We start from the raw sequence: 72,089 nt of genomic DNA on the forward strand, positions 1-72,089 counted from the left end.
TAGCGTGCCAAGTGCGTTTCCCTTGCTTTTGCAGAGCAAAAGAAAGTGTTATGCGAGTAAAAGCCTCTAGATTGAGAAAAGAAATACCGTGTTTAGAGGAAAAAAAAACCTCTTAGTAGATGTGAAAATTTTGAGTTTTAAAGCAGGCAAGCTATGAAAGCTGTATATCCTTTCTGAACAGAGAGTTGGAGACATAAAGGGTGCGTTTCATAGCCAAGAGGTCTTGAGGGCAGGAGCTAAGCAGGGTGGTCACAGGAGCTACCTCAGAGAGCAAGAGAAGCAATGTGACACAAGCAATGATACCCCAAGGAAAATGAACAGCAGTCCCTGCTAAACAATCAATTTATTAATAAAATTTGCCATAAAAGATCTAATTATGTTGAAATTAATCTACTCCATCCCTTTTTAGACAAAATTAGGAATGTGCAAATCATCTATAATATAATAACCTTGTATATGCTTTCCAGGGCCAATGATATTTAAACTTTATTAGCTGAAATGTAATGGTGATTTTTTTTTTTTACTTTCCCTTATACCTTTCTCAAATTGAACTCCAATTTGAAATCTTTTTTCAGAGCAGATATGCCTACCTTTCTTTTTGTAGTAAACAAAATTGTAAATATTTTCCATATACAGAGTAAATTTTAGGTAGTTATTTTATTTGTAAACAATTTTTTTCTCATTATGGAACAATGTAACATTTATCTGTGCAACCCACTTAATTTGGGTTTCTTGACTGCAAACTGTACAAAGTCTTGTCATATGTGAGCCATGCACATAGTGAGAGTAATTTACATCAGTCTTTCTTTTTATTAAATGATCTATTTTTCTCTAAGACTGGACTTTTAAATGATACTTGTTATTCTTATAGCTTGTTCTATCTTTGTTTTGATTCACATAATGTCCAGAAGATATACACCTTTTCTGAAAATAGATTTAGAGGAAGCAGTCTTCTAATACCTGCTGTTAAAAGATTTAAATCATAAGTCTCATAATAATCAGACTCCCCAGAGGATGCTGGGAAGTTTAAAGCATCTTCTAGAAAAGTGTTGCACTTTTTGCATTTTTCAACTTCTTTTTTTTTTTTTTTTTTTTAGCTTTTGAAATAGATTTTATGAGAAATTGTTCAGTGGATGGGCATGTACATAGTCATTTGTGTAAATTCAGGATATCAACATAGACTACACTGTCCAAAGCATGCACTCAAGTACAGCAGTACTTCCAAGTATTGTTTCCTCAGGTTTTAAGCAAGAACAACATGATAGTCTATTGAAGATTTCTTTCTAAAAGCAGTAAATTCTTGAGATAGCATCATATAAACATTCCTGGGAATTAAGTTTTCTCTTTTAATAAAGATTTCTTTCAATACACAATGACCATATAACTAGTCAAAGCCAAAATTAATATATAAAATGGAGCGTTTTTACTTTTTTTAGAAACAAAAATATTTTCATCTTTTGCACTTTCCTTGCATCAGTCACTGATTGTTTCAACTTCTAGAAGCCTAATACTGCCAAGTAGACACAAAGCTGAATACAAAGATAAATATAGTCATCAGCCTATTGTAGCTAAGTACGTTTGCATTCTGTGTCATCCATTTTTTATAAACTGTATCCATACACCCCCCTCTGCAGCATTAGTCCCATCTCTGAATGTGTTTCCCTGTTTGTGTATACAAACATAGTGTGTTTGACATATTCAGGGCATGCTGAAGCTATTCAACTTACACAGACTGTTGTCATCAGCAGCAGAGCTGATTTACACCCAATATATTATATATTTCATTTATATTGTGCTAGCGATATGTGTACTACAAGCTTGACGGCTCTGGTTGTCCTGTGGCCTTGTCCAAACTGCAAATTCTAAATGTGTCACAAGTCCTCAAGCTCCACTGGGACAAAATTTATGTGTAGAAAAATGAAGAAATATCTCAGCAACCATGAACATATGGTAGACTCAGTCTTATTTCCTGAGATACTTTCTCATTGAAAATGATGAAGCTGCAGGACACTGAGTGTGTATTAGCTTCAGAAGTGTTACCTAGGAAACTCTTCAAGTCAGAAATCACAATTGTTCCATTCTTCTGCTTTCAATTTCAACAGAATCATAGAATTTTAAGGCTGAAAAAGATGTCCAATATCATCAAGCCCAATCTTTAACCAAACGCCACAATCATTGTCAACTAAATCACAGACTATCATGTCTTTTCTTTAACACTTGTATAGATGGTGGCTCCACCACTTACCTGAAAAGCCCATTCCAATGCTTAATCATTCTTTCAATGACAAAATTTCTTCTTGAGGTCCAACCTGAGCCTTCCTTGGCCCAGCCTGAGAACTTTTTATCTTACTCTATTGCTAGCTGACTGGATTAGTTCTACTTCACCCTTTCTCCCCACATCACAAACCCAAGATAATAGCAAGGCCTAATCTGGGGCAGCATACATTAAGGAAAGTTCTGAAGCTCAAAAAACTTTTATTGCAAAAAAAACTTAAAAAAAAATAATTCTTAAGGCATTAGTCTAATGTTATTTTTCAGTCTTATTATTCTAAAATAGCCTTACTAACCTCTTATTTTTTTTACTCCGGTAGGAGACAATACTAAATTGCACAGCTGTGTGGAATTGATGGGCTTTTGAAAACCTGGAGGCAAACCAGGAACTTGCAATGGATGAGAATGAGAACCTGGCAGTTCTGCATCTGGAGTGGGTTAGTGGGACAGTGTCCACTGATATTCAAGGGAAGGGGAGCAGAGGGGAACAGAGATGAGGATAGACATATGAAAGGGTTTTGGTAGTATGTAAACCACAACTTGTCAGTGTGCTTCTCTGGCTGCACTCTGTGGTTGATCACCGCAGTCTGTCCTGTCTTCCTATATCTTCCTGTTAAATCTTTTCTTAATTTTATCTAATCGTAATCTCACTCTGTATTCTCTGTATGTGTGTGTGTGTGTGTGTGTGTGTCTGTATGTGCTGCAAGGGCACAGGAGAGATCTGAGTGTGTGTGAGTGAAATTTAGAAGCAGCTACTGGAGTCAGACCAAGTGGCAGGCACCCTGGCCATTGTATCAGCTACAGAAAAGCAGCAGCTGCATCTGTAGCTCACACCTGAGTTTCAGAACATGGGTCTGACCTCCAGCTGCTAGGTCAGGACAGGTTCTGGACTGGACCAACTGAAGAAGTGACAACTAATACAAACCTAATACAAACCAATCTCATCTTCACTGGCTTCTGGATGGTTAACTGTGGCGGTATTTATAGAAAAAGAGCAATTGCTATAGTGAAATACAATCTTTCACTAGTGCCCTAGTCTTCTATTCCCAAAATGTTGATGCCATTGGATTTGTTTGTTATGCTGAAGATCTTGTCAAAGGAAGAGAATGAAACATACCTATACAGGTGAAGCTGTCAGTCTGCAACTTTCACTCCAATCTGTGCTCTAACTAGTATACTAGTTCAGTTATACTAATTTAACTAGTATAATTACTCCATTTACAAAAATTTCTGGCTTTGAGCACTGCAGTAAACTGCAGTAACACAATTCATCCTACCTGGAGAGAGGTGAAGTTTGTGAGGGATTTCTTGTCTTTTCTCTTGGAGGAGCATGATTCTGATGCTGGCATTGTGCCTTACTTTCTCATTATGCTGAGAGTCACACTTGGAGATCCCAGTGTGCATTCTCTTCCTCCATTGCCTGCCTTTAGGAAGTCCCTGTGTGGGAAGGGAGCAGGAGGGAAGAACCAGATCCAATCAGCCAAGGCTGCTCTGGCCCTCTCGGAGATGCTTGCCCTGTCCCTGCTGTGCCTGTTCTGTTTTTCATAGCTACAGACACAGAAAAGGAAAACTGTTTCTATGGGAATTGATGAAAATTTGCTAAGAGAAATTGAGTTGTGTATTTTTAGCATTATACCAGTAATATACTGATTGTCTAGTACTGAAAAATATTCATATAGATAATAAAACATTATTGTTTTTGCAAAATTATGCATCATCTCTTTTGGGTGGGTGGAGGTGATTTTAAGTAGACAGGTCCTTTGACAGCAGAGGCTGCACATAGCTCTCATAACACCTATTCTGAAAACTGATTATTTCTGGTAAAAAAAAAAAATTCTTTGAAACCCCTAAAGCTGGAATAATTTGAGAATTATGACTGTATTTTTCCTGCCTATGGGTGCAAATTCCTTATTGTATGAAGCCAGGCAAGGAGAGTTGGACCACAGCATTCTGACAAAGACAAAAATTCTATTAATTTCCTAAAGAATAATATTACATGGATCAATTCCTCATTCCCTGTCTTATTTTCCCCATAGACTAAACATTTAACAAAAATTTATTTCCATTGTCTCAAGAAGTAATAATTCTTCATAGACATTGCTGCTTGCTTTTAAGGTTTGAAAACTGGATATGCAAATAGGTTCTGTCAAGTGCTAGTGGCAATGTACTATATATGTACTCCGAATTTGTAATTATTATTTGCCAGCTTTTATTGTCGTAGCAACCAATTCACTTCAATTGGAGATTTGTACTACTTCTAGCAGCGCAACTTCCTGGAGTCTGAATATTTGACCTTTTACCATTACTAATTTCATGCATCTTCCTAAATACAACACATAACAACAAAGGATTCTTTGTAGAATGAAATGTTCTGAAAATACTCTCATCTATTCAAAAGGATTTTTTGCTGTCTTAGGCACTGCAATACTTCCACAGCTTATTTATTTAGGCATTCATTTTTCAGACTGACTGGGGGAAAAAAGAAAAAAAAAAGAAAAAAAAGATGGAAAAACACAGTTATGTGGTAAAATATCTATTTACACTCAGTGGAATTGCTTTGGTCTACCTTTGCAATTGTTTTCATCTGAGTACAAAGAAGAGTGGGAAGCTTCAGGGAGATAGGAATTTATGATCTTTAAACTCAAAAAGCTTATATTTCAAAAGTAGCATCCTTCATTCAAAGGTACTGCTTTTTTAAAGTGCTTGAATAACATGAAAATTTTTAAGAATTTCACAATATGGGACATTTTTATGCCTAAAATAATTACTTTTTTTCTGGGTTTAATAAAATTCAGATAAAATAGTATGCATTTTTGTTGTTGACATTTTTATTGTCTTTTTATTTCAGAGACTTTTATAAAAACAAGGACTAAATTATATGCTTTCAATATAAAACATTCTAGAGACAGTAAGTGTCTGGGATTCTAATTATCATTGTAGGAAGAATGTTCATAAGCAACATATATTGACATTCCTTAGAAAATCATGGATCTTCCATTTGTATTGTATCTTGAGAGAAATTAAATCTAAGTTGTTTGAAATCAAGTCAGCTTAATTAGTAGTTGGATCATGTCATAGATATCTGTGACAAATTCTCTGTTGCCTTTAAGATTTGATAATATTTCTGATTTGCAGCGAATTAAAAGGAGGTGATGTTACTCAGAACTCAAAAGCTAGCTACCAGATTGCCTTTGTCATTAGTTCCCCTTGGTTTTGAAATTAATCTGAATTTGTTTTAATTATCAGGTAGGCAAAGGTAAAGAAACAATTAATTTACATGCTTAACACAAACCTCAGACACATCTACAACATAGTCATCTTCCACTGCTAAATTTATGCTAAAAGTTACATGGTTTTGACTTTTTAGAAACCCAGAATGTATGCATGCTGAAACATACAAAATTGTATCAACATTGAACATCATAGTTTACCTTCAAATATACTTGCCTTCAAAGACCTAATTCAAAGGTTAATAGTGTTGTTGCCTAACCAGGAATACAGACATCTAATTATTAAAAAAAATATTTATCTATTATTATTAAAAAACTTCACAGCATTTCCCACATGAGGCAGTTTCAGATAAACATCCTCCATTAAGTTCTAGTTGTTCAAGCATTGCTATCCCCAGGAAAAGTAACTTGCCTTCCTTAATAATAAATCCATTATAATTTAGCTAGGAGATAGTAGTTCAGCAGCTGTAAAGAAAGCAAGGACCATAAATTTTGTGTATACATCTAATGCATCTGAAGAAATTGATTAGATCAGATTTATGTGTTGGCACTGTCACGCCCCACTGCTGGTGAAGTGGAATTTAGCTTGAGTTCATTACCTGAGACTGAGCAAATCACCTAAACCTGAATTAAAACTGGAAAATTACAGTTTCTAGGCAATTCTTTTCTCTGTGACTCTTCTATTTTCTTTAGAAGGTTTTAGGTATTCCTTCTTCTCAGTCTTGATACAACTTAATCAATATCATTCTCAATAGGTAAATGATATGAAAAAAAAAATCTTCAGGTTTTTTTAACTGCATGAGAGAGAATTATTTTGCAGTCACCCATTGTCAGTAATTTCAGAATCTACTAGGATTTCAACAAATACATTTCCTGCATGGCATTCTCTTGTATTCTGATCTAGATGGGTTTACAATAAATATGTAATTACATCTGTAGGATGAGAAGACTAGATAAAGGGAATATATTGGACTGACTTCCCTGACCTGGGAACTTTCAGAGATGGCTCTTTGAATTTATCTTAGCACTCTACTGTATTGACTTATATATGCAGGACATGAATAGAGATGGACAAGCAAAATTCCCTATCAAGGTCTAAAAATTCTGATAGACTCTAAGGAGTATCATTTACAGGAACTTTGGAATTTAGGTGTCTAAATTCTACTGTTCTTAATTTGTCATTGGGACATTTAGATGACAAAACAGATTTAATTCCTATTCACTTCTTTAGTTTGGGTAATTTTTTGTTGAGTTTTTCTTCAGTCCAAAAAATGTAAAACACAAACTGGAAAAAATTGACACCCCAGGTCTAACTATTCTTAGTTGAACTCATTGGAAAACTCACATTTCTCTCAGTAGTGTCTTCTGAACTCAGATGTGTTCTTTACTTCACAGTGACCCAGTTTCAAAAAAATACTGCCTGGTCTGTCTGCTGGTAGATGGAATTTTGAGAATATATATTTTTTTTCATTTTCCCTAGAGAGAGCCTAGTGTCCTAACTTTTGCTGAGCTACAGTTCTACAGAGATATGTTTTTTATCTCTGTTGTTGAGTCTCTTTTCATCAAGAGGCAGTTTGCTGTTTTCAACTCCAGGTAGAAACCAAAAATACAAAACTGCATATGAAGAGCCTGTTTTAAACATCCTGCTGATTTCTTATTTTTCTAATAGTGGTTTACTATCCATTAAATCATACAGAAACATTTAACATTTCACTTATTTCAAGGAACACAAAAGATTATCTTTAACACCTGATGGGGCATTCAAAAGTTTTCAGTTTTCTTCACTGACAATACTGATTCACTAATACCTAAATTAGGAATACAAAGAACTAGTAACCAGTGAGAAAGTAATTTTTGGTGATACAAAGCCAAAATTAGGAATTTAATGTAGAAAGTTAAAAATACTTTACTGGTTTGTTTTACCTTCAGCTAGGTCCACGCTTTCCAGGCTGAGGACCTCAAAATGAATCTCTAAGTTTAATCACGGAGTCTTTTGATGGGAAATTTAGGCAAAACCCCCACTACAATTCTATTATTCTTTTCAACAGGAAACAAAAAATACAAGTTTAGTCCATCAGAATGGTTTTTTTCAAGCACAGATAAAGTTTAAAACAAGCCACATCTGAAATAAAAAAAAAAAAAAAAAAAGTAATTTAGGGATTTAGGGTTTTTTCCCACTCTTCTGGAATATTTTCTGGCTATAAGCCATAGTGTGGGTGGATAATGTGGCCATAACAGAAACTAATTTAGCAATGTGAAACACTCTAAGAATATGTGTACTTTCCCTTTCCACCTATACTCTTTCAGGATAGGCAATGAGGACACATTGTCCCATATTCAAAGTCAGAAAAAAACTCATCTTAAGGAACTTATGAAATACTTTTTCTTCTTTAGTAGTGCTGATACTCACAGGAAGAGATGAACTACCAAAAATAATTATAATAAGGCTTCAGAAATCTTATGATATTATTAAAAAATCAACAACAACAACAACAACAACAACAACAAACCAAATAAAACAACAAAAATATTCCCCATGACTTAAAAAAAACCCCATTTATTTCCCTATGATGCAAGGTAGACACACTGAAATAAATTATAAAATGTTCAATAAAGAGTTTAGATTAGCTATAAATAGCTTGTGATGAATTACACTGTTAACTGGTAGCAAATCTGAGAAATAAAAAAATCCAGAAGAGTGAGAGTATCCTGTCTTTTACATTTTCCTGTGGAGAAATGCAAAAAGTAATGACCTTTTGTTTTTAAAATGAAAGAAGTTAGATGACAAAGTTTTGCAACTATAATAAAATATGAAGAGTTCAAGGACCTCTTTTGAGGAAAATCGAAAAACCAATTCCGATAATTAGACACTGCTTGTACAGTAATTAGCAAAACATAATACTTAAATGCATGTGTGCCTTCTGATAGCTCTAATATTTTTTATAGTGGACTTTTCAGTGGTCTTACAGCCATACTCACGAGTGGCTGGGCTGTGTAAATAAAACCACAGTTTATAAGCTACTGAAGAAATATGGGATCATAACAGGGACTCCTGAAACAGCAAGCAGAAGCTGACAGAAATAGCCTTGAAAGTGCAATCGTGGGACAACAGACAAGGTCCAAGACTATAATCACAAATCACTGATGATTAATTACTGATTACTTCAGGAACACAACCTTGGCAGGCGGACGGAACCTATTTCAGGGTTAAAAAGAAAACAGAAATGAAATCCCAAGCATCCCTAATAAAACACACCATATTGAGTAAAACTTGGATTCAATATTATGTTTATGGATGAGAGAGCAAAGAGGAAGTAAGTAAATTGCATTAGGAAATATTTTTAGAAATTGAATAAACAAATCCAAGAGTCAGGAAGAAGATTAATTAATGTCCTTTTCCTTTAGGAAAATTTTCCTAAGGGATAAAATCTTATTTTCCTTTAGGAAAATATCTGAAATAAATGGGTTACTGAAAATATAGACTGAAATAAGTTCTGAAATTAATTAATCCATATAGTAAGGACCTACCCTTACACAATGCCTAAAAAATATGCATTTATGGTTTGACTGTGATTGCTGATACACACGTAGAGTGTCAATTTTCCTCCTCCCCACAAACCTTTGTGCATTGTGACATTGTCATTATATTTGAACCATATTTCATAAGTTTTCTTATGTGATAATGTGTGACAGTGACAACTACTGAAAATAAAAAGCTATATTAGCTTTTTACATATATTTTACATAGCTATATTACATATATTTTTCCTCCTATGGGTTAGAGTAGTTAGGCTACTCTAGATAAGGAATGAAGATGGGCTTTTTTCGCATTTTTGACAAAGCTATCCTTTTTTCCTAGGCCTCTTACTTTAAAGCTGACTTTTAAATTATATTGATAAGCCATTTTCCATTTAAAAATTAGGCTGACAGATATATAATTCCTCTAGACTTTATTATCTTTAGTTCTTAGGGCATGCATATTCTTTTTCTATAAATTCTATAAAGTAACAAGCATTACTTGGAATATTCTTTTGACTAGCTCTGTAGCTTTAGGGTCATTTCCTTATGCTTTGTTGTACTTGAGATAACGTAAAACTTTTGTTGCTTATTTTTTCTTCCTTCAAGCCCATATTTTTATCGCCCTGTCAAAATTATTTGTATGCTGTGCAGTATGTGATTAAAATTAGTCTTTTTTTCAGTGATGGCTGAAACAAAAATGTGTAACAAGCTATTGAAAATATTTCCATATCTATTACATTTTTCTGTTCCTCTTCTCCATTGAATCTGCACACTTGCCTGTTTACCTGTATGCCAAAGGTTTCTTTGTTAACACTTTTTTTAGCTAATATACATGAATGACCCTTTCTAGCTTTCTAGATATAGAATCACTTATTTGATGTATTTCTTCTTACTGATCCTTTACAATATGCCTGTCTTTTGATTTATGCAATCTCTCTTTGGTTTCCCAGTCACTGACTAGCCCTTGGTGCATTCATTTCAATACTACACTATTTTTATTTTGTAATGACAGTTTGTCTTTATGTAATGATAGCTTGTAATTTCAAGTTAATATACCTCATTAAATAAATTCCAGTTCCTTTACATTGTTTCAGCCCACAGATTATTTTTCTAGTGATTCTATAAAATACAGGTTTTCAAGTATTACCTAAAATTTGGTGATTAATCTACTGAACATGTGTGTTTTAAAAAATAACTTTATTTATTCAACATGACTTTAAAGCAAACACTTAATTTATAATATTCTTATAAGTATTTTAAAGGGATTTCTTTGCATTTAATTATACTTTAAACTACAGAGGCGGTTGCTACTGAAATGGTGGTTAGGCATTGGAATATGTTTCCCAGGGAAGCTGTGGAGTCTCAGACTCTGGAAGTATTACAGAGATGGGTTAGGAGTGATTATGATGGTAGTGGGTTGACAGTTTGCACAAGATGATCTTGAAGATCTCTTTCAGCCTTGATGGTTCTGTGATTTTGTGAAATCTGTAGTTTCAAAAAGATTGTTAGTTTTGCTCATGTACTCTGCCACTTCTAAAATTTTAAAAGCCTCATTGTTTTACAGTTTCTATTGTTATTTTCAGAGGACATCCTTGAGAGAACAAGGACTTAACATTTCCAATATTATATTAATAAAGAACTATTCTGATATTTTTTCTAATCAAAGTGTCTGTAAAAAAAAATATCCAAAACAAAACCTGATTCTTTTACCTTGTTTTAAACTACATTTCCAAACAGATGATTCCAAAACATTATTTTCTATTAAATTACTGCTATGATCATCATGTTCTTTTCTCTAAATGTTTCTGTAACCTTACCTGTGATTTTCCAAACCCAGCAGTGGCTGCTCGTTTCAGCAGCCTTTTTGCATTAATTTCACTCTACTGTAGAAGAGACACACATTGCTTTTCAATTAGCAATAAGGATAATCCCTAATCTCTTCAGTTACAGTGGTGGGGTGCAGACTGGAATTATGTGTCAAAGAATGAAGAATGTGAAGAATGTGAAGAAAGAATTCAGAAGAATATGTAAAAATCATTTTAGTGCAATTTAGATGCTTAATATTAATCACAAGAATAAAACTTCAGTCCATTAAGATTATTAATAAAAAAATCATTTGCCACAATCATCCCAGGAAAACTGAATACATCACAGAGCAACAGTTGGTGTGTGAGAAAACAGTAATTCCTGCAAGAGTTCCAGTTCAAATATATTGATTGAATTGGTGTTAAGCACACTAAATAATGGTGTCTGTGGAGCTATCATCAGCAACACAGAGCAACATCAATAGGTATACAAATTTATTTTTTTAAACAGAAGAAAATGTAAAACATAAAATTATTGGACTCACTTTTTTTTCAGTGAAAGTTTGTTTCTCCTCTCATTTTGCTTCTCACAGCTGCTTCTCAGTATGAGAAAAAAGACTCTTTGAAATGATAGCAGCACATCTTGTATCTGCCTGACAAAACCCAGAAGCAATCAGACTGACATGGCCACTTGGCTCTTGTTTATTATTAAAGTATCTTTTTAGCCTTTCTCATATCCCTACTTCTAGTCATTTTTTCCCTGGAATTTTTAAAAAAATATTCGCTTTAAAAATATATAAGATTTTTCATCTTGCCCTGCTCTCCCTCCTTTTTTTGTTATTTTACTTTTGTTCTCTCCTCGAGTGCTTTATGTCTCTGTGTGGCTATACATACAGAACTTACACATAAAAGCTTATAAGTACAGACTGTGTTACTTGATTATTTGATACACAGGAGCTGCTTTAGGGTAACATGTTCTGTAGGTATTTTGTTATTAATGACTTTTAAAGCATGCACACTAAACTGTGGAACATTATGTCTGGTTTATGCAATGCCCATTAGTTACATGAAAACAAGAAGTATTTTGATGTATGTATATCATTATCTCTTTGAAACAATTATTTAACTAATATGATAAGTAGGCATATTTATCATATGAAAAAAATAATATTAAAACCTTTTGTTTTACTCATTGACAGAACTATGACAAACTATAACAATAATTTGGGCCTTATTAATTTTGATATTTTTCCTTTTGCCATGACAGGCCCTAGCCACTGGGGTAAAAAACAATTCTGACATTGAATTAATTTAATAGGCCAAACAGAAAAACTGCTTAATTTACTATGTTTCCAGTTTACTCAAATAATACCTACATGTATATTTGTTCTTAGTGAAGTTGAAAAATTATATTTTGTTACATATAAACCTAAATAAGGTTATATATAAACATAAATGCACCGATAATTTTTGATGAGACCCAGAGCTTCCATAATGCTTTTAGATACTAAGATAATTACCATCCCAGGTAATTTTGTAGAGATAATTTTGTAGAATCTTTCTTCATTTTTTTTCTCCCTAAAATTTTTGGGACCATTTTCATTACTTATCGCTATAATACCCTACTGTGCAATCATGACAAAAAGTGTATGTACAACACAAGAGTTTCATTGAAGCCATCACAATGTTTAGGGATAATAGTTCAAATAAAAGGGCGTCAGATCCTCCCTGTGAATGAAACTCCCTGAAACCCAAAAGAGGTAGTTCCCTCCCTTTAAGAGACTACCATAGGAGATTGACTCTTCAAGGAACAGGGTCCAAACCTGAATTTTTTGACATTTCAGGTATATGAGTAGGTTTCAAGAAGAATTTCTTCACATAAAGGCTTGTCAAAAATTGAAATGGGCTGCCCAGGGAGGTAGTCAGTTTCTTGTTCCCGGAAGTGCTCGATAAATGACTGGACTTAGCACTTAGGGCTGTGCTCTAATTGACAAGGCAGTGATCAGTCAAAGGTTGGACTCAATGACCTTAACAATTCTATGATTCTAGGTTGCCTAGTACTGTGTCCAGTCCAGTCTTGAAAACCTCTATGAAAGAAAATCCTCAGCCTCAAGGTATGACAGCTTGTTTCAGTGTCCTCCTGATGGAAAAGTCATTCTTATATCATATTTGAAACCTTGAAGTCACAATTTATTAGACATTAGATCATTCAAGCTCTTGCAATCATGGAATCACAATACTTGAGGTTGGGAGGCACCTCAGGAGATCATCTAGTCCAACATCCCTGGTAAAGCAGTCACGTAGCACAAGATGCTGAGCATTGTGCCCAGACAGCTTTTGAGTGTCTCCAACGAGGAAAACTACACAGCCTCTCTGTACAACCTATGCCAAAGGCCAGTCACTACCAGTAAAACAAGTGCTTCCTGATGTTCAGAGAGAATCTCTTGAGTTCCAGCTCTTGCCTATTGTCCCTGGTCCTGTCACTGGACATCACCAAAAAAACCCCTGGCTGCATCTTCTTGCAGTCTCCCTTCAGGTGTTACAGATATTGATGAGATTCCTCCTGGGTTCATTTGGGCATAATTCATATCAACGGAAGTGGTCCTTTTGGTGCTCAGTGTTCTCTTCTGCAGCTGTAAGAATAAACTGCCCCTCCTCTGAGCAGATCTAAACCATATTCCAGGGTAACACTCTCAGCTCTTTCAATCTTTTCTTATATGAGAGTGCTTTACTCCCTTAATGTAGTTTGGGGCCCATTGCTGGACTCAGTCTAGTAGTTTCATGTCTCTTGTACTGAGTAGCAAAACCTGGAAATAGGACTCTAGGTGTGGCCTCACCAGTGCTCAAGAGATGTGAAGGATCACATCCTTCTCCTCTGCTTTGGTAAGACCCCACCTGGAGCACTGCATCCATCTCAATGGCTCCCAGCACGAGACATCAACCTGTTAGTGCAGGTCCAGAGAAGGGCCATGAAAATGATCAGAGGGCTGGAATACCTCTCCTATGAAGACAAGCTGAGCGATTTGGGGTTGTTCAGCCTGGAAAAGCAATCCCATTTCACCTCCTTATGACAGGGAGTTCACAGAGTTTCCAGGTTAAGGACTCTATCAACCATAATGACCAATCTTAGTGCTCTTCTAATGGCACCACCTGTAGTTACTCCTGACAGTACGAAATGATGCGTGAAATGCAAGAACATGCAGACAAATGTCAAGGCTTTGAAAGAATAATTTAAATTTGCATTTCTCATCTTCACCAGAAGTATATATTTCAACATCTTGTATGATTGTATGAAAAGTATTCCTTTTCCTGTATGTCCTGAACCTTCTGCATTGAAATGCCAGAACTATTATCATAATTCCAAAAATAATTAACTTAAAATAGGACAATTTTTATTCCAACATATTGAACTGTTGCATAAAATAATGGTTTGAAACTTTTTTATTAAATATGTGCACAACAAAAGAACACAAAAAAGCTATATCTGCCCTTATTTTTATTAATGTAAATTACCATGCAACTTGTGAAAAACAAAAATATATTATACATTATTAAAATAAAAATTATAGCTCTATATTTTACAGAATAATATAAAGTGTTATGCATTCCATGATATAGTAATGCTCTAATATTTTCATAGCTTTGAAAAGAGAAAATATCTTCACAAAAAAAAAAAATTAGTGCCACAATTGGTACTCATTTGCATCATTATTTTTTATATTTAGCTGTTGAAAATCGCTTGACAGGTGTGATTTTCAGATTCAGTGTTTCATTCCCTCAAAGTGTATTATTAATTGTACTTGCATAATGATGTTGCAAAATAGATAGTAACTTCTGAAAACAATAATATTATCTTTCTTCTCTGAAACATTTTGATGTAATTTTCCATTAAACACTGATATTTTACCATAGTATTTCCTTATCAGGTTCTCTTCCTGAAGCCATGTGAAGCAGAACATTTGAGAGTTGAAGGTTTGAAATAATCAGTCCAGGACCTATCTTACAGATTCCAAAAGTAAATAATAAAGGATCACCATAAACATTTTCATAAAACAATTTTAAGGAAAAAAACCACCAGACATACTTGGCAATTTTGCTATTTGTCTGCTTTAATTTCAACCTCTTGCTCAATGCTATGGGAAACAGAAAACCATACCTAAATCTCAAATAGTTGAATAATCCAATTTTTTAGATTAGCTTTATTTATATCTAGTTCTCTATCATTGTATTGAATTAAAAGAGAAAAACAGAAATGCAGACTAAAATTACAAAACTTCCCTTAAAGAGAATAATTGGATTTAAAACTCCTCTCAGTTAAAAGCATATTGAGAGTCCTATGTACTAGGAAAGAAGTGAATTTCTAATAAAAACAACACTATTTTCACTGCTCTAGTAGTTTTAGCAATTGTTTTTTGTTCTTAGCTAATCTAAGCAAACCCTTCCCAGAAAGACACAGTATATTCCTGAAAAGCCAGATTGCTCCTGCGTACCCCAGAGCTACATAACCCTTATATTGTCTGTTAACACCCCCATCTCCTCTTTTGTCTGTCACAGCCAACGCAAAACAAAATCAGGCATATAATATACATTTTGTTAAAGGATGCAGTCTTATTCTACTGGATAGAACTCTGATCACAATAAATAAAATAAGTTTCTGAATCTTGAACTCTTTACATATTTCAACATGGGATCTGAGAGTGGATATTAAAAAAACCCCAAAACAAGTTTCACATTGATGTACTTGCTTAGGACTTGCCTTTTCAGATTCTAAAATTCTGTATTTTTTACTTATTGGTATTTTTGTTTCAGCAAGGCACATGAAGCCTGCCTCCTTTTAATACATTTTTTCAATATGGATGAGGACCACCTCCTGAAATATAAAATTCATGGGCCCTTCAGTCTGGGTCTGAGAATCTCCAGACATCCGACCCCATATTTCTGAAAAATTAGTCTGTATTCAAAGTTAAATACTTAAATATCTAAGGCTACAACAAGAATTTGAACAACTAAATCTGCTAGGTAACTTTAAATGCATGTAGAACCTCAAATGTATCAATCCATGGTACCAAAACATTTTCAAGTCTTCAACTAGCTGTTCTTCTTTAAGCCATTCCATAGTCACAACTCTATCTACTCCGTGAGGAGTTTAGAGGATCTAAAGTGATCCTTCCAAATTCCATTTTTAGAGCTAGACCAGTAGCTTTCAAGTACTGAAAAATTATATTCATAGCGTTAATAATATTTTGCCTATATTTATAATGTTAAAATGGCAGCCCTAAAGTTTTTCTGCATACTGGTTTGTTCCATTCCTGACTGCCTCTACCAACTTGTGATCCAAATATGACTTCTGCTGAATCTAATTCCAAATGGTTTCCTCCATTTTTTCCTTTTCCTGTTTTTTCCCTCTTTTTTTTCTTCATTCTTCAGAACATAACACATTTATTCATCTGAACTGTGATCATGTAAAACATTCTCTTTAGTGTTTTCAGGAAAGCTGGGGAAACAGTTATTTTTGATAATGGTAGTGGTAGTGTTATAATGTGATAACACTAAATCCATTAGAAGTACTCAAATATTGGCCCTTAAATGTATTGATATCTGATGAAAACACAATTGTTTTGTTTGCCATTAAGAAATTGAAGTGGAAAACTTTTATCACTGTGGCCTGGAAAGTATGCTGGTATTAAAATTACATTTATAAAACCAATCTGCTAGGGAGGACAAAGTTTAAAGAGCTCATGTGTGCATAAAATACTTTCATAGGGTCATAGAATCATTTGGGTTTGAAAAGACCTCCAAGATCATTGAAGTCAACTGTTAACACAGCACTGCCAAGTCCACCACTAAATCATGTCTCTTTTTCACATCTTTAAATACCTTCAGGAATGGTGACTTCATTCCCAGGGCAGCCTGTTCCAGTATTGGACAATCCTTTCAGTGAAGAAATTTTTCCTAATATCTAATTTAAACCTTTAGTGCAGTTTTTCCAACTCAGAATATTATGTCATTCTGTGACTTAAACTGAGGCCATTTCTTATTGTCCTATAAGAAGAAACAGAGCCTCACCCTGCTACAAGCTCCTTTCAGGTAGTTATAGAGTGATAAAATCTCTCCTCAGCCTCCTTTTCTCCAGACTAAACAACCCCAGCTTCCTCAGCTGTCCTCACAAGACTTGTGCTCAAGTCCCTTCACAGCTCTGTTGCCTTTTTCTGGACTTGCTCCAGCACCTCAATATCTTTCTTGTGGTGAGGGGTCCAGAACTGGACACAGCACTCGAGGTGTGGCCTCACCAGTGCTGGGAACAGGGGACCATCACTGCCCTGGTCCTACTGGCCACACTACTGCTGTTACAGGCCAGGATGTCCCTGGCCTTCTTGGCCACCTGGGCACACACTGGCTCATGTTCAGACACTGTCAACCAGCACCCCCATGTCCTTTCCACTGGGCAGTTTTCAAGTCACTCTGCCCCTATTAGAGTTATGCTGTCTCTGAGACTGAGTGGAGGATGCACACTTAGCCCTGTTGAACCTCTGGCCACTCTGAGAAGGGATTCAAAGGAGTTTAAAAAATCAAACCAAACCAAATTAAGACTACAAATGATATTTCACACTGTGCCATAGATAGTCTTTAATCTAACACAGCTCCTTCAGTGTTTAATAGCATTTTGTTCAGTGTTTTATTCCTTGCCATTAATTTGTCCTGAACAGCCTTTGAAAACAAGACATGATTTCACTTGTGCTACAAATTAATGTTACAGAATTTACAATATTCTTTCTCTTTTTGTCTATGGAATAAGCAAAAGTGATGACTCCCTTTCCAAGAATAGACACAAACATACAATAAGATTCTGATGTATGAACAAGAATAAAAATATCTCTTCTTTTTATATGCTGGCTGTAACTATCTATGCAGTGGTTTTGAGGCAAAGAGAAGGCAAGTATATTGAATGTGGCTGAGATGGAGTTATTTTTCACCAGAGCAGCCCTCCCAGTGCTGTTCTTTGGATTGGTTGCTGGAAAGGTTTTGGCAGCAACACCAATGGGTTCTGCTGAGCAGTATTGGCACAACATCAGTGCTGTCTCCCCAGCATTGTGTGCCCCTTCCATAAACGGGGTGGGCAGGTTCTTGGGAGTGGACACAACTAGGGCAGCTGACCCAAACTGACCAAAGGGATACTCAGTACCATATGATGTTGGTTCAGATGTAAAGGCTAAGAAAAGTAATAAGAAGCAGGGCACTTGTTGTTTAAAGTCTTTGCCTTCCAGAATGACCAGTACAGATGTGGAAGCCCTGTTTGACAGGAGCTGGCTGTACATTGATGGCTAATGGGAAGTATTGAATCATTTTCCACTTCTTGTGCATGTTCAACCTTTCACTTTTGTAAACTGCCTTATCTCAACTTGTGTGTTGTTTTCCACCTTATTTTCTCTCCCCTGTCCAACTGAGAAGGGAGAGTGATAGAACAGCTTCTTGGGCACCTGGCGACCAGACAAGTTCAACCCACCACATCAAGAAGAGAAGTAAACAAGATTTAAACTACAACCAAATTTCAAATCTTTTTCCAAATTATCATAATTACTTGTAATGGTATATTACCGCACCTGAGTGGGCGCGGCCGGTGAGAGAGAGACGGTGAATCTTGTATCTTGATCAGAAGGCTGAATTTATTAATATATGATATAATACATTATAGTTATACTAGTAGAATATAGAGAGAGGTTTTTGCAGAGCTGCTAGCTAAGCTAAAAATAGATAGAAAAGAATCTACAACAAAGTTGTGTTCAAGGACTCAGTCCCCTGGCTTGCACTGGTGATTGGCCCTTAATTATAAACATAGGAAATGAGCCAATCAAGGTGTTCCTGTTGCATTCCCCAGCAGCTGATAATAATTGTTTACCTTCTCTTCGGGGGCCTCTGGCCTCCCAAAGACGCAGAAATCCGAAAGAAAGGATTTCTGTGGAGAAATGTCTGCGACAATGGTATGTTTAGGAATCATGTTAACCAATTCTATTAGACAGAATATTTTTGTGTTTACATTTAAATAAGTGAATCTCACATTCCCTTACATAGAAATATTTACAACAAAAGTATTTAATATAGACTTCTCGATCATTCCCTGAATGGCTCCATGACTCTGTGATGCACAAAGTGGACTACTAACTCATGATGTCATTTTAGAAATACCTTTTTATCAACTTACATTTGAGAAAAAATGATAGAACCTATCTGAACTAACACAGAGATCTATTTGGTGAACTATTTATAAAAATCCAGTCATCCTAGGTGTTAAAAAAAGTGAAGATAGAATTTAGCGGGCATCTTGCCTCATACTACAGTAATACAAAATTTCTTACATGAAACAAGCAAGTGATATTGTTGCTTCAGCATTAATGTTAAGAAAATGTAAGAAAGCTCAGATGTGGCTCTCTTGACTAAGTCAGACCTCTGCTCCAAGCCTTTAATAGCTGCTGTAGAGATCCTGGCAGGACTTCTATCATATTACTAAGTTATCTATTACCAGAAAAGACTGTCCATGGCAAAGAAGGGTTTCTGAGAGACACTTGGTCATAGAAGACCAGTTCTTCTTCAGCATTTGCATGTATGAGAGGATGAAACTAAATAACATGAACTGGCTTAATGTGATATACTTAAGGTCCATACTTTTAGGCATGGTTAGCCAGTTCCAGACTGAGCCAAAAAGTTAGTCCACAGCTGAGATGTGTGAACAGACACCCACTGCTTTAACTCAATCCTTGACACTTGTCTTTATTGGGACTTAGGACATGAGATACAAAAAAGACAAAACGTCTACTCAAAAGACATGACCTTCTCTCCCAGGTTTTACGATGTGACCTTCTCTCACAAAACAGGATGGCTCCAGTAATAAAAATAAAATACAAAGCCTAATTCATCTTCCAAAAAAGTAACAGAAATCTTACTAAGAAAAAAGCATACATTAACTCAACCAATGCTGCTCCAAGAACTTAGTTAACAGAACTTTCAATTTTTGGAATTCAAAAGAAGAGAAAACTGATAGTTTATTTTTGGTTCCTTTTTCTTACTATAATTTCTTAATTGAATTAAGCATTGACTACTAATTCTAAATTTTCACTGAGGTATTAATTAATATTCCAGGATAAATTACAAAGAATGCAAAGAATCAAACTCATGGACCTTAAGAATGAATTTGAAGCAGAAATTAAAGGTATCAGAAGATTAGTATGTGACATACTGGACAGATAAACTACTCCATGTGCAGCTCTGGAAGCAGGAGATGTTTTATCACGAGTCCTCCACTGGCAACAATCACCTCTGCTGTTTTGACATTGGAAGGTACAAAATTCTGTGTCAGTAAAGACAAACTAGGCAGTAATTGGGCAGAAAATTGCTGGGACTGACCAAATGCTGATGCATATGGTGGAGCTATGAAAAACAAGGATTACTTGTGCTGAGGGAGATGGATTGTTTAATTTATTAGATACCATCTGGGACAACAACAAGCAGCAGTTCCCTCCCTCCTATCTCTTCACAGTAAGAAGAGCAGGACACCCAGTTCTCTGGTATGCTCTCCTCCTGCTTGTAGTTGTAAATATCTCTCCTTTCCTCCCTCTCTTTTAGAATAGAAGCAGCAATTTGACACTGCATGGACCACTGCCCACATTTCAATTCAAAAAAATCTGATTGCAAAAACAGTAGTGTGAGAGTCTGTAATGATCACTGTGTTGAGACATTTCAGGGGCATGTGTGGCGAAAAGGGCAGGTCAAGTCTTGTCCTGGTGGGGCAACGCACTGCTCCATACAGCACTCCCCATCCTGGGACTGTATCCAAGCCCTGCAGTGGCCACCAGACCCTGGCATGCTGGAGGAAATTCTCCACACCTCGCCTCCAAAGCCCTTAACCCAACTCCTGAGTTGCCAAATGACCAGAATTCTCACCTTGGGGAAGGGGCCAGGAAACTCAAAGGGTATTAAAGCCAGAGCATGAGGTGCCAACACTGTCATGACTCTTCATCACTCACATTTTATATCAGTTGGAACACTGCTGAACCAAGAGTGGTAGATATCTTTATTGTTTTCTTTATTTCTTTTCTCTTTCTTCTACTTCCAATTTCTTTCTCTTGAAGTTTGAATAGCTTTAGGTTGGATAGACTGGAATCTGCTAAGTCAGTGCTTTGTGAAATACTTTATGTTGATTGACTGTAGTGCTAAACTTTTTTTCCAAAATGCCCTGATTTGCCAGTAAAGTTTTTTGTTGTTTTGATATCTTGAGGAATAATTTGTAGATAGTTTCTCCTATGCATTTGGCTCAGTGTGTATAAAAGAATCTTAAACCCTTTTAAGAGACTCATTGAGCAAGCTCTGGAGTCTTAAAAATACCTATCAACTTTAAGTTGTAAGATGGGAGCTCTTCCCATCTGCCCATCATGGTTATCGTCTGCACAACCAGGGTGAAAACAAAATGGGTAATACTAGAAACAGATATTCAAATGTGAAGGCTTTTTGAACCTGGCTTACTTTAACAGGCTAAGAAATGCTTAAATGATCCACTCTATCAGCAGTAGTGGTGAGAGAATATTTCACTAAATGTGGTGGGTTGACCCTGCCTGGATGTCTGATGTGAACTGATGTTGGCCTCTCACTCCCCTCCTTACCTGGAAAGGGGAGAAGAAAAATAATTTGTGACTTGTGGGTTGAGAAAACAACAGGGATGGATCAATCACTGATTGTCACAGGCAAAACTGACTTAGAGAAATTGATTTAATTTAGTACAAATCAAACCAGCATAGGATAATGAAGACTAAAACCAATTGTTAAAATTTCCTCCACCCCTCCCTTCCTCCTGGGGTCAAATTCACTCACAGTTTTCTTTACCTCCTTCCCCTAACAGCCCAGGGAGGTGGGAAATGGGAGCTGCAGTCACTTCATTATGTTTTGTCTCTGCCACTCTTTTCTCTTCATGTTCTTCCCTTTCTCCATTATGGAGGCAATCCCGTGGGAGAAATTGCCAATGAAATTCTCCAACATGAGTCCTTCCAATGGGCTGTAGTTCTTAAAGAACTGCTCCAATGTGAATCCCTTCCATGGGGTGCATTCCTTCAGCAACGGGCTGCTCCAGCATTGGTCCCTAGTGGGGTCACAGGTCCTGTAGGTAAACATGCTCCAATGTGAGCTTCCTATGGAACTCTTGCACAGGTAAGGTGGGAATTGCGCTGAGGCAAAGGACCAGAGTGAATTTAGTCATTTGTCTCTGTCAGACTTGTGATATTCTCTGCCAGAAATTTGCCTGAGGGGAATGGTACCACTGTTGCTGGATGGTAAAGTCAAACATCTCACATTACAAATAACAGACCTTAGTGAAGCCTTTGGGGTCATCCTGAGCAGCAGCAGGCTGCAAGCAGAGTCCCCCTCTCAGTGGAACGTGTTCAGAGAATGTGTGATTACATTTAAATATACTATGGAAAATATAGCATAAAAATTGGGCTCTCAGATCTATAATTAAAGCACTGTTACAATTGCAGTAAATTCTATTGAATAATTTTATAGATCTTAAATTAGTCAATTGATTAAATGCTGCTAACACTTTCTGACATAAACCATTTATCAGGTCTGAGGCTAAATTCACAAGGGTGCCCACTCTAAACCTTATGACTCAACAGAAGGGTCTTCATTGCTCGTTTTCACCCTGGCCATTTTCCATCCTTACCCTTTCAAGTCCTGGGTTTTGTGTAATTAATCCCAAATTGGTTATAATTTTATTTTGTATGCTTTATCCATTGTAGAGTAATGGAGATTTAAAATCAACAAATTATATGCTTTCCATTAAGGCATCCTTATTTTCTACTCAGAAGAGAGACATTTTTTTAATGCAAATTTAAGGGAAAATTAAGAAAGCTGTCTCTTCACTATGTTTATAGAAAAAAGAACCTAAAATATCACTAATTAAAGGCTAATAACCTGTGTAACGTAGGCGTCCATTTGGTAAATCTTACATATTTAATTAAGCTTGTAATATGCCCATTAGCCTCAATCAAATGGTCTAGGCTGGTCGTTCCCAATGTTTTTTTAGCTGAAAGTAATTTAAAAATTAGACAAACTTTGAGTCTTGATCTAAATCTCTCCTGCTTAAATTAAAGGCATTTCCTGAGAACTTATGGATCATGTTAAGAGAAGCAAAGCTCAATTAAATTTGGAACTTGCAAAAGATAGCAAGGACATCGAGAATATATTTTATCACTTTGTTAATGGTAAAGGGCTGAACAAAGGACATGTGGGATCACTGCAGAATGGGTTGGATGTATTTAGTGACAGTGGGCACAGCAGAGCTTTGACTCACTCTTCACCAAGGCCAGTGGGATTAGTTGAAGGGTCCAGCGAGGAGAACAACCAGAAGTGGATGGGGATTGAGTCATGATTTACAGACAATTAGACCTGTACAATTCCCAGCACCCCAAGGGATGCATCAAAGAATGCTAAGAGAGCTGTAAGAGTTCCTTCTGAGGCAGATTTCTACCATCTTTCAAAGGTGTTGGATACTAGGCAAGATCCAGGCACCAGAAATGTTGATAAATGCTGAAACCCCTGTAAATTACATTCCTAGGAGAGCACTGAATAACATTAATAGTTTTTACTGAACTTTCTTTATCTGAACATCTGAAAGTTCTTAGTATTGGGCTAGACAAAGTCCTGAGCTTCTTGGTCTCACGTCAGAGCTGACCCTGCTTTGAGCAGGAGGCTGGACTCAAAATCTCCTGAGGTCCTTTCCCACAAGTACACATCTGTGAGCCTATGAGTTTAAAAAATGCCCAGTGGACAGTTCACATTATTTCAGAACAACCTAATTTTTCTTTTCCTTTTCATATTTCTGTGCATATAAATTTCAGGTTTCCATTGAAAATACAGTATGGTTAATGTAATTTAGAATAACTAACTAACTTGGAGTTGATGGAGAAAAAAGTACAACCAAAACAAGATGTTGGGACCAGCATTACAAAACCTTTCTGAAATCCTGAACAGCATTAATGTTAACATATGAGTGGAAATTCATAAAAAGAATCAGCAATATGTATTTTGTTGCCTTGTAATCACTCAGTTCACTTTAATTGAAACAGGCCCTTTGACTAGTGAAGCAATGTCTTGCATGACTTGGATTTCTCATCTATGAGGCTGAAAAAATTGGGTTCCTTTTTCAAAGTTATTTTAAACTTATTGTAAAAAGTGCATTAGAAGGCTGGACTATTGTGTACAATAATATTTCTCTTCAAAATGTTTGTTTTCCATAAACACACATAACCAAGAATGCATACATTTAGTGCACAGTTTGTGGGAATGGCATTATTGGGACATTTATACAGTCTGAAATGCTTTTGCAGAAGATAGAGAACCCTAGTAATGGGGAATATTCTGCTCAAAAAGTAAGAACAATATACTAAAATATGTTTTAGCAGATAGTAAGATAAATGTTGATTTTTCAAGTGGCATTGGGTGAAATTATTATTTGAAAAGAGTTTGCCTTCATACATGCACACATCAAATATCTAAGCTCCCACTATGATCACTGTGAGCTGATAAGTTGACCTATATTATACTTCTGAACCCAGTTAGCTGCAGCAGGAGTCCATTCTTTAAACAATGTTTCCTAAGGCCATTTTAGATGTCCTAATTTACTCCATCTGGCCTCTTACTCCTCCTCCAGAAGATCATAGGTAAACTGGCTCCTCTGCTGTGTCTGCCAACTCCATATGATTGCACTGAATAACCTTAAGTGCCTCAGAAAATTATATTCAACATCTGATCTTAGGCAACTGAATCTCCCATTTGAACATATAAACTCACTCTATACACAATCTAGTGATTTTAATGGAAATTTAATCTAATTAATGTGCTAGTGACTGAAACAAGAGATGATTTGAATAACCTGTGACAGATGAGCATCAACAGGGAGTTGACACACTTAAATTCTGGTCAAAGCTCCACTGGACACTGCTGCAAAGCCTATATTTCGTTTCTTTTTTGGTTTGAAGAAAATAGTGAGACTTACCTTCTATTACATAGCACTCTCAGATCTTCAGATGAAAAAAATTAATAAGAATTATTAAAATTATTCAGTCGTTCCCTAGGGATACCAAGTAATGACAAATTCTTCTATTACCAAAGTTGTTATCAGCTATAGTCACTAGGAAAATAAAGGTGTAGGCTATCTTTATATCAGTTATTTCAAAGTAATTGTTTCAAAATTTTACATTGCAGTGCTTATACTCTGATCTTGGTGTCTACAAGTTTACCCAAACCAAGCAGCACTTTCTGCAAAACAATGTGATATCATTTACCATAACAGTATCCATACAGCTATCATCAGTCTGTTAATTGTTTATCTATACAAGATCTTATTTTATTCATTCTATCTCAATTTAGACATTTTTCTGCTTGGTAGTTTAAAATAGCATGAGAACTGGAAGAAAAACATCCATTTTGATATTTCAGAATGTACATATGCCTCTGAAAACACACATGCACACACTCATGCATCATTTTTTCCCAAAAATCATAAATATTTTTTCTTTGTAACTAAACAAAGTATTTGAGATTATTAATTGTAGATGAAAATATAAAAAATCAAATAAATTTTGCTTACAACAAAGAAGCAGCATACAACTCATAAATTCACTTCATTTCTCGAGTATTTTTTTTCATTTCTATTCATAATCATGTTTCATGGAAGTGGGAAAGTTAACATCTTACTATCATTCAATCTTCCCTTCTATACCTATGTTAGTGATGGTTTCTGTGCCGTTCCAAAAAATCTAGTGATTAATGTGTTGAAAAATAAATCAAAAGGAAAGGCCAAATAATTTTATATGACATTTCACTGCTGTGCTTATTCTGATTATAAGATATGTGTTGACAGACAGGAAATTTCTTCCTGTTCATGTTTTGATAATTAAAATAAAAAATAAACTAGTTATTCTAGGTAAAAATTCAGACAAGTAAACATGTTATGAACAACAATGCCCTCACCCTTGTGAAATTCTCTCTTTTTTTCCTATATGTTCAATTTCTTATACTTTCTACCCTCTTTCTTTATTTCCTTATAACTCCTTGGTTCCATATTTCAGTTAAGCTGTTCAGTGTACATTCCAAGGGTTGGTTTAGGTTTTTTTTTCTTCCCTATCCTCAAATGCTTGAAGCCTTTTTAAGGTAAATCTTCTTACTGCAGCATTGCTATGGCAGCTGAAGGCATGACAAGTCTTTAATTACAGCTGTCTCCATTGTACCTTTTACATATGTTTTTAATTTCTCAGGCATTTCCCTTTCAATGCCATTTAGTTATTCCATTATTGCTGCTAATTTTATTCATTTGAGAAGCCATTAAGAAATACTAAGCTAATTAAATGAGATGGATTTCTGTAGCAAAGGAGATTTATTTCTTCTTTGTTAGGGAGAAAGAAAATAGGAAGATTAAAGAAATTAATCTGTGTATTTGTAACATTATTGAAGAAACAGTATTGAGTATACATTTATGAAAAATACTGTTCTTAGTGATGAGAACTGTGGTCTAATACTCATATATGAGATTATGATTTGTTTGCTGGACTACCTTAGGCAAGGTACCTCATCTTAATATATATCTTTCTTCAAGTCTGTTAAATCAATGTAGTTTCAATGGATGAAGAGTTTTAGGTTTTTTAGCTAAATTTGATAATTTTTCACAATGGAATTTAATTTTAAAGAAACTACCAATGCATCTACTTAGATCACAAATTCTGGGAATTTGTTTGGATGCTGATAGGTACATAAATTTACATCTAGATTTGATTACAAGAGGAAATCCAGCTTCCGGAGGCAAAAGAAGAGCTTTTGTTTTTCAGTAGTGCAGTTTAATAAAGTTCGTGAAGTCTAAGATTCCCACTACATGACAAAGCAGTCAACAATTTTTTTCTCCACGTATTTTTCAGGTGATTACTGGTAACACTGTATATAAGAAATATGGATGCATGAAGCATCCACTACTTTTTTGGAATGATGGAATAATTATAAAATGGAGTGAAAAGGTAATTGAATTGTCATTTTAAACTTTTAACTAAAATGATCTAAAATTTAATGTATTGTTCTTTGACAAAGCATCAAAGTAAATTGTACAAGATTTGCACTGGGGTCCTCTGCAACTGTGAAGATACACATAAATCTATGTCTAAAATAAGCTCTGTGCTACCATGGGGACATAAAAAGTAGCAAATCAGTTTCAAAAAGCTGTTCTTCCATCTCAGGAAACATATTTTATAAAGTTTTTTAGGGGAAAAAACCCAACAAATTGAGTATTGATGTAAATAAATGATGTGCAAAAATAAGCACTCTCTAAAGCTACTTAAAACAAAAAGAACTTGTTTATGTTTTGAATAAGGAATGATGATAGTTGAACACTTTTAACTTCAATAATTCCATCTAGCTTTGTACTGTCAACTTGACAAGTGTTCACATTAAATATATTATTAGCAGGGTTTTTACAAGCTTTCTCCTTCAAATTAAATGCAATTACCTTGAGATCTCCTCTTTATACACATTGAATTCCCATTAGAACTTCAACAAACATTAGACAAATTTCAAATCAATGCAGAGTCAATTGCTTTGCTTGGAAAACATCAAGAGAGCCAACTTGTCTGTATATTTAATAGAAGGTCATGCGATTAATTGAAGGAGAGTAGGTAGGTGGAAATAAGAGTATGTAGAATCCTCTCCAGAAGAAAAGTTCTTAATAAATTATTTACTTCTATTAGTTGGGGCATTGGTGACAATACTAGAACAAAATGAAACCATAAAGCTGTCTGCTAGTGGTGACCATAAAACTTAGCAAGCACAGATTTATCGATTTTAATAGTCACTAGTAAGATTTCAAAGTCAAGAAATGAAAAGATTAGGAAAATGGATTTGCTTCAGAAACTTTAACCTGATCATCATTTTTGTATAAATTCTTATACCACCTTTGCTTGCATGGACTTTTCCCATTACGCTCATGACAAGGATAATGTTCCATTAAAAAGCAGCTCCTCAATTCTCTTGTTCTTCCAGTATTAAATGCATTGCTGTAGGCTTTATTTACCTTATGCTAATCTAGAGCTCTTCTAAATTCAAAATTATTATTTCACAGGTAATAAAAGATCCTCTTTTCCTTTTATTACAACAGTATGGGAATACTCTGTTAATTTGGCAGCATATATTGTGACTACATCACTCTGAAAGAGGTATTACTACCCTGATTTTATGAAGAGTGACGGCAAAGCCAACAGCATTATCTTCAACTGCCCAATTTTAAAGTGCTATGATGTTTTTTCAGACCATTTTGTGTGTAGTATTCTACCTATTCCAAGTGCATTTACTCAGCACTTCTACCAAGTGGACTGTTGCTTTTTCATTAGTACCTCATAAAACAAAAATTATTAGAAAGCCACAAAAAATTGTTTGCATTACAGAGATGATATTATAACAGGAAACTATTATGAAATGCCTTAGGTGACCATATATCATTTAACCTACACTTTAGGTGCTGAAGTAAAGAACAGCAAATTCTCATCACTCATTGCTAACCCATAAGGCAGACGGGAAATTAGTCTGAAAAAAACCTGGAAAACCTAGATTTCCTTAGAACATTTCAGACAGTGTAATTTCCCCACAACCATTCTGTGGCTTTGAAAGTTTTCAATGTGATACACAAATCAAGTTTATGTACCCAATATCACTGTTTAGAGAAATGAAGAACATGATCATTTAGGATTGAGTTATGGATCGTTGAAATTAACTGGATGTACACAAGTTCTGAAGGCCACATGTCATGTACTTAGATGGTCTGAAATACTTGGAAGGTTCCTCTCTATCACTTGTGAAAAGTCATGATAATTAGAGAGGGGAAAAAGAATATCTATGCTGACTTCAAGGAGAGGTAAAGGAAGATTCAGGGATGTATAGGCCAGACAGCCTATCTTCCAGACACTGAGAAAATTACAGAGCAAACTCCTCTTTAAAGCTATTCCAAACACATGAAGAACAAGAGGGTGATTTTTAGCAGCCAGCATGAATTTAGCAATGAAAAAAATCATGACTGAACATTCTGATTGTATTCTGTGGTGTGTTGACCGGTTTATTGTATAATAGTAAAACAGAGGGTGATGTTTATACTGATTTTAGCAATGTTTGTCATTCTCTCTGGTAATACCCATATTTCTAGGGCTCTGAATGTACTAATAAAACCTAAGGAACCTGATCAGCATCACCTGGGGCTTCCCACCCACAAACACACTACCCATGAACACAAGACCTCTATTTAAGCACAGTCCTGGGTTGTACTTCACTGCCTGCAGTATGCTGGAAAAATATTGGCTGCCAGTATCCTCCATCCACAAACCTGGCTGAAACAGAGCTGAAGCTGTGTTATTATGCTTGCCTCTTAGCCATAATAATCTGCCAGATGATCACTGGATTTGTTTCAAACTCTGTGGATAGACTACTGAGTTTGACTTTAGATCAGTCACTTCACTGTAAGCTTGTTTGATGATTTAGGCTGCTGGCTGGATTTTGTATGTTATATTATCTTTTCTGTCAGTCCTTGAACTGTCGATTAAACTCATTCCTGTCACCATTCTGTTCTGTTTGTCCACTGCTGGCATTGTGGCCTCTTGGTGAAGTCACTGCCTCACACAATGTGTGTGAGGTACTCATGGAAATCAAATTTCAGTATTCACCGGTAATGAGAATATATAACAGAGTATATGAGAGTGTGAGAGTCTCTGTTCCAGCAAGGTTATCTGATCAGAAACATCATAATTGGGAGGATGAAAAAATGGCTTATTCTAAACATACAGTGACATAAATGTGGCCAAACTAACATGGAGACAACGACAAGGAATAAACCTTGCTAGTCACACTAATTGATGGGCTGTCAAGAAACCACAGGCAAACCAGAAAGAAATCGCTGTCACACAACTAGGCATGAGGGAATCTGTAGGACTATATAAGCTCATGGGAAGGGAGGGTAGGGAAGTGAGAAAGGAGGAACAAAGAGGTGCTATAGACAGCAAAAGGTATTGTAAACCTCAGGTTATATGTGCAACAGTGATAGCCATTATGCTTGCGTGGCTGAACTCTGTGCTTATTGCTGCAGTTTGTCTGTCTTATTAAACATTCTCATAAGTGTGTCAAACTGTCCTTTGTGTATGTCTGACTGCAAATATTTACTGGAAACTATTGGAGGGACCGGTGTGAGAGTACTGGATGTTCAGCTACTTGAGTTAAAAAAGGGCTGTGCGTTGGGTGCCCTTGGACTGTGGTGTGAGCTACTGCAGCCCATGAGATGTCAGCATCAGCCACTGGAGACAGCAGGCACAATTTACCTCCAGCCACTGAGACAATAGCAGTTTGTGTCTGAAAACCAGCTACTGGGGGAACCAAGGGGAGTGAGACAGGTAAAGGGCTCAGAACGAGCCCCTGGAGCAGGATTGAATGGCCAGAGGCCATGTGTCTGGTGCTGACTGCTGGGAGCAAGTGGCTGTACCTTCACCAAACCAGGTATGGATGTGTATTTACTGTCAAACTTTGAGTCTGATGTGTTTATGAACAGGTAGACCTCGGCTCCAGAGTGGGGGATTTTTTGGGTGGAGGGTGTGTGCTAAATTTCAAGGAGACTCATTTTTGTGGGGTGCCTGTGTGAGTGCTTCATGTTTGCAATGAGCATCCAGCTGCATCAACCAGAGAATGCCTGAAATAAGGGGTTGATAAAAAGGGACAGGATCCAGTCAGGGGTGTAAGGCAGCAGAGGATCTGTGTGGGTGCTTAGGGAATACGTAGCTGTGTGTGTGCTCATGAACCTGAAGAGTGTTGTGTGTTCTGTGTCACACCTCCTGCCTCTGCCAGGCCAAAAGGAGGAAGGGATGTGGCTGTCCAGCTTTGTGTCTGGTGTGAGTCTTATGTGTGGCTGCTGTTGAAGACTGAGACTTGTCTGTGGCTGCCTGTGTATCCAGCTTTGTCAGCGTCCCCAGCGTGTGTCTGGGACATGTGCTCAACTTTGCTAGTGGTTAAACCTGTCAATGGGAAGGCAGCAGCTGCATCAGAGCCTGGGCAGGGAGCCCAAGTCCCTCAGGCACAAGGCAAATCATTATTTAATGAATAGTAGTATATATTTGGTCCTAAACTCAGTTCATGTTCACAGGGCTATACATCAAAACATGTCAAAAGAGACAGAATAATTTCAGGACTGGACTAGATGAGCTCAAAAGGTTTTTCCAAACCCAAGCAAGCAATGCTGTGATTTGGCAACTGAGACATCAACAGAGCATAAATTTTGATGCAAAAGAGGCCTTAACTTTACAAGAAGCTAACAGTGCAGCTGAAACCTGAAATTCCTATATAGATCTTTAACATGAACACTTAAGCTGTTTTTCACATCTGTGACCAGAGCTACAGTATTTGTAAAGGATGTTCTGTAGGAACATCGTTGACATGAATTAATTAATTGCAACTTATGTCACAGAGTTACCTTAGAATTTTTGGGCAAAGATCTTCAAATTTAGCAGTTCAGAGGATGTTTTCTAATTTGATATGAACAAATGCATATGATAACCAGAAGCACACATGACACTAAAGCTATGTATTCATGGAAGTACTTCAAGTGAGCTTCTAAAAGTTTCTCTTCACTGCTGTAGATATTACTGCCAGCACTACAGAATCAAAATGTTCACTATTTGACATTTACAAGCAAGTGTTTTAGTGTTAATTCAACAGGGTAAAACACCACTATTAGTTATAAGAGAGCATTTTTAAATTACTGTTTAGTTAACCAAAGTGTTTATATGAGTATATATGTGGCATATTCATTTTACATCCTCATAGCAGTAATGTAAAGCAGATTCCCAGCTGCTTGCTCCCCACTTTATTAAAGACTTCACAGTCAGTTTGATAATTTTTTTCTTAATGAGTAAGTAGTTTGTTCCACTACCAGTAAAAACACCTTCTGAAATATTTTTTCTACAGTGTAAGACAGAAAAAAGGCACTGTAAAATGATCCAAGAAATATAACCATATAATCCTATTTCCCTGTATGCAACAGAAGGCAGAGAAATATGGTCTCTACAAATTATAGGTACTCAATTTAAAGAAAACAAACTATACACAATCTTTTGTGTGAAATCTTTAAGTCATGCTATTCATAAGAATTATTATTTTATTCAGATCTACTCAGAGTAGAACTGAAGAGAGTCTTTCTAAATGAGTACATTCCTGCAATAGCAGCATTTTTCCCCCTCACATAAAGTTCAGGGGAAAAAAAGAAATTTAAATAGTCTAATGGAAATATAAGATTTGCAGAAAAGTAGAGTAGGCTGATCAGAAATATTGTGCACTCTGGCTTTGGAGGTTTCCAAGACCTAAATTGGAAAATTCTGAGCCACCTTATCTAATTTTACACTTGATCATGTTTTGAGCAGGAGATTAGAGATCTCTGAATTAATCAATGGTGGTATGATCCTATGAGGTTTTTACTGTGTGATAAAATCTTTTCCCCCTAAATGCACCGACTTATCCCACAAGCAAAATTTTGGAGAGGCTCTGTGTTTAAATGCAAACTCCATACTCTAATAAAATAACTAATATTTATCCAGAGCTATTTATTGCAGGAAAAAGAATCTATATAAGATAAAATACTACTATTAAGGGAAAGGTCTCTTTAAAATTGTTACAAATGCATTTCCTTTACTCTTTTCAATGTTTTACTTACATAAGGTATCTGCACTTTGAAAATGTTGAAACACCTATCTCCAAAGTCTCTGTCCTTCAATAAGTATTACTTTACCTTTGATGATTTATTGTAGTCCTAGTATTTCAGTGTCAGGCTGTTTTTTAATCCATAAAAGGTACATTACTGACCTTCATTCCTGTTCTAAGGTCCTGTGCAGCAAAAAGCCAGGATTATGGCATTCTGTGAGTAATAAATCTATTAGTTAGGATACAACTGGTATTGTATAGCCTTAAATCCAAATGGAAGCATGCATCTAGCCTTGTCTGAATCACTAGCAAAGCATAAGCACTCTCTAACTGTGACAGTGCAGCTGAACACAAATATCTTGTAAAACATGTGAGCAATCTGACCCAGAATGGGTCAAAGACATGTATAATTGCACTTTGGGGGCATATAAAAATGTGTGAACAGTGACCCATGGAGCAATTTCATGATACAGAACAAAGGAAAAAATAGGCACAATGGACTGCAAAAAGGCAAGGAATCCTGCTGAGCACACCAGGATGACTGGCAAGACTGAAAACAAGATTAATCAGCATCAGGAGCAGAGGATGAAGGAAGGGTGAGGGAACAACACAAGAACACCAGACATAAGTAGGGAAAACTGGGGAAGAAAGAGGTGATATGCTTCAGTGCTCACTTCTTTTGTTCTTTTTATCATCACCTCTGCTGCAATCTATACTCATAGCTAATTTAGAAGTGTTAAAACCTAGCAGGGTTTTATATGCAGCAATAAATAGTGCTAATGATTAAGAATTAGCCATTAGCACAAAACGTGTTGTTAATAAATGGCTTTCTTCCTAAAGGTTCTTAATGAACTAAATTAGGTCTTCTAAATAGTCTTGTCACAGAGATACCTATTTCCAAAGTGGCATGTGTGTATACATAACACATTATTCAGTTTCATCATATATTTCACTCTACACAGGCTATCATGTCATTGTCTCTAATTCTTACTCAGATGCACCAAAATTACTATTATGATAGGTTTTATACCACACAACAGTAGAAAATGAATCATAAGAGGGTCGTCTGTATTTTGAAGGATGTGCACTGCCTGTGCCAGAGCGTGCTCTTGAAGGTTCAGTTTACACACAGCACAGAAGTGTGTTTAGTATGTTCAGTAGCCTAAAGACTTTTCTCAAAATGCAGATAAATCTTGCATTTATGAGACACACAAGCTAGATATCGTACTGTATTATAATTCTCAGTAAACAGAATAATAGGGAAAGTTTTTTAGTGCTATAAAAGAAGTAACTAATCCTTTAATGGATGTTACTTTGAACTATATTCATTTATTTTAATATAGTACTACAGCCATTATATAGAGTTCTGCTTTCCCTGTTGAAAAGTCTCTGATATTTCCGCAGTTACTTACTTTTTCGCTCTCTTGTGCAAAATGTTACTTACTCTTCTTTGCTCTTTCTCTTTGTGTTCTCCAAAATTTATGTTATTGCATTATGTATAGATAACCCCAAATCACATGAGTGATCAATACATCACTCAACTGTTACAATTTTGTTAGAAACGCATTTATCACATTGTTTACATAGATTGTGAGAATAATGAGAAGTCACACAAAAACGTGCTGGATGAGTCCTTGGAGGTTTAGAGGCTCAATGCCTCTGCAACAGACTTACTAGGAAAAAAAAAAAGTAAACATCTCTTTGAGTTCTGGCTCCTGGACTAATGAAAAAAAAACAAATCTGAAAATTCGAAAATAACTGTCATACAGAAGCAGTGTAATCAGTCACCATTTTTTTCAATTCAAGAGTCAAATTTTGTATTTAATTCTGTAAATAAACCCAGTAAAAAGGTACTACAGTGAGATAATTCTTTTCCAATAGGAAATAGTGGACGTACGTTACATAAACTTCAAAAAACTTTCACGGAGAGGAGAGAAAATAAGAGAAAAAAAGCTTCTTGCAAGTGCATGCAGTCAAAATGGTCTGAGTGCATACATCTTTTCTATTAATATAATATCATGTATTGCCTCTTTTGAGAGCTGATGATTCATCGGATACCAAGAGCTGCGCGAGGGCGTATTTGGCCCAAGTGTCCGGCTAGCTGAAGTAAGGAGGGAGGTGGCCGACACCCCCGGCGCATGCACTGCCAGCCCCCCTCGGCGTCTTGGCCTCAGGCTGGGCTGGATGCGCGGTGTGGACTGAAGCGCAGTGGAACAAAGAAAGAGGTGACCACAGGCTGGGGACTAACTCCGGTTTATTGATAGTTCAATGGCAGGAACAGGAAGGGAGGGTGCGAACCAGCAAGTGGCCAGGAGTGAAAGGAGAGATACAGTTTTAAAAAGAAGGGGTGGAGAGAGGAGGGGAGCCCAACTAGCCAATCGGGGAAGGGTGCAAACATAACTGACAAAGGAGACGAACCAATAAATACAACATAAAGGAGGGGCCCCGGGACCACAGCCAACCACAGCCCCCAGAGAGGAGAAGATTCTGGAAACCTGGGAGGAGTGGGGGGTGATTGACTGGGCCCGGGGAGGAGGAAAAACTTACTTATAAGGAGAATGAAGGAGGGGTGATTACATAACCGGGAAGATTGACTGTTGAGGGGGAAGGGGGTAACCATGGAAACTGACTGTGAAGGGAGGCAATGGCGGGAAAGTCAGGGGAGGGAGGAACCATTTTACAAAAACTGGGGGGGAGAATACATAAAATGGGGAAATAACTGAGGAAATTGAACAACACACAACAACAAAGAGCTACAGAGAAATTGTACCTCATAGTATTGTATATGACATGGGGAATTGTAACCAATTAGCTATGTCATATTTAACCTTCAAATACAAGTTACTGCAACAGATTTCTGACCATTTAAAAAGTAGTTATTCAGACTGGGCAAGGGAACTTCCCCTACAGAGGTTGCTCAGAAGCAAAGAAGAAACAGCTGTTAAAGATGATTGGTTCTAAAAACCCATTAATCATGCTTGGACAGAAACAAAACCCACAAAGCCCATGAAAAAAGAAGAAGGAAAACATCATTAAATAATTTCACAAAATAATTAGAACATATGCCCTCATGTACCATGATCTCACTCAAAAATGATAAATGTGCAAGTAAGACAAAATGGAAATGTGGAAAACTCTTGACAGCTGGAGTTTCCAGCTATGAAACATGGATTTCCAAATCCATTAGCTCCAATATGCCCCAAACTAATTTAGGTCACACTGTTAAAATGGTTAATAAGAATTCCTGCCAAGTATGAACTAAAACTCTATTTTCTTTAGAAGTTTATAACCACTAATGACAGCAAAGGCAGCTAAAGATTTGTTACAAAAGCCTTGCAAAAAATAATTAAAAAAATATCCAACCAAAACCAAAACCCCCAAAACTTTGCTTTGGTTTCTATAATGTTTTTAAGAATGGAAGGCAAGGATGGAGAGACTAACTCCGTGAATGGAAAGCAAGGCCTTCCTGGACTAACTCCATTAATATAACAACCTAAATTAAAGGCTTTCCATGAGCAATATTTAGAGATTGATACATCTGAACATATTTTTTCTGTTTGATAAAGGAGCTCACAGGGTTTGTCAGTAATTTAAACCTCTGACAGTAGTAGATCATAGAAAAAACAACACAACAACCTTATGTTTATAAGATAAACTTCCAAATACTATAATAAATATTTCATTTTGCAGACATACACAAAAGGAATCCCTTTTTTCTGTATCAGTATTGAAGATATACTCTAACTAGAAGTGATTTTATATACATAAATCTTTCAGTTGTTAAACAATTTGAAACATAAATATTTTGAAAACAATTTTTTCAGACAGTCTAGTATATTCTGTTTTGTCTTCAGCCTACAACACTAGATGTTAGGCAGAGAACAGAAATTTAAAAGAAACCTATCATTTGCGGTTTGAATTATTTCACATGTCTCTTTGTCCCCTTCTTCATCCAGGTTCAAGAATACATTAGTGTCTCTTTCCAACAAAATGAAATATCTCAAGTTTTGAATCACATTGCCCCAAATACATTTTCCTGTATTTTGCCTGAATCATTACATAACTCTAGTCCCCTCATATGTTCCTTAGAGAAATGTCTCTTTTCAGAAAGAAATCTTCCATTTCTAGTTTCGATTAAACATACCAGAACTTTTATTGATATATTTGTCAGGACATCTTGCCATACTAAGCTTTTAGGATCAAAGCCTGTAAAGTTGAGAGAGAATATGTATTTTCCATACAGAGAACAATAACAGTTTGCCTGCATTGTTCTTAAAATAACTTCCTTATGATCAGTCTTCCACTTCTTTTAATTTATTGTGATCTGTTCTCTGGCATGTATCATAATAAATTCTTCTCTATCCTGATAGTATTGAGAAAGAAAAAGAAAACAAAAACACCTCAGCTAGGTTTGTTTTTTTTTCATAACATTATCAGTCATATCCTAATTTTTCCAGGACTGGAAGATGAGAGGTCATCAGTGCAAGGGAATAAATTGTGTTATATCTTACTTTTGTCTTCACTTTCAGAACCTTTCAAGGTTCTTCTTTTCTCACTGCTTTTCTGATCTGTTATATCTATTACAAGTACAGAGAACAGTTATTCAAACCATACAAGAAAACTATGGTTTAAGTAATTTCAAAACATCACAGTCATTTGGTTTTCAGCTCATGCAACCTCCCCCAACTCCTATTCCAATGTAATTTTGAAAATCGTATTTAGATACTACCAAAGTACTTAAGGCCATAAATATTGGTAGAGGAGAGAACATGTTCTAATATTTTATTATTATTAAATGCTTCCATTTCCCTAACTTCTGCAGAGATAAGAATGAAGACACTTGGATGCTTTGAGTTGCTTTCTGGAATACTCTGTTAGCTTCTCTTTTTACACCAGGGACTAACCGAGACGCTGTAAGCTACATTAAGGCCATAGGAGTAGTCTTACACCACTCCCCTGGGACTTCTTGCTTTCATTTGAAAAAGGCTTAATTTTCTTCAGAATAGCTTGTGTGGGGCTGAGTTTTAGATCTGTGACCAAAACAGTGCTGATAACATGCCCAAGGCTTAGTTAATATCTGAGCATGAAGGGTATGAAGCTCCTCATAACCATCACACTAGTGATCAGTGCCCAAAAGTTTAGGGGGGGAGCAAGCCAGGACAGCTGACCCCAACTGACCAAAAGGATCTTCAATGCCCTATGCTGTCATGCTCAGCAATAAAACTGTAGTTAGAAGGAGGAAGAGAAGGGTGGGGTACATTTGTAATTATAGCATTTGTCTTCCCAAGTCACCATTACGTGTGATGGAGCCCTGCTTTCCTGGAGATGGCAGAACACCTGCCTTTCCATGGGAAGTGGTGAAAGAAATCCCTGTTTTGCTCTGCTTGCATGCCCAGCTTTTTCTTTACCTGTGAAACTGAGTTTTCTCGCTTTTACTCTTCTGATTCTCTCTGCCAACCCTGCTGTGAGGAGTAAGCAAGTGGATGAGTGAGAATTAGCTGCCTGCCAGTGCTAAACCCTGGCAAGGATGAGCCACCTGCAAGCTTGAATTAAAGTGATCACATGGCAGAGAACTGGTTCAGAAATAGGTTAGCTAGAAAAATATAGGATTAAGGAAAACAAAGCATAATATTATGGAATGTAGAGGCTGCAGAAGAGAGCCACTATGGTTAAACTTGTGAACCGAACAGAAGGCACTAGCTCGAGTCAGGATCATCCATGGTGGCTTTCTGCTAGCAGTCTTCCTGACAGGCTTTAGGCCTAATGCAAACTGGAGTTCTGGAAGACAACAGCAGAGATGAGTCTGTTTTCACAGAATCACAGAATCACAGAATTTTCAAGACTGGAAGAGACCTATAAGATCATCTAGTCCAGCCGATGTTCTAACTGTTCAGCTAGATCATGGCAGCAAGTGCTACATCCAGTCTTTTTTTAAATTCTTCAAGGGATGATGCCTCTACCACCTCACTGGGTAAATGATTCCAGTTTCTGACCACTCTTTCTGTGAAGTATTTCCTTCTTACTTCTAACTTACATCTAGCTTGACGCAACTTGAGACTGTGTCCTCTTGTTCTATCCGTTGTCGCCCGGAGAAAGAGGCCGACCCCCAGCTCACTACAGCCACCCTTCAGGAAGTTGAAGAGAGTGATAAGGTCACCTCTGAGTCTCCTTTTCTCCAGGCTGAACAACCCCAGCTCCCTCAGTCGCTCTTCATATGGCTTGTGTTCCAAGCCCCTTATTAGTTTCGTTGCTCTCCTCTGGACACGCTCAAGTAACTCAACGTCCCTCTTAAAGTGAGGGGCCCAGAACTGGATACAGTACTCCAAGTGAGGCCTCACCAGTTTTGGGAATAAAGGCTTCGGCCCTAGGAAATAAGCAGTACCATGCAGATAATAACATGGTAAATACAATAATAATGGTACTGTTGTATATTTATTAAGATTATTAAAACATTATTTAAGCTTGCAGTAACCTCTTACCTGAATGTATTAGCCATATTCAATTTGCCCACATTAATATTTTGTGGCTTGTTTTGAAATTCTCTCTTTTATCTATATTTGCCCTTATGAATAAAACACTGACATAATCAACTGTCCTGATTCACCTTCAGCTAAGTTCCTGACTTTATAGTGAGGAAGGTCAAAAGCTTTAATTGTTCATATTCCGATTTTAAGAACTAGAGTGGAGTATCATGGTTGTGTAGGAGGCTAAAGGTATGAAACACTGAAATGCTTTTAGTATCCTGGAAAAATCCAGCTTCATAAAAGTCAGTCTAAATTTATCCTTAAAAAAATAATGCATGGAGAAAGTTTATATATGTTAGGAAAGAATAAATGACAGAGAGCCATTTCTTTACAGAAAGGATTCACCTAAATAAAAATGGAAGATCCTTAATGGAACCTAATTTAAGTAATAAAAAAGAGATATAGAGTGTTAAAATTAAGCACTACAGGAAAACTGAGAATTTTGGATGGATGTACAACTTTGAAATTAAGTCATAAAATGCCATAAAAAAATTAAGATCTTTTCAAGTGGAAAGCATTGAAATAGGTTCTTGAAGCACGTCCAACCTGTGCTTATGTATAAGTAATACATGACTTAAAATGTAGGTATCTTTCAGGGTGGTGGTAAATGAAATAGCAGGAATTATTATAAGCATTTCAAGACTTGTTTGAGAAGATAATCATTGGGATGCTGCAATATGCTTCAGTAGAAAAACATTACAATTCTATTTGGTAGATACAGTAAATGGAACAAGCTAAGACATCCCATTATGTCTTCAAAAAAATAAATGCAACATATAAATTTATTGTAATTAAGTTTCTCACCCTTGATTTACCAGGAAAAATTTCTTGTCTTATTTGTAAATTCCATACTTAAATCTGGAGAATTTAAATATTAGTGTTACACTACCAAATATATCAAAAAAACATTTTCAATATTTACAAATAGTCCTAGGCAAATAGAAAATAATAGATGTCAATCTGAATTAAGTACCTCAGCTATGGGGTCACTGAGACAAATACTCCAACTGTCTTTGAATACTGAGGGACCCTAGCAGCCACTAAATTGTGGCATTGAAATAGATTGTAGTAGAAAGTGGAAGGGAGATGTTCTTCTCCCTCAAGGGTACATGTCCGTGGCATTTCAATGCAAAAATGGATAATAAGAAAATGAGGAAGACATAAACAAAACACACAGAGGCATAAATCAGATACAAAATTAGTTAAGTAGTCAGTAACAAGAACCAAAACTGGTGAGTCTCTGAGTACATTTCAGAGTACCTGAAATGTGGGAATGTTTATTTCAATAAAATTATCTGATCAAAGATGATGTTAAATGAGATACAAAGGAAAATGAGAAAGCTATAAAGAAAATACACAGAGAAATAAATCTGACAAGCACGATGAAGACAAAGCTAAGAATCAGTCTTTACAAGTCACAATAATTAAAGGGCTATGAGAATACTATGGTCAAACCTGAGATTTGGCACTGGTAAGATTACAGACCTGAGGGTCAGTGATGCAAAAAAGATGCAAGAAAATAGAAAATCTGGGATGCCGATAGGGATATCAGACCAGTTCTTGAGGGATCCACAAACGTATTTTTGCTTGTCAGCCTGGAAAGGGTGATGTTTCAGCCTCTACACTGCTTCACTGGTGCCCTCCTGCCTCTGGCAGCCCAAGAAGAGGAGGGGCTGTAGTTTTCTGGGCTTGTGTTTGGTGGGAGTCTTGCATATGGGTGCTCTTGAAGGCAGAATCTTGTGTGTGACCATCTGTGTGAATGGCACTGTTGATGTTGTGTGTGTATGTCTGGCTGTGTGCACTGAGGCTGGGTTCCAGAAACCAGCAGGAGGGGTCTTGGGCCAGTGGTTTTGGAGTCAGTGGCCATTTATGACATCCCTTTGTAATGAATGTTCATAGAGGTGATGGTTTTTGGAGCCTCTAAGAAGCCAGAAACTTTTTCAAGATATTATTATTATTAAGATCTCTGTATGTATCTGTTATCATGGAACAGTCACAAACCATATTTTTGTGTATGAAAAACTCCTGTGAAATGCTTTTTCCTTCATGGAATGCACTTTTTTTTTTCATCAAAAAGTCAGAATCAAGGATTCTGCCAGAGAATCAAAAAGGCATGAGAGGTAATCAGAGTGTAAAATAGGATTTCAAGAGTATAAAACCAGTGCAAATGAAGCTAAATTAATTATTTGCTTCAAAGTTTATGAGAGAGGCCAGTAGAGAGATTTGAACATTGAAACGATTTTTAGTGGGGATTAGTCAGATTATTGCACCTGAGTAAAGAGATTTTTAAAAAAATAACTGAAAAGAACAGAAAAGAAAATTGTTAGCATTTGATGGTATATCCAGTGAGTTCTAAGGGAGCTCAAATATGAGAGAAGCTTTGCAGAAAAGAACCTCTAGGCCCCAGCAAATGAGCTGAACACAAAGCAGCAATGCACCAAGAGTTTCCTGTGTTACCTTAGGAAAAAAAGGTCGAGAAAGATAATGCTTCCTCTCTGTTTTGCACTGGTGAGGCCATCTGGAGTGCTGGGTCCAGTTCTGAATTCTCCAGTAAAAGAGAGACATGGACATACTAGCTTGGTAGAGTGAGGTCCTGGGTATTTAGGGGATTTCGTCAATATCCCCTATATATTTTGTCCAAATATCCCATGGTGAGGAACAAAGAAAATAAAAATAGGCTTTTCTTAGTGTGGCCCAGTGAGAGCATGGGAAGCAATGAGCAAAGTAGATATACAGGGAATTCTTATACACAAGCAAATAGTTTTTTACTATAATGGTGGTTCTATTGGATGTATGTTTCAAGATTTTGTGCATGGGGTGGGCTGCAGGAGCTGCAGAAGAATGACCAAGGTCTGCCCTCTGCTAGATACAGACTGTTCCAAACAGCTTCAAAGAACCATAAGGGGCAGTGAAGCCCCACAGGCAAGATGATGAGCCCTCAGAGTAAACACATTAAAAAAGGCTAAGATGCAGGAGCAGATACGTGGGTGCTCAGTTATCACGTAGGCTAGCTCCCTCAGCAGGAGCCAAGCACTGGAACAAGCAGCTGAGAGCCTGTGGAATTTCCAGCCTTGGAGACACCAAAAACCCAATCAGGCCTGTGCACCTTACTCTATCTGAGCCCCCTGAGAGCAGGGGCTGTGGGCTAGATGATCTCCAGAGGCCCCTGTTGAATTCAACCATCCTGTGATTCTAAAAAATGACAAATGGCCCCAGGCCTCTATAACTAGAAGGCAAAATAATGTATAGACTTGTGTTTTCAGTACAGAGTACCTAAAATTATATAACATTTAGGGATTTTTTTTGGAGTTGAAGAGAGTAGTGTTTACAGTACACATTGCAAGGGAGTTTGAGATGAAGTTTTCTGAAACAAGATTTGAGGAAGGTGAAGGACGCTGTAAAGAAAATGTTTGTGTTTCCCATATCATGTATGGATAAAGATGATCACTAGAATGAGCTGTCTTAGAACTGTCTCCTTAACTAATTCCCTGAAAAAATATAAAGTTTGTGAGATGTGTTTGACCAAAGGACTGGAATAACTTAGTGAATGGGGAGGCTATTTATCTGACATATGGGCATAATCCACTATGCCCTGTGACTTCCAGCAGTCTGATGAAAAGGGTTCCTCACAAATTACGGAGTTAAAAGAAATCATGCCCAGAGCAAACAGTACAGCTCTGCCTATTTATAGATGGGCTAAACTAAATGATAATTTGTTCCCTTATAGTAGTGTACTTACAGCTTGGCTGTAAGTCAGAGAACCCATTGGGCTGTCAGAGAACTCATTGGTTCTGCAGCTACGGCAGTAGGTCTGGTATTAGAATGGGGGGAGGCTTTACTAGATATTTTTGGTTATGCACAAGCAAAATAAAGTTTTTCCCAGATTTTATAAATAGGTAAAATGTAGACCAATTTTGGTGATGAGGAAGAAGTATCCTTGCTGATATAGACAAAGGTTCATGTAAGTAATGTGAAAACTCAAGACCTCTAGCCATTTTCTCAGAATCAGATAATCATGTAAACCAAAGTTTCCCAAAATTCAGGCTGATACAGACTATTATGCTAGAACATCAGCTCAGTTCTCTTAAAAACATTACTTTATGGAAATAAGGTCTGAAAAAAGGAAGACAAACTTTAATAATTAGGCCCTTTTACAGCTATTCTCTAATTGTGCTTACATAGTTAATCTGTACTTGCAAGTAGCTGAATTTCATATGCCATATGCACTACCACTACTGTAATCTACTCATATATCACAGCACACCTACTTAGTATATAATGTGTAAATCTACATACAACCATAAAATAGTTTGGGTTGGAAGGGACATTTAACGATCATCTAGAACACCTCTCAATATATATTATAGATTAAATCCTATGCCTGGGAGTTCTTCACATACAAGTAAAATTAGGTCAGAATAAAGCAAGCTGTTTAAAAAAGCTAATTTTAAAAATAGAATTGTATTGTCTCAAATAAGTGAAAATTAAGAACTTAGTCTTTTTGCTTTCCTGATTCCTTAGTAATATAATGCATGTTTTGATGATTTCTTCCTTAGTGTTGATATGCCAGAGTACATCATAGACCACTCATCCAGGTGTCATACTCAAAAAAAGAAATTAGAGAGCCTTAAATGGCCTGAGATACTGTATTTTTCCCCAGAAACAAATTATTTCATGTGGAAAAAGAAAAAAGAGAGGATTTCAGTGATATCAATAAAATCTTCAAAAAAACTAGTCTTTATTCTTCATCTGCAGTCAAGTTTCTTAAAAATTTAAAGTTCTGCAACCCCCTTTTTTTATTCCTCTGCAATAATATTGTCTTGCTGACATGAATAATCAAGTGTTAATAACATATAACTCATTAATGTTGCTCTTTCAGGGAAATAAATCTATATGAACTCAACAATCCCTATCAGTCATCCTTCACAGATCAAGATACTCTGATTATACTTTTTTTTTCTTTCAGCTTCTTTTAGAATAGATTTCCAGATAAATTTATTTATGTATATAAGGAGTTTGTCATTTTAAGAAGTTGTGATGAGGCTAGAAAATATCTTTAATGAGACACAAAAGATATGATTGCTTTCATCATACAAATACTTGTGTAGCAAAAGGAAACAACTTCAACCATTTTCAGAAAGAGTGGCCTAAATCACTCTGACAGTACAACATGTGATGGGAATATTTTTAAGGGAAAAATCACTGTAGGCTGTTTACTGTCAAGCATTGCAAGACAAAAGGTTAGCTCACTAGGAGGAGAAACTGGATGCTGAAGTTGAGGCTGAGACCTATATGCAATAATAGCCTTTTCTTGTATAACATTGCATTGGTAAAGGATTTTCTGCATATTGGTAAAAGTAAGAACGCACACATATTTTATTAAGAATCCATGTTAAGTATTTTATCTTTCGTTTACTCTGAATATACTTTTTTTTTTCTATGTGGCCAAATCAGTGTAATGCAATAATAGAACTATGTTATGGTGCTTTGTAGTACATCATATATATGTACTCAGAGAAATCATAATGATTATTAAATGACTATATCTTACCTCTTAAATAGGAAAATAAACTAAACTATTATAGTTCTTCTAGAATACAAATTCAGTAATGCACCATTTTACAGTGACTTACTTGTCACAATTTGTTTAATGTTTTTATATAAGTGCTTAAATCAAAAATTCTAGTGTATTGAAACACTGCTTGCAAAAAATTGTATTGGCTAGGAAAAATGGAATTGATCAAATGAATCAGAATATTTCAACGTGTTCCTTTAATTTCACAGGTAAAATAACTCTTAAAAAAATAGAATTTGTGCTATTTCTGAATGCTGCCAGAGTTTATTCCATTTTGATAATGCACAGTAGACATATACTTTTTGTACAACATATGTAACTGAATACTATTGCATTATTATTAACTTTATGGTATTGAACTAAAATTCAGAAAAAAAAGAACTCTAATGAATGCTAATAAATATTATATCTGCAATTAAACTCGATTACCTTTAGCAATATAGTGAGATGTTATTTTCTCCTGATTTTTAACATGTTTTCTCTATGCTAATATTTACATAATAGTATTGTGAATAATTTTCAGTATCTACAGATAACATTGAGATCAAAATTGCTCTCAGTTTGTGTTAATTTGTCTTTTCCCACAAAACAATTAGAAATTCATATTGCTGTATAGACAAAAAATTATGGAGATGATCCAACAGAAGAAAAAAATATTTGAATGGTTATAATGTGCAGCCTCACTGATCTGTACACCACTGCTCAGTATTGTTGGGTTTTCTAGTCTAACCCAAGAAATACCTTCCACAATCACAGCAGATGTTTTTCTGGCTTTTAAATTTTAATTTAATCTAGTACATGTATGTTAATACATTTGAAAATAGGGTTGTAAACTGTATAAAACTGTGTAGAGGAATGCTATTTGGATATATGCGTTGAAGCCTTCAGATATCATCCATTAGGAAGCTGGTACTTGAAGATAGGTGCATGAAATTGAAAGAAATTTTGCACAATCCTACACAGAAACTAAATGTGTTCAGTTACACAGAAACTAAATACCATCAGAAGAAATATTTATATTAATTACACATTAAAGGGATTTCTTATTTCTGATGTTTATGAAGGAAAAAATTCCTGTTATGGAAACACTGAAAGTTCAAATGTTGCTTGCCCATACACCTGCTAGAAAAATTTAAAGCAGCTCACTCCTTACAGAAAATTCCACTGTATGTTGGATGGCAGAAAGCCAATTACTTTTGGATTGCTTTGATTCTTTGTTGCTTATTATTTGATCCAATCTTTCACTCTACTCCATGGTGCTGTCTCCTAGAAATATATGGAGAACTAGAAACTTGAGAGGGGGAAAAGGGATGAAGGTATGTAAACATCATATTATTTTGTTAAAATTTGACTGAAATTAAAAAAAAAAAACAAACTCAAATACTATATTATTAAAATTAAAGGAAAGACAGGAAATGGATGAATAATTATACCCATAAGAGGAAAATAGTAGTCAGTACTTGACTTATCTTTTGCTGTTACTGTTTTGACATATGAACTGAAACCCATGATTTTATGTCTTCCCATTTTGTCATATATTGCATATTTATTTTAAAATCAGATAGACTTAAAAATGAGATTGTCTCATTTTTCCATTGAGATATTTGAAGTGGGGCTCTAAATTGACTGATTGTTTGTCAGTATTGTTTGATGTGATGTCTGTGGGTTTAATGTGAGATAGGCCAAGCATGAGCTTGCAGCACTTAGGGCATTTTAGTCTTCTCTTGACTTCTTTCTAAGGTGAAAATTACTTGTGGCAAGAATCTCAAGTATGTGGTGCAAACATGAATGTAGTTTTGTGTTCCTTCCCCTAAAATATCCAAAATCAGAATATTAAAGATATTTTTATCTCTAAGCTAGAAATACATAAATCTACTTATTTACAAAGACAAGTATTGCTGGAACAATTGCCTCAATATTTCACTTCCCAACAAATAAATCAGAAAAATATGTGATAAAAGAGAGGAGTGCTAGGCCAGAAATCTGATTTCAGTCATTTTACAAAAAGAACTTTTAACTAATTAGTAAATGTGTTAAAATACAGTAAAAAAGAAATAATTAAAAAGTGAATATTTATTTACTTAATTGGTTTCAACAGAGACAGACATGTTGAACTAAATACACATATTAAGGATTCAAAAATTGACAAGCTTATTAGAGCTCTCAGTGTTAATTACAATTTTCATTTTCCTTAATAGTAGTAAAGGTCTAAGATAGTGTCCTCTTACAGTAGTGCCAAAACATTAGTGCAAATAGTTCTATAATGCTGTTTAAAAAACACCTTCTTTTAAGAATTATCTTTTAAACCAAATTGCATGTTTATATTTATATATTTCTCCTACGGATGACCTCTTTTCATATACAATAGTGATCAAAATATATCTTTACCAATGTCATCTCTTTTTCCTCCCTAATCTACATCAGCTTTCCATGAACAAATTCTTATCATGCAAACTTAAACAAAAGCAGTGTACTTTTCTTCAAACAGTATATAACATACCTGCATGGTGAACAGCTAATACGTTTAGGTAATGGAACCCTTTCTTCTGAGGAAAAGAAACCAAATAAATTGTAATAAGTATAAGCTAGAACACATTTATTTTCTTTCTAATGGAGATCACAGATTGGCATGAAAATAAAGTCAATGGTAGAACTAATTTAGATTGCTTCTATTCTGAATTTTATGTATGCACATGTGCTTCATCCTGCCTGTGTCTAATGTGATGTACTCATTTTCCAAATTACTGTTTATCTGTTTTTCATAGAATCATAGAGGGGATTGGGTTGCAAGGAACCATCAATGATCATTCAGTCCAACAGTCTGGCCATGGGCAGGGACACTTTCCACTGGATTATTTTGCTCAAAGCTCCATCCAACCCAACTTTGAACACTTCCAGTGATGGGACATCAACGTCTTCCCAGGGCAAGCTCTGCCAGTATTACACCAACTTCCTTCTAAACTGCCAATCTATACCTACCCTCTTTCAGTTTGAAACCATTGCCCTGTGTCCTTTCACTACAGATTCTGCTAAAAAACCTCTCTCTTTCTTATAAACACTCTTTAAGAACTGAAAGGCTGCAAGAAGGTCTTCCCAGGGTCCGCTCTTCTCTGGGCTGAACAACCCCAGCCAGCTCCCTCAGCCTGATGTCATAGGAGAGATGCTTCAGTTTTCTGATCGTTTCCATGGTCCTCCTTCAGACCTGCTCTAACCAGGAGGTGTCTTTCCTGTAATATGGATCCCAGGATTAGACTCAGGACTCTATATTCAAGCATAGGTGTTAGGAAAGAGCATCTGAAACAGAAAATACTGATTCTTTATTTTATGAAATCAAGAATAGATTTACAAGTGTTGTGAATGAACTGGGAATGGTCACAGATTGCCTGTTTAGCTTTAAGCCATCAACACATGTTTTGCATGCCTTGAAGAAGTATCATATTATTGATGGAGGATGGAAAAGTTTTTTTAAGGCTTCTTGGTGCAGTAGGTAGAAACTGAGTTATGGGTATCACAAAGCCCTTTGTGAACAGATGGAACAAAGGTCACAGAGCATGCTGTGTTTCAGCCTACTTTAAAGCCATCCCACTGAGGACCAGAAAATATACCTAGAAATAAATATATCTTCATTAATTCAAATGAAACCCTGTTTCCACTGTTCTAGATGTATCTCAATTCAATTGGTATTTACAATATAATGATATTAAGCAGAAATTAACTTCTGTGAACACAAAAAATAATGTATACAGACAATGATTAATTTAAATCAAAATCAGTACTATGATGATGTCAGCCTAATTTAATAAGTTTTGCTTCGAATGAATCAGGTTATAGTCACTGTTTCTCATTGTACACACTAAATTATTCCTCTCTGAGCCGATTTCCCTTCATGAATTTACTGATAGTAAAGTATGAATCAAAGTATTTTAAAAATCATAATTGTAACTTAAATGCTTATGATGTGTTCAAATATGATGATATATTTAAATATGATGATGTATTCTTGCTGCAATGTTGGATTACAAAAACTAGAAGATTACTTTGATCTCAAAAGTTATGTATTCCTATTGGATTTTACTTTGGTACATCTACCTTTCCTTCTTAGCTCTAAAAATCTGATTTGCTTTGTAATCCATTCTGAATCAACTGAGACCATTATATCCAATTTAAATTTTGCTGGAACTCAAGACCATGGATTACTAAATTACAGAAAGCCGAGTCGAAGTAATTCACATTGGTGTTGCTACAGCTTTTGGTAGAGACTACTGCAAATCTGTGAGCTTGACACTGAGGGCAAATGACAGTATTACTATTCTACTGATCCAGTCAGTGTTATTTTTACTGTGTGAAATATAGAAACACAGTTCCTTGCAGTATGGCATTAGGAACAGTATCTGTTCTGAAATTCTCACTTACTACAAATTTAATGCTGTTTTGTAATTTAGTTTCCTCATTAATATCTATAGAAACAATTTTTCTTTTTATAAACTTTATTATACACTAGAAAAAAGGCAGTGTCTTCAGAAAATGTATAAAGGATAATGTGTTTTTCTGTAAGTCTCATTTCTTAAAAGAAATATTATAATTATGTGCACATACTTTTACCTCAAATGTTTGAGATATTCTTAATTGAAAAAAGCCAAACCCAAACAAATGGACACAATTCATGCTAACCTCCATTCCTGGAATCCTTATCTAATTGATGAGCAGAAAAAAGATGTTTTATCCTCACAAATGTTCATCCCTCCTTTGTATTAATTTCTGATATTTTTTTCATATCTATGTCTCTGACTACATCTATATCTACATTCATCTGTATCATCTATCAATCGATATCTGTGAGATTACACTCCTATCAACCTTGGATAGGCAAAAAGTAATTATAGACAATATTTCTGCTTTTCATAAACAGTGCTGAATGGAATACTATCACAACAGTTATTCATGATAAAAATTTTGACTCATTACACGTTTGAGAAAGTCATGTAGCCAGGCTCATTTTGTCATAATTGAAATTATACAGAAGTTTCATACCTAAAATTCCAAACCTTTTGACATCAGATCCTCTACTCCCAGTTAGATCAGACAGCAGAAAAGAGAAGAACTGGGGCCGTGTTTATGAATAGCTGTTTTCATTCTGTCCTTGAAAGCCTGTGTACAGAAATCAAACTTACACTCAAAAAGCAATCATGCATAAGCCGATCATGCTGTGTTGCTTGAGGCTAACAGTTCTGCAGGTATGAATCAAGAAAACACCAACTTCTTTGCTTGCTTTCCACAGGCACATTGTCACTCTTGCTGGGGCCTCACAAAACCATCTTCCTCACCTTTCCTCAGGGCATTCAGCAGTTGAAAATAGCAGTCACTCATTCAGATGGTACAGGTAGAATCCTGGTAGCTTCTGTGTCTTATTAATGATTCTGGACCATAGATACTGCCACTGCTGACAGATGTAATTACTCATGGAAATCCACTTCGTTGTACCCATGTGTTTGCCTTATGAGTATCATAAATGGGCTCTTCTCAAAAACCTGACATTCTAGGAAAGTACAGCCCCACTTGAAAAGAGATGTGAGAGCTGACAAGAGATGACAAATGTCAGTAGTTCAGCCACATTGTTGACAGATCTGTCCTTGTTAACATCAACAGTATTAGTAGAATGGTGAAATAACCTATTACTCACTTGCCAAGGTTTTGCTGCTAAAAATGTCCCACTCCCTTGTAACTCTCCCAGTCTCTCCTGCCAGCTACCCATCCAGCACCACTCCCACAGAAATCTTTTGGTCTCATCATTTTTGTTCCCACCCAAATAAAAAGGTGAAATAAAACATAAAATTTCTGAAGTTATATTGTTAGGAGGAAATCCTACATGTAGAGTTCTGTCAAACATAATATAGGGATGCAACTGCTTGCTGATGCGCACAAGAGGTCCATAGTAACTATGGACCACACTTGAAGGACAGATAAAGGACATCTGCAGTGAGACAAGTCTCTCTCTATATGAATTTGTAGCTTGCTAAACAGTCATAGTGGGGTACAATGGGACACTCCTGATCTGGAGACCTTGGCCTTAAAACCCTTTGTCTGTGGTCTGGAATGAAGGTTTTGTTGTGAGCTGGCACACTGATGGCTTGGAAATAGGCCCCCTGGAATGGAAATCCCTCATGTGCTCAGAACTTTACTTCCTGCCTCAACAGGTACCAGTTCGAAATTATAATAAACATAATGAAAACATATAAATGTTTTCCATTTTTTCCTATCTCTTTAGAACATGAAAAAATCCCAATGTATTTTCCAGGTAACTGGCCTTGAAAAAAAAAAAAAAAAAAAAAAAGAAAGAAAAAAAGAAAGAAAGACCTTTATAACTGGTTTTTTGGGTTTTATTTTGGTTTTGATTTTTTTTTAAGAAAAAAAAGAGTTTTTAAAGCTGAATAAGTTTTATCTTGCCAAAAATAGGTGAAAATTGTGTGTTAAATATATAAAATTTACACTGATATAGTGGACAGCATGTATATTCTTGGAAATACATGATTTCTCCTTTTCATTAAAAATGAATCTCTACATAGTAGCATTTTATTTGTCTATGTCTTTTTGACTCTCTTTTTTCCCCCTCCAGATAGAGTTCATTTGGCAGCTCATAGTAATTCAAAACTAAATTTCTCTAGAAGTAGTACTAGTTCTGCTATATACTATTTTATTTTATGTTATTGGTAATCCACTTAAATCTTAATGCTTTAAGTTCTTAAATCTTTAGGCACTGAAATCTTAAGCCCTTAAACATGAAATTTTCTGATATTTGTTTTGGTAAGGTAGAAAAGTTCATTTTATTACTGTTGTCAAACCCATACAAAGCAATAGTCCTATACTCTTCATGGGCTGCATACAAATATCTGCCTTCAAAATGCAAGTGTCCATCAGCTTGGTGAAACATCTGAATCTAGCTTCTAGAAACACATTTTAGAGTGTTTCACTTATGCTTCTGCTTACTGAGACGAACGCCTCTTCTTCGACTGGTCTATTTCATTTTCACATGTAAACATGTCACAAACCACTCAGATGCAGCACAAAGAGGATTCCTGCCCTGAGCAGCCTAAATCAAACATGACATAACAAGTCAGGCTTATGAACAGATGTGGTGTATCTGGAGGGAAAACAGAGGACAAAGCTGGAAAAAAAATGATCAGGCTGTTTGTCAGCCATTTAGTCAGTTTGATGTCTCAGACTCTTCCATCTTACTTTTTTTTTTGTAATTCCCTCCCCCTTCCATCCATCTCCTTTAAGGATTCAGAGGCTGAATGCACCTTCCCTCCCTTTGCTGAGCAGGCAATGAAAATACACTAAGCATATAGTAACACCCCTGTAAAAGTTACTTTATGACACTAAAATTTAGCTTTTTTTGCTTTCTAATGTGTGTTATTTTTGCTACTGTTTGGATGTGTAAAGTAACCGTGGTCTCTTGGGGTGTAACTGTATCACAGGGTGGTGAGTTGAACTTAACTGGCTGCCAGGAACCCACCAAGCAGCTCTGCCACACACCCCATGCTCCCCTTTGATCCTCGTTCCATTCCCTTTGGAATAGAAAAGGGGCCTCTGCATATTCCTTGGGGAAGAGCTGCAGCACACTTCAAAAAGACATTGCTTTTGGAGCAAACCCCAAAGCCAACGCCAAAAGCCAACCCTAAAACACAGAAGCACATACCTGTAAGTAAAGACAAGCAGTGCCAAATGAACTGTCCACTGCAGCAAAGTCTGTGAAGACGAGGAGCACGAAGGAGACTTTGTTATGCATTTGTACAACCCCTATGCAAGCTAGCAGTATAGAGACTGAGAAAGCTCATAGCTGGATAACACAGATTTAAAAAAACCCCAAAATTACCAAGCTACGAGGAAAACCATGAAAAGTTAAGGGAAATTTGATGAGCTGAATCCAAAACAAACAAAGGATATAATCAGAGAACACCAATCCCTGATCTTAAGCTATAGCAATAAAGAATCAGAATTCAATACCTGCGTTGTTCAGCAGCTGTATTCACAAACAAGCAGATGTTTTTCTCTTTCAGTGACTCAGGCACACTGGCAGTAGAGAGGCAAGCATGCTCACTTTTAATTCCAGTATTTATTATGCTATAACACAGTTTGAATCAAGATTAACATTATAGAATCATAGAACTGTCTATGATCATCTAGTTCCAATGCCCTTCCTTAGGCAGAGGCACCTTCCACTAGATCATGTTGCTGATCCTTGAACACTTCCAGGGATAGGGCATTCACAGCTCCTCTGAGCAACCTGCTCCAGTGCCTCACTACGTTCACAGTATTTTCCCTTATACCTCTCCTAAACCTACCCCCTTTCAGTCTGAAGCCTTTTCCCCATGTTTTACTACATGTCCTTATAAAAATCTCTCTCTGTCTTTCTTGTAGGCTCCTGTTAGGTTCTGGAAGGCCACATTTAGGTCACCCTGAAGCCTCATCCTCTCTAAGCTGCATTGTTTCAATTCTCTTTGCCTTCCCTCATGGTGTTTCACAAAACTGTATTTATTAAATGGCAGAAGAATGCATTTTACAGATTTTTTGGACTTACAGAGGAATTAAATCCTTTTAATGCTGCTCATCCTGTCTCTTCTTGGGAAATTTTGGCTATATAGCAAGCTGTAATAGTAGATGTTGAGGTACTAGAAAACAAAAATTAATCTGTTGAGAAGTGTTGGTTACCTTCATGTAACGCATTCAGTGAGCAGGAGAATTCAGGTCACAACTGCTCTTTGGCACTTAGAATCTCCATAGGGGCAAACTATGGATTTTTAAACTTTATTTTAAAATAGATTGTTAATGCCTAAAAGAATCAAAACTATCCATAACCAAAAACTACACACAAAATTTACTACTTTAACTCTTCACAAACTTTTAAAAATATTATTATTATCTACATTTATTATTGTGTAATCCTATATATTTAAAAGGCTATTTATGGGAGTAGCTAAGTCCTTATTTGGGTCTGGGATCCAATCTATGAAACAATTAGTGGGTCAATATAGAATTAACTTGAAATATTATGGATCTTCATCTTTGTGATCTTCAAGTACTGCTGTTTGACTTTATGGTCCTTTATCATTGTAACATGTAGGGAAAGTAATAGGCTTATTTGGGATTTGATTCATTGGGATATGTAGAGAACACAAAACATTTGAGAAATGTAATTTGTTAACTGGAATATATTAATTATAATTTTTATTTATAGTTTTTTCCCGTTCTCTACATACTACTAGACTGATAATTATGGAAATCTCTACACCTATTGTATCTAAAAAATACCTTCAGTCATTAACACAATATGTGTGCCAATTATTATTTGCAAATCTTTTCTTTTTATACAAATTAATTCTCACAAACAATCAAGTAACCTAGTATTACTAAAGCTAACCTTGATCCACTTGAATGGGTTCACTTTTCCATGCAGTGGAAGAGCCCTACTCAGAAACTTTGATAGATATTCAGATCTCTAACTGAAAACCATCAGCTTGGACAGCATTACTATTCAATATTTAATTACACAAGTTCAAAAATAAATTTTAGACACAGAACTAGGAAGATTAAACTATTGTTGAAGGTATTTCTTTTACATTGGGGGTTTTTCTCAGATTATAATAGGAAAATAAGAGAAACTAAAATATAACAGGGGAAATATAAATTGTTTACAAAAACTCAATTGTCCTTCTAGAACTGAAAACCAAAGCTTTGGCATCACTTATGTGATCTTTATATTGAAATATCTCACTAATTATTTTTCTGCCTTGCCTCTACATGCAACAGAACAATTGGCTTGTAGGCATTTTTTTCTTTTCCCTGCTTTTCACTCCAGAGGAAAATTAAAACATGAAATAACTTATATGAAATTATTAATCTCCACAAACACTTGGAAGCTGGAAGCCTTAATGGGATGGAGCAGATTTTGGCTGGCTCCAATGCCACTCTTGCACTCAGTTCTGTGGGAAAACCAAACACATAATCATCTACATTTCCATCAGCAGGTGATGTTCAGCTACTTCCTGGGAAGTATATCTTCACCATGAAATGTATTGCTTTGTAAGAAAACACCCTAATAATTAATACCCCTCCTGATTTCTTTTATATTGTCTTTCATTGTTGAGCATGATGCCATATGGTACGGAACACGCCTTTGGTCAGCTTGGTCAGCTGTCCTGGCCCTGTCCCTTCCCAGCCTCTTCCCAAACCAGCCCTTTGGGAGAGAAGGAGGGCTGGGGAGACAGTTCTGATGCTGTGCCAGCAATGCTCAGCTGCAGCCAAGGCACGGGTGTGTTGTCAACTCCTCTGGCTACAAGCACGAAGCACAGCTCTGTGAAAGCTGCTACGGGGGGAATTATCTCCATCTCATCAAGAACCAATACACATAATCAGGACAGGGAAAAATTATTAGGTGTTTGTCCTAACTCATTATTAATTTATTAAAACGAGACATTATTTGGATTATTTATAAAATATATTTGAAAGATCATGTAAATGTGACACATTCTGGGAATTATTTCCCTGCGTTTACTTTGCTTACTAATCCACAGAATGTAATTTTCCCCCACACTGCTTCTAACTTTAGGAACTATTGTAGTTTTGCAATCTCTTCCAAAAATGTCTTTAAATAAATGGTCATATTTTAGTTATTTTTTGGCAGGGCCTTATTTCCTGAATTTTTACTGACAGCTACCAAATGACTTATAATAAGTAGCAACATATTTGTTTTTCCAAATCAGTTATTCACAATAAATGAAGACCTTTGTAGGATGTATTCTATAAAAAGCAAAGTAAGTTTTTATGTAGCATTTTTCATTCTTGTTTGTCAAAGTGCTTTTAAAAGTCTCTTGAAAAAGTCTCTTTGTTCAAAATATATTGAAATTATAGTTCAGAAAAGTGAAATTACATAAATACTGAAAAAAGTTGCTTTATCTATGGTGTTATCAAAAAATATGGCCCACATCAGGCATGATTTTTATTAGATATAATAAATAGTACCTGGATTTCTAGTCAAAAAATCTATAAATAATAATAATAAAATCTCACTTCTACTGATGTAATTCGAGAGTACTACTTTTGTCATTCATCTGTACATATTCTTAACAAGATGCAAGTTCTCTGATACTGCTTATGGTTATGGAAAATACAGTTCTGGTCTTCCTAATGGTCATCTGCAGGAAAATGTGAGTAAATATGGAATTGAAATGGTGAGCTGGTGCCTGGATGTCTGTTTCTTATGTTTTATGGGTACATTTGGGGGGTGTATTAATATGAGTTGCATGACTTTTCTGCTATAGGCAAATACTCCCGTCAGCACATTATAAATTATGCAACTTCATTCAAATGTTTCATTCATTCAGTCTTCAAATAATCAAACCAAAGCAGAAAGCAGCCACTTTTTGGCTTCTTCTGTGGATAAACAGTGAGAGCATGATCTTGAGAGAATAATCAAATTTCCTTTACATTGTGTTTCTTGATTTCCCCCTCTGCAATGCTGCTTGCAGAAGAGACACACTTTCCACCCTTCAGTGTACACAGTCATTTTACCCTTCTTCTGTGAGTACAGGTATGCCAAAATACTTACATAGCTCTTCATATGTTTTATGGTGCTGCTGAAAAGTATATTGATTTGTCTTATGCACATGAAGTAGGTTTAGCTTGATAAAATTTTACGCACAGTGTGAAATTCTCTTAAAATTAAAAAAAAAAAAAAGAAAAAGGTAAGTAGTACCACTACAGAACAGTGTAACTGAAAGTGCTCTGACTGAAACTCTCTGGCACTGACATCCATCTTGAGTGTTAGAAGCATTAAAAACCCAAATCTCTAGTCACAGTTTATTTTTAAAGCGTGTAAGCATCATTTATGCTCACAGAAAAGGAATCTTCACTGAGCTAAGTAAATATAACTAGATTATCTTTTAATTACTGTTAATCAAATAATATAATTTTGTTTTACAATTATGGCTGTTATTGTCTATTGTGTAAATAGACTTAAAGATAACACACTTATCACTTTGAAATTATGTATAAGAAAGCCCTGTGGAAATCAGCTCATTTATTAAAGTTCTACTGAGGCAGGAAAAGTCAACCATTTTTACCTCCACAGGGAAACACATTTATATTCCTATAATCCATCCTGGAAGTAATACAGTAATTTAAACAAACTATTGAAGAGTTTTCAGTGGAATATTGGGCAGTTTCTAGTTGACTTAGATCAATATAGTTTTACTAGCACCAGAGGTTTGCCAATTTACACATTTCAGTGAATATATGCTAATTTATACCAGCTGAGAATCAGGCCTTTAAGAGATTGTAAATTTGTTTAAAGGTTTATTCATAATCCTGGATAATGGGAAGGGATGGTTGGGAGGATTATTTCAGTCATTTAAAAGATGCAATTAAGCCAAACATATAGACTTTTTAAAAACCTTTAAACAAAGGGTTGCAATTTTTAAATGACCATTTTTTGTTGTGGGAAAAGATATGTTTACTGATAAATTCACCTCACAAGAAACAATTTAGCCACTTTCTTACTGATAAAAAGAGTCCAGAGCACAGATAGTCTGTAATCCAAGTTTCCTATTTATTTATACATACATTTAGACCACCATGAGAAGCTAAAATGATTGTAATCACCGTTAAGATTCAAGCACAATATCTAAGTTGCTATTAATAGCACATCAAGCCTGCAAACCCCTGCATTTCTCCACAGTAGCTCTGACATCTTGGAAAAATTTTATCTTCCTTAAAAAGAGTTTCTCAGTCTACAAATCAGAAAACACCTTCAGATGTCATAGACCACCTGAAACTGGGAGTCAAAGAAAAAAGGAAATGGAAATAGAAATCAGAAGTGGAAATGGGAAGGGGAAAGGAGAAAAGGTTTCCCATTGTCCTTTGTTTTTGGAAGTGCAATATTAAAGATGTGGATTTATGTACCTGCCACCACATTTTTCAGAACATTCCAGGCTCAGAGTTCTCATTCTGAGTGGTATCTTTCCAATGTTAAGAATTTGGAGATCTATTGTTACTTTGGTGACAAGGACAAAAATTATAGAGAGTACCCTAAGGAATTCCTGGGGAATTTACAATATATATAACCAACATATGCAAACTCAATACACTGACCCATAAATCCTCAGTCATCCCTTAGAGACATAAATGCACATTCAACCTACTCCACATAGGACACAAAACTTTGTCTGCTCTATCTGTTACTCTGTTTGAAGAGCTTGAATCCATCCAGCACTTTAGTCATTAAAGTTCCCCTCCATGTGTCTCGCATCACAATCGTATTGTGGTTCTGTGACTGCATGTAGTTTTTTAATTCCTGCTTTTTCTTGTGCTTCGTTTATTTACATACACACTCACACAGGAGACTGGAATTAGGCTTTGTCATTTACCTTGAGGATGGAAAGCTACACCCTCTCACCTTCCACTCCCTTCACCTTGGCCCTTAGGTCTCTGTAATCATAGTATTAGAGTGTCAATAAGACATATAGCAAATGTCTCAAAATTGCAAATATTTATAGCACACTTTATTCCAAAACAGCTGTTGAATTTCTAGAACTGTCTTGAATATCATTTTGGTCAGAGAGGTATTGAAACAAATGTTTTCACATGTGTATTTCATTCATAGTCCAATCATATAAAAGAGGGACAAAAATTTCATTGCCTCCTTCCTACCTGGGTAAATTTCCAAAGAAAGATTGCAAAAGTACACCTATTCATATTTAGAGAAGAGACTGTAAGCATTTAACTTTAAGAGAGGTTTCCGGTCCGTAGGTTCTCCATTGTCAGACTGTCTTACAACCCAGTTAAACAAGCAATTTGAAATGTATCTCTGACCTCAGCATTTGTAATTACCTAGCAGTATGTAGGTGCATGATAAGGGCAGGTCTCTGTTCAGCATTCAGTCAGTTCTGGTCTTAAATCTGAAGCACCAATTGTTCTCATGCACTTAAGAGAAAAAAAAATATTTCTACTCAATATCTGTCTGTGTTTCAGCAGCTGGGTACCTAAGCACTACAGTCAGCTGAGACTGTAATTTTTTCTCCTGGAATTATGCTTGAATTTCACATGTATATCCAATATGTTTCTTAACACCAGCACTGAATTTCATAAGCGAAGCAGCCTGGAGCACACAGCAGGGGAATGCAGGAAAAGCAAACAGCTTATCAGAGCTGCTCAGTAAAGATTCTTGTTTGATTTTCAGCATTTTATAGGTGGTAGTACATCATAATAAAGCTAAGCAAGACAAACACAAGTGTAGAATGCAACTGCCAAAGTGCTTAAACTAAATTTTCCCATGTTTCTCCCTGTTAAAGAAACTGAGCTTGATGACCCTCAGGACATTGGGAATTCCTCATTCCTTGTGTGCTTGAGCTCTATTTGGTGCACTCTCATTCTCCAAGGAATCACAGTCTGTAACTGTTTCCTTCAGTAGATCCAGACAGTAAATAGGTGTTCTGAAAAGATGTTTGTGTGTGAACACACACACAATTACACACAAGCATACATACACAGAAACCAACACAGCCCAGTGCCTTTATGCAGCACTCACACGAGCACAGACAACAGTAAATCAGGCTCCTCTCCTCCTGTTGATGAGAGCTGAAGAAAAACTTGTTGATAGATAGACACCAATACTGCTTAATCCACAGTCATACCCACATTCACCTATCTGTTGATAATTATCACAGGTTTTATGTTCACCCATGTGATCCACCCTGGATCCCAGGTCCTCAATTTGCTCTGAAACTCAGATCCTGAATCTTTCTAGGGTTAGGGGCACTAGGTAGTCCTGCAATTTCTCACAGTATTATCTGAAAATTTTATCAGGTTGTTTTCTAATTTGTTATGTCCAGCATTTTTTCATGCTATGCTCACATTGTCATGTTTTTCATTATCTGTTCAGTTAGTAAATAGCAGGTAGAGCCTACCCATCTGCCTACACATGTTAATACTTATATTTGTATTCATATAAATCTATGTATGTGTGTTTATTTTCCTTTAATCATCTTGTTTTGAGGTAGACATGGAAAATATTGATGTGTATTTATATTATACAGGAAAAGATATGACAGATCTACAAAGCAGATATTGAAGTAAGCTGCATGTGTTCAACACAAAAGAAAGAGTTGTTCCCAGTAAAACCTCACCAGTGTCTCTTTCCTCATGTGTGTGGTGACATTCTCATCATAATGAAAAAGCTGGAATCACTGAACATTCTTTCCCGGAAACACAATCAAAATCCATTCTTTTATACAGAAATCATTTTCCTGAGGAAAGGTGCAAAGGTAGCATAAATAAAATTTTCATGAGAACTCGATACAATATTTTCTACAGTCCACAGGGCCATTCCCACTTCAACTCATTCTGAAAGCGGGGAAAGGAGAAGCAGAGCAGTTTCATTGAGCTCAAGTGGTGAAATTGCACATTTACAGTGGCCAATCAAGTATACTATTTAGGAAAAAAAACACTTCTATCTTAGTTGCTATTTCAACCTAAGAGATGGGAGAGCAGTTATCTACAGGAAGAAGGTAAAAAGCTTTTTTGAGGGACAAGTTTTTCTCTTCCATTGCTATCATGAACACGAAGGTTTAGTAGACACAAGAAGCCAACTGAGGGGAAATAATGGGTGACAAAAGAGTGAAACCAGTTCTCAGCTGCCCTTTCTGTGGAACAGCATCAGCTGTCATTTAGCTGTTCCTAGAAGCACAGAGTTTTGCCTTAGGACAAATTTACCGACTCCCTGGAGACTGCTCTCTGAGTGACAGACTAAAAAGGCTAAATAGCAGCAAAGAAGAAATTTAATTGTCAGTTCATATGGATGATGCTTGTCAGGCAAATGATTCTATAAAAATGGACACATTATAGTATACAGGAAATGTTACCCTGAAAATGAAGCAAAATCTTACCTTTTTTATTATCCTATTTTGTTTATAATGAACTAACAAAGATCAGTCCAATTTTATGTAACAGCGGAGACCACAGTTTACACCTATTTTAGTAAAGCTGAACTTTCATGTGCCTGTGATCATGTGGCCATCTGGAAACAAAACAAGTGAATGTTTCCTAGGACATAGCTATATAGAGCCAATATATTCAACTGAGTGGAGTAACAAAATAATTTTTTTCCATTCCTCATGAACAATAAAACTAAAAAATCATGAATACACAAATTGTTTATCGCAATCATTTCATCAATGTCTACAAAGAGACAATATGAAAGACTCTTTTAGACTTAAAGATTTCTTGGGAGTTTTCCTTACTGCAAAATTAAGCATCAATCTTTTAAGTTCCAGGAGTTGCTATGGTTCATAGGGTCAGCAGTAGCTGTCAAGGTAGCACTCAGCTGCCTTGGATTATTTTATCAAACTCATCACACTATCCCTATTGGGCACTTTTTTTTAGTATGTTACAAACCATTCTGCATGGGTCATCTCAATTTTTCTTCATTTTTTTAAAATGTTTTAACTTGTTTACTTCATTAATGTACTCTAAAATTTGAACATCAGTGAAAAATAAAATAAACTGTCTATGGTGATAATACTATAATTTTGAATCTGTGTAAAAACATTTCTTTGTGTGATACATTTGCAATACATTGAGGAAATAAAAATAATTTGTCTTCTTACTTTACAGAGCTAAAGAATAATTTGTATCACCCTCATTTACAAAGCTTCATGATTGCTGTCTAAATATAGAATGATTTTTTTGGCAGTTTTAAGCATGTTTTTGAGAACAATACAGAACTTCTGTGTAGGAGATCACTTGTTTCTGAAGAACGATTTCACTGTTAATAAACTTTGAACCACCTTCAAAATTTCAAATTTCTTAATAGAAACTGAATGTCTCACACCTTGTTTTTATATTGGCTGCAAATAATATGAAGAAGATAATTAATCTAAATTATGTTATCATGCTGTAACTTCCCACTAAAAGATAAAAAGGTTGTATTACTTTTTCCCAAGTAATCAAATGAATACATCTATTTTGAGGAATAATCCTTTGTTGATATACATTCTAGGTAAATTAATGATATTTTAAAATTCTAAGTTTAGTCGGTATTGCTTCCTGATTTTGTTGACAGAGTTAAAGAGAATTAAATTAATTTTAGTTCTACCCTGTAAAATTCCAATAAACCTTATTCTGACAAAAAGTCGATGGCAGCAATAAGAAGCATGCCCATGGATAAATATGGCCAGCTTCACAAGACCAGACGCTAATCTATAAAGTGGCTGCTTACAAATCAACATGGACACACAAGCCGCACAAGCAGAACTATCAGATGGACCAATAAATATTAGAATGAGAATAAGAGCAGCATATTATTATAAAAAAAAAGTAACAAAGACAATTCTGCAGAGAATTTACTGAGTGCAGTTAAAGTCTCTCTGCTCCATCTGTGTATAAATTTAGCCATGAATAGCAACATTAGGCTTAAGCCAAAGTTATAGTTTGAGGACTTGAGGAATTTTCCATTCCTTCCCAAAATATGGGATTTTTTTTTAATTGCGTAGCTCTTATAGGTATTAATTGGCATGCCTTTTTTCTGTGTGAAAATGTTCTGAATGTGTGTTTAAAAGTAGGAAAAATTTACCAACTAGTCTCTCTGGAGAAAAAGAATATATATAAAAATAATTTTTAAAAAATTCAGGTAATGGTGATTCTATGGGAGCAGTGTTTTTCTGCAGTCCTTTAAGTCAGTGGTTTGAGACTTAGAATATTATGGAAAATTTCAGTTTCCTTCCCTGTCAAAGGATTTAGAAAAGTATTTATACTTTGGGGATTTTAGATAGACTACAACAGTGCAAGGAGCAGTAACTTCTTTTCTCCTCTTGCATCTAATCTACTTTTATTTCAGAAATACTCCAAAACTCTTTTCAGAGAATGTTTCTCTTTGGTCTGGTGGACAGAATATTAATACAGGAAGCAAAAGGAGAATGACTGCATTCCAGCCCCATGTAAAGCCAATGTTTTTTATTATTTGTATAAAGCAGAAGAGGTCCTGCAATACAGTTTATATCAGATTTTGTGTTGGTGCCTGTGGTATTGAATATATAACACAACTGTGAAACCTAAACCCATGTATATTTTCATCTATTCAACAGTCAATACATTCTGCCACAGACATTTCATCTCAATATCAGCAAAACAAGCAAATAAGCAAACAAAAAAAAATGTTTTAAAATAATTGAAGTCCGAAATTATCATGCCAATATATTTAAACTTCTTTAATTCACACTGTGTGAGAGGTTTTCTAGTCTTCAATGGAATTTGTAAAATTATCTATGCTCACTTTTTCCTCTTTGGCATTTTCTTTGAAGTATATTTGCTGATTCTATATGCTTGTCATAGCTGAAAAATATTTAGATCTTACTTCATGAGTAAGATGTTTATGATTTGCTGACCTAGTACAACTATTATGCAGATTCAGAAGACAGCCTCTGCCTTCTGCTTCTGTTATGATATTAAAACCGTGTTAGATGGCTGGAAAAAATGGCAAAAATTTATATTGCTATAATTAAATAAGGTTGAAGGATAATTATATATTATATATTATATATTATATATTATATATTATATATTATATATTATATATTATATATTATATGTTTATATTATATATTATATATTATATATTATAATATGTTTTATATATTATATTTTATATAGCAATATATAATATTGCTATAATTAAATAAGGTTGAAGGAAGAGAGTCCTAAGTAGAATAGTCACCTGTCATTAGTTTGCTTCTTACTGACAGGGTGTCTTACACCACCTAGCTTTTCCTGCAGGACATGCTTATAATCTTTCTATTTGTATACAAAAAACAATACAAAAGAATTTACATACGTATTCCTAATATATACATGCATATACAGTTGTGTATGTATTTACCAATTATACACCATTTTTCTCAAAATTCCTGATGCTAGAAAGATGAAAATGTATTTAACTGTCTTCAACAATGTCTCTCATAAATAAAAACATCTGAATATTATTTTAATAATGAAAATTCAAATGGTAGAAAACATTTTGATTGCTCCCTGTCATAACCTCCTTAGATAAATACATTTACTAGAGAAATATATTGGCAAGCACAATTTCCATTCCTCGAACTTTGTTCTCTAACCTTGTTCATTCTCCTTAATTTTAGCCACCTATTCAAAAAACATAATTTGGGATTCCATTCATCATGAACTCACTCTGTAGTTAGTTGAAAGTGAAAAAAATACTTTAAAAAGCAATTCAGTGTTAAATACATTGACATCTAGGGAGGATTATCTCTTTCTTCTTATTAGGGAGGAAGCTGAGATAAACATATTCCTCCTCGGTGACTATCAACTAAATAGTTGCTGTTGAGTAGAAAAACCTTCATTATTTTTTATAACTTCAGCCAAATTATCTTTTATCAGCCAAATACCTTTCATGCTCTGCTAATGGCATCATAAACTTAGCAACTGCTCTTTATTCTTGGGTTCCAAAACAGAAAAGCACCATATTCCTATTCTACAGAGGTAAACAAACTTTATAGATGAAATGCATTTCCCAAGGTAACAGCGAATACAAATCAGAACTTCAGTACATGTAAGTTGACCAGTATACATATGTGAAGTATTCTTTGCTCATTTTGGATTTGTCTCATTAAATCTCACTGTCTAAAAAGTGTAAAGTAGTTTGTCAAGTTGCTTCCCACATTGGAAATGCCTATCTCCTCTCTATGACAATAGAAAAAATTTTCTTGAAGGGGTTGAGCTAGATGCCAAAGTTCTTGTCATGGTTTAAGCCCAGCTCGCAACTGAACACCACACAATCACTCACTCACCTCCTCCCTTCTAGTGGAGCGGAGAGGAAAGTAAAAAGAAAGTGTTAGGTTCAGATAATAGTTTAAAAATTGAAACAAAAGTTTAATAAAGCAATACTAGTAAATAATAATAAGGATAGTAAAAGGAAAAAAAAAGCCCCACACATTCAAGGAAAAACAAGTGATGTACAATTGAATTGCTCACCAACTTGTGACCAATTCCAGAGCCTGTCCCTGCACCCCAGTCAGGCCCCTTCTGGGTAACTCCCCCAGTTTATTCTCACAAACCACAAAAAAAAAAAACCCAAAAAACCACAAAAACCACAAAAACCAACCCCCCCCCCCAAAAAAAAAAAAAAAAAACCTAACAAACCAAAACCAACCAAATCCAAAATGCTCCACAAAAACCTAATATGTGATATTTTCCTTTCTTCAAGCAAATAAAAGCATTGCCACAGGCAAAGAAACAATATCCATGGCCAATCAACAGCTTTTGGAATGAATGCAAGCTTCTGTATACACTTGGAATTATTTTCATCTTGTAACCATTCAAGGAAACAAATATATCTGCATTCACCCTTAGAAAAATTACAGTCATAGCCTTTCAATATTTACAGTGAAATTTTTCCTTTATTCTAAGAAAAAGTTATTCTTTTTTTTTTTAATAATGAGAGCTCTATTACTGAGTTGCTAAATTACTCATTTGAAATTTTATAGTCAAAACTGAATTTGAAAAATTTAATGATGAAATTTTGCAACCCTTACTGATTTGAAATTAGCTAAATAAAATGAGTAGATTTTTTATGTGAGACAGATATCAGACCTAGACACAGTAAATAAATATCACATTGAAAATTCTTGAAGAATGTAACAAAAGAAAAACATTGCATGAAATGGGACCTCTCACAGAGCTGTTTTTGTTAAGTGGTAGCCAAATTGGCAATTACTGGCAATTTGGCAATTATTGAGCCCAGAATTTAAAGTTCACTGCATCTTTTTTTTTTAAATTGCTTTCTTAAAAACAGCTTTTTAAAAAAAAATTAGAGACATAAAAAACCCAAACTTTATAGCTCACTAAAGAGTAGTCTATAACATACCATCTTTTAAAATATGTGGTCAGTTATCATGATAGAGTTGATTCTTAGAGTGGGCTGTGTCTACACTCAGTGGGACTAACACTGGATTAGTCACCATGGCTACTAATAGTGTTGTTCTTTCAGGACAGATGGGATCATCACACTGGGATCCTAGTGTCAGCAGGTGACCATGCTGATTTAATTTTTTTTGTCTGTACAGTTCATGTTCCAAGTGAACTAACATTACCACTGTGCATAATCCTTCATCTTTTTTTTTTTATTCCTAGCAGATATGATCCTCAAGACATTTCTCCCAACCTGCAGGAGTGCTGTAGGCACAGTGGGCACGGACCTGTGGGAAGCACATGGTAGGATAAGTGTGGATGTATAAATGCTGTTGATGTTCAGTTATGGCAATAAGGTCAAATTATCCCCGCCCTCCACCCCAAAACCTTTTTTCCAGATACAGTTTGACTGTATTGTAACTGGATAAAGTATACAAATCTGCATGGAGCAACAAACAATATTTTTCAGTGTATATGGATTCTCAAATACCTTTGTAGAAATAATGTCTTCCTTTCAGCAACCACAGAATGACAGGAAACCAAAAATGGAGTAAAGTCTACTTTCTACCTGACACAGATATTTTATTTTCAAAGGCAGAAACAGAAAACATTAAGAGCTGAAATTTCTGTCAGTAGTTGTTACAGGTACAGCTTGCCCAACTGGAACTCTCCTTAGCATGCAATTTCAGTTTTCCTTCAAAGCCCCAACAATTATCTCTGGCTCAGCAAGGATAATGTAAAACTTCCCTCTGAATGGTCCCACCATTGATAGTTGAAATGCATCAGTGCCTTAATATTTTTCACTGGTATTATTATTAGCACAATTATTATTATTGGTGTTAGATTTTTTATTATTGATTTTATTACTAAAAGATTATTTTATTTTGAAAATTTTGTTAATTGTGACTGGAAAAAGTTGGGGTTTTTGAATAATGAGATATTTAATCACCTGTGGATTATCCCACTTTGGATGAGAACTCAAATAATTGATATCTCAGATCTAACTTATTTTTTCAAAACATAAACAATATTTTTATTTTGTTCTTCATTTAATTTCTACATTTTCTTCTGTATAATGTTATATATATTACATCTATATAAGCGATAAAAAAGTAACATGATTTTTTAAACAATAGATTTTTCTCATTAAATTACAAAATTTAATGAGGATTTTTTTCAAACTTTTTAGTCTTTTTGTGAATGGGAAGTAGCAGAGAAGTCTGATATTGCCTCTGACTGCAGGGAAGTGCTCAAACTGTACACCAGATTGTATTGAGCACAGCACTTTTACTACATCACAAAATATGTTTAAGGTTATTCTGTTTGGTAAGTACATGATCAAACATGCATTTATCACAGAGGAGATTTTAGCTGCAGGTAAACGACACAAACTGTTTGGACATGTTTTTTAAAGTATGTTTGGACTTGATTTTATTTCTATAATTAAATTATTACGGTGGAATAGTTCTAGGTGGTGTGTGGGCATTACATGTAATAACTATACCTCACTTTCAGACGCTTCCTGAATATTTCCACTATTCTCATATGCATTTATCCTGTCCTTTTACAGCAGCAGAAATCAATCTCCAGCCAGCATTGCAGAAGATTCCTGTTAGAAGTGTTTGTTCTTTGAACTTCATAATGAAGAAACAAGACCTTGACATTGTCCATGACACTCTTCATTGCAGATTTTGGGCTTTTTTTGCTGAAGATTTGGGTTTTCCTTTGAGTTTTTGGACCACATATTGTTAGATATAAGAGGAAGTTTTATGGATTTTAATTATTGACACATTTTCTTTTATTTTAGCATAGCATGACATGATCTGAAAATAGAAATCTTAAAATGTGTTTAAAATAAGACAAATTAGTACAGTAAGGTGCAAAAATAATAATCAAATCAAGAACATTAGAAAAAAATGAGATTAAATTTTTCCTTTAGTTCAGGAAAATATTGTTTTAAGTTTCAGATGGTAATTCTTATATAAGGAATTTATTTGAAAGTCAAAAGGGAATGAATTTGGTGTGTATATAAAGACAGAAGGAGGTTTCTAAATTGTATAAAATGAGATTAAGGTTATCTGCTTTAAGCATGTATATGTATTTATTGAATAAATTGTGACTGAACAGAGAGTTCATAAATGCAGAGCCTGCAGGACTCATCAGAGACAGGGACCTGAGGACCTGCAGAGTGAAGAATAAATTGTTTGGAGAAAAGTCTAAGATGAATTTGGGGAAGCATGGAGAAGAGATCAAGGACATAACTGTGAAAAAGAGTGGTGATTGCATAGAAGCAAGTTGTCCTATCAGCCTTCTTGCCTTGTGCTGATGAGAAAGAGAAAGGGAATTGGAATGCTGGGGATACTGTAGTGTCGCAGACTTTTTTTCACAGAAATCCTTTCTTTCAGATTTCTGTGTCTTCTGGAGGGCAGAGGCCTCAGAAGAGAAGGTAAACAATTGTTATCAGCTGCTGGGGAATGCAACAGGGGCACCTTGATTGGCTCATGTTCCCATGTTTATAATTAAGGGCCAATCACAAAGTGCAAGCTAGGGACAGAGTCCCTGGACACAACTTTGTTATAGATTCTTTCTTGTTATTCTTAGCCTAGCAGCAGCTCTGAAAACCTCTCTCTTTATTCTATTTAGTATAGTCATAATGTATTATATATTATATATCAATAAATCCAGCCTTCTGATCTAGAAACAAGATTCACCGTCTCTCTCTCACCAGCAGCGACCCACTCAGGACGCTGTAATACTGTAGCATCCTACACTCTGCTGGAGGCTTGAAGGAAGATAGAAGGGAATGTACCGAAATTCAGGAGCACAGTGCAAAATTGATTGAAAATTATTAAAAACTGAAAGGAGGACTATAGTCCAATACTGGATGTGGCTATAGTCTAGTATTGCATGGGACACTGATTTGAAGGTATTTCAAGAGCAACAGAAATGATAGTAGAGATGAAAATCAAAATGAGATCCATAAGCAGTCATGAGTAAATGCAGAATGTTTTAACAAAATGTAAATCAGGGAGATAAAAAAAGCACAAATTATTAAACATGATTTCAGCAATTGTTCCCAGTCATTCTGCTTCAGGCTTAAACAAGACATGAGCAGTACTTTTGTCAAATCAATACACCTTTGTTACAAAGCAGAATTAACCACGGCAAAAAAGTTGGAGACATGTAAAAGTAAATAAAAATAAATCTTATTTTATGAATGAAGGCTAAATGTAATTTAAGGTTTAATGTAAATATACTTGACAGTGAAAACTGAAAATTTTTAGACTGTTTGGTCCTATAAAATTGCTTTCTGCAATTTTATGGAAATTGATTGATTAGTGCTTAGCAAATAGGAAGAAAGAAACCCCAATAAAACCCAAACAACATAGGCTAAAATTATATCATCTTAAAAATTCTGTAAACATTTTTTAATACAGTGGCATTTATGAAATCTGTTAAGAGATACAGTACTAGGCAAGATTCCAAGGACAGGCTTTAATATTGGCGAGATGGTACAGTGTGATAGGATCCCACTTTCATCAGTCTATTGTGTCTTTAATACATTTTAACGGTGTCATATTAGTCAGTCTTACCAACAATTTTAGTCACCAGTGTTTGAGACCATGTCAGAAGATATCCCTAGAGGTTAAAGGTACTAGATACTGCTCAGCCCTGAAGGTAGAGCATGTGTTTTCTTTATCCCTGTTTCATTTTGAGATCACAATTGTTTTCCAGTAAGGTTATACATGACAAAACTCTTTGCAAAACAAAACATATCTCAGTTTTCAAAAAGCATGATAACATGTATTCAGAAGTCTGAACTTAAAGTGATGAATATAAAAGAAAAATGCTCATAGTAGACAAATTACTGGAAATTTTATGAAAAAAAATACAAAGAAAGACTTGCTATAAAGTACTGAAAACCTATGCTAGCTCACTTACTGCAACAACCCTTCAAATCAAACCCCACACATTGTGGCATACTTCGGTTGTGTCTGCAAAAGATGTGCCCACCTTTGGGTACCTCTCTAGGACTGGTCCACTGCTCATGTTAGGGATCTGTTCAGTAATTTCCTCATTTCTAAAGAACTCACATGTTTTATTCTTCTTCTATAGAAAACAAATAACAAGATATAATGGGAGACAATTGGCACACGATTGATATATTCCTGACACGAAGCTAAGATGAAACTTGGAATGATACAGAGAATGAAGATGTGCTCTCATATAGAAGGAAAAATTTTGTTTATCTTAACAAAGCAATTGCATATGTGGCCTTGTCCTGTTGCTACTTTTGGCACCTTGCCAAAGAGTAATGATTGGTGTGGTCCCTTGGCCTGTTTCCACATGCATATGTCTGTCTAGCTATCCATCTGTGTTGTGTGTGCATTATTTTTATGTGTGAACATAAATAAATAAATTTGTCTAAAAATGCAAAGGATGGGCTGTTAAAGGAAGCATCCAGAAAATCCTCTCCCCTAAAAATCTGTGTTCTTATATCAATATCCCTCATCTACAAAGATATTCCAAGTATTGAAGATAAAATCCACAATAAATTAGGTCTGTCATAATTCCTCTTCTTCTCAAAAACAAAACAAAACAAAAAACCCCACCCACCCAAAACTAAACATGAAAGTCAAAACAAAACAACAACAACAAAAATAACAACAAAGAAAAAAAAGGGAAAGTCTATGAATGTTAAAAAAAATTAAAAAATATAATTTCTTCAAGGCTAAAAAATTTATGTTGCAAAACTGTCAAAACAAAGATTTTTTTCATAAATATTCAGTTTCTAGTCCTAGCTGCATTATGGAAGCCTTGACTTCTGGCTTACTGTGTGTTCTAATAAGTAAACACCTAGTCTATGATAGCTTCCTGAGGAGTGAGATATACAGTTCAGGGTCTTGAAGTTACATTTTAGTGGAATATCTGATTCTGAGTGTCCACATCATTTGAAAACATATCTGTCAAAATAGCTGCTGCTGTCATTTTTCAGTGTATTAAATAGGATTAGATAATTTTTCAGAAATAGAAGCTTTTGTGACTAATCCTTTATGTGAAAATCTGGGATATTTTTTGTATGAAAATAACTAAATGTTAAATCTTTTTAGTGTTCTGACCAATATTTTATATTCTCCTTCCATTTTACATTTTACATATTTTTCTGTTGTCTTCCCTCACGAGTACCAGGAACAGAATGGGGAATGCTGTCCTCATTTCCTATACTATCAATGCAATGTTTTGTCATACAGTGCCAAAGGCACTTTTTGATTGCTATCTGAAGCTGATTTTATCAACATCTTCTGGGCATTTAGACCATGTCTACACTTATTTATTAATATACATCACAATGCTCCACAGGGCTCTGATCTATGATGATACTGCCAAGCAGCTGCTTGGAGCATGCCCTTATCAGTATCTCAGTTGTTTCCTTGTATTTCATTTCACCTCATTTTAGATTTGTACAATGCAAAAATCTACCACTAGAACTAGTTTTCTAGATGTGAAATTCTTTATCCAAGACATGGCTGGTTTTTACAAAAGGCAGGTTGAATTTCTAAGGTTACTAATGAATATTGGCTCTGGACATCACTGGGAAATCTGGGCAAATAAACTGTCTTGATATTCAGTATTTTAAAACTCTGAATTTACAAAGAACTAAAAAATGTAGTTTGTTGAAGTGAAAAAAAAAATTGACAGTGAGAAAGAAAATTAATAGAATAATATGTGATAACCTCATAAATAATTGATATAAAATAATGATCAGAGGAATAAATTCTTAAGATGCAGCTAGCTAGGACAGTTCCTACATTTTTGCATTTTTCAGTAAAGCAATTGCAGGTGCCAAATCACAGAGCTCTGTCAGCTGTCTTACTGGGTAGCAAAGGGCCATGAAGTCTGCTACTTGTAAACAGTGTTAATATGTTTGCAATTCATCCTAAGGAGTTGCATTTAAGTTTTAGTTTCATTATTTACTTTGAAAGAAGTAAGCATAACCCTCATAAGTACATGCAGTGTTTGCTAAATCCTTTAAAATAATATTTTAAAATAACTTTCATATTTTTGTACTCTGCAGCTGCAGGTTTTCTCCTGCATAAACATAGCTGAATTTTCATGTAAAATGTTTTCAACATAATTCTTTTGGCTTTTGCGAAAAAATTATTTAAAAAACTTTTTTTCCTATTGGTTTAGAACACAGTGCTGTTCCTCCACTGGCTCTCCAAGATTTTTGAACTCTATAACTTGTCTTCTGTATCTCAGCCCCTAAGCTTGCAGAGGGGAAAAGCAGGAATTCCCAGACCAGAGTTTTTCTGCTTTACATGTTTGTTGCACAACCAAAGTGCCTATTACCCTAACCAGACTATAAAAGGAGTCTGATTGATAAAATCAAATGTTGATGCCAATAAGTTGATCATCTATAATAAGATTACATAAATCGAATCCAGCT

Source organism: Ammospiza caudacuta, chromosome 2 (genome assembly GCF_027887145.1).
Source record: "Ammospiza caudacuta isolate bAmmCau1 chromosome 2, bAmmCau1.pri, whole genome shotgun sequence".
Lineage (NCBI taxonomy): Eukaryota > Metazoa > Chordata > Aves > Passeriformes > Passerellidae > Ammospiza > Ammospiza caudacuta.